Genomic DNA, 67401 nt, shown 5'->3' with positions numbered 1-67401 from the left:
ATTTTTCTCATATTAAATGGTGAGTGAACACTTTCTAGTATTAACAATATACATACAAATTTGATTCCCCTTCACTACAAAAGTTAGAGCTATGTAGACCAACTTATTGTACAACAATATCTTTGTCAACTTACAATCAACTTGCATTCTTTTTCCAATTTTATTTATCACAACATTGATTGTTGCATTTTTGGTCCACCTATTCAGGAAATATTGAGAAACAAGTCAAACAAATATATGCTATGTGGTATGTTCAATGCATGTACACATAAGATCCTTACAAATGCAAACGTTTTGCAGGTACAATTGACTATGTTGTTTGAATAGTCAAACGTGATTGTGCAAGGCCTACTACCCTTATATGCCAATAACTTATACGTCTATGCATTACCATCGACCCTTTTAATTTCAAAGCCATGTATTGATTTTCAAATTCATTTAACATTTTTCTTGTGTATTTTATTATTGCTTGTTCTTCAATAGACTACCATATGCATTGAATTGTCTTTGTTTGCCTCGATTTAAAAGCCTCGCCATATTCTTTGTTTAACAAGGAATGAAAAAATTGAATTCGCTATATATGAATAACCATGAGTTATATAACTCTACATTTATATGCATTTTGTAAGATGAAATGGAGTCCTAGGAATTCGTGATTTTTTTAATAAACCTTGTTGATGAGTAAACCTATGTAGATGGTATATTTCCACCTCACAAATGTTTTCACAATGAAATACATCAAATCTAGGTCAATAGCTTATCATGAAACTTGAAACTCAAAATGCTTTATTACCATAGTTAATTCACATTCTACTATTATTCTTACGCAACTAAACCTCCTCAAGATGCAATTTGAAATAATTGGAACCCATATTGGGAATTAAATCCCTTTCATTTTTAGCATTATCTTTCCAACTAAAAAATGAGTTGAAAATTCCAACTATGCGAAGCAAATATGTAGGTATATAGTGAAACATTTACCCAAACAAATATTTAAGGGAATAATAAGTCGATGAAGCACCGACAATCATATATGTTTTCATGCCCCAACAAGTCTGAGTTAGATAATTGTATAGGTAACATGAAAGAGGAGGTATCAAATTCAAAATAGTCCTTCAAACCATTAATAGTACGTATTTAAAGGTGTTTGGTCAAAAAACATCACCACCTTCGTAAGGGAGAACAAAACAATATAACCATAAGGCAAAATATGCAGTTGTCAGAGCCTCATCTTTGGCACTCTAATCTGTAGGAAAGTTGAGCCTGGTGAAAGTTGTCTTCATAACTAGAAGTGAAAATTGAGCTTGCTGGACCATCAACTTGGTCCTCTCGTAGAAACATGAGTTAAGACTTAAAAATCCAGTCTGTAGAGGAGGGCTGGTTTAAAATAATAAAAAAATTAACCTGCCAAATTTGAGCTAGGCTAGTGCTTAATAGTGCCCAATCCAACTCATGTTCATATCTTTAATAGAGGTAATATACACAGTCAAATATGTATCATTGTATTGAACCAATTATTTAGTAAATAATCTAAATTTATCTTTCAAAGCTCATCCATAACTGTTAGAGTGTTTGCAAAGATTATAAACAAAGGTAGTCTTGTAAATTACTAGAATCCTAGTTATAAAAAAAATATTATTTCTCATCCATTTAATGTTTTGTATAATAGAACAACATTAAAATCTCAATCTCTCTCTTACAAAGATACAAGTTACATCGAAAACAAAGTGAAGCATTCTAGGGTTCATATTTATTTCAATTTTAAATTATCGATCCCTTATTAATCGAAATCTTAGATTGCAAATATTACAAGACTGCGACTCATAAACAAAGTGAAGCTATCAATAGTGTTCATCTCATATTTTTAGTTTCTTCAACTAATCGAAATCATTCTCTCTCAATCCTTGTATTTTATAATTCATTATAGCTCTTCTCAAACTCAAATAACTTCTCTGGTTTAGTAGTTCTTATTTCATGTTTAATTTTTATTTTACTAATTGAAATCTACAATGCTACATATCAGAAACATCCTTTAGTACATCTTTATTTCCACTATGGGGTCTTGAAGCACAAGGAGGTTTTACTCAGTGTCAATTAGGCAGTCTGTGGACTTTTGTTGTTCTCCATGGTGCTTTTGGACAAATAGATTTCATGTCACATAAATTCGAACTTGCTCGATATATTCAATTGCAGTATGATAATGCAATCATATTCTCTACTTGAATTGGGTTCTTATTTTTGTATTCTTGATTTATCCACTAGGCCAATCTGATTTTTGTATTCTTGATTTGGTGTAGCAACTATATTTCGATTCATCATTTTCTTCCAAGGATTTCATAATTTGACGTTGAACCTATTGTTGGCTTGCAAAAAATAGCATATGGGCAAAAAATAGAAAAATTAGTGTGTGATCAAGTAATGGAACGAGCAATGGTTCATGTTATTGTAAAGAATGGTGTTCCCTTGAATATAGAAGGCAAGACTTTCTGGCTTAAGACTATAAAATTGTAGGGGGGGTACACCTTTTATTAGATAAGGCTTTAAAAAAAGTAAATTTTCAAGCTTTAATTAGAGGTAAGAAGGTGTTACACTATAAAATTGGGGCCCGAGCAACGAAAGTTCTTTAATCTTATTGATTTTCTTACCCAAGTTGAACAAACTCATAACGTCCTATAAGGTGACAAATCAAAAAAATTTAAGTGAACCCTAAACAAAAGTTTTCAAATTTCATCTCTCACAATACATAGATAAAAAGTCTCTCAAACCCCAACTCTTATAATTTTTATTATTAGTATTCTCTAATTTCTAGCATTTTATTATTTCATATGTTTTCGGATTTTTAGTTAATAAAACTTGATTGATATATTATATGCATGTGTTATTAGAAATATATGACTTTTAAATCTAAATTTTCATTGGGGATTATATGTTTACATGATCTAGAGATTTTTATACTGAATTAGTTTCTAATTTATTATCTGACACTACTTTGTTATTAATGCATTGTTTACTTAATTATTAGTTATTTATACAATTATAAAAAATGTCTTATGATATGTTTGATCTAAATGGGATTGTTGATGTTGATGGTATGGATCCTTCTGAGACATCATTGACATGATTAACCTCAGTGACTATCCATCCCTTTTGTTTTTCTCCTTTTCATTCATCTTCCCATCCCCTCTTACTTGAATTTGAAAATGAGGGTCCTAGTAAATTAAAAAGGAAAAAATAGTATGAATTTTAGGATCATTTTGAGAGAGTTGCAACTGCAAAGGGTGAATCAATTTCTAATTGTAATTATTTGTAAAATGTTATTAAGTGTTGATAGTAAAGTTATAACTAAATCACTTAAATAGACATTTTAAATCCATTTACAAGAGAAGATCAGATATAATTAAGAAACGAGTCATCTTGAGTATAATGTTTGGTAATGTTGACACTGTAAATTTGACCTACTAAAAACCCAAGAATTATTTGTAAGAATGATTATTTTACATGAGTACCCATTTAACATAGTCACCAATAGACACCTCAATATGTCTGGATTAAACCCAAGGACTTCCCAGAATCCTGTGGAATTGTGCTTAACCCAATTATCTTCTTTCAAATAGTTTAAGAGAGACTCATTTCCATGAAACTTACCTCAAGAAGGCCCAAAATTTGACCTGGTCTATGGGTACTTCAAGGACAAGAACAATGCCAATTTTCCTTCAAGCAATGGGTACCCCAAGGACTAGTGGTTTTTTTTCTTGGGGCAATTACTAGATTGTTATTCCTTTATTTTATTGGTTCTCACACCTATATATTGCAGATTTTGTTAATGTGTTTTTACACCTTAATTCTCTCTAATTCTCCATTTTCCAAGAGACCTCAAGGTGAGTTATCATATTTACCCATTGCTTTAGTTTATCTTTAATTATTTTTGTTTGGTTTTCTTGTAATTGTGCTAGTCTTCAAGTTTTGTCATTTGTCCTTCTTAAAAGTCAATTACCTCCATAACCTTAGTTTGTTGAGACTCAAAGTTAAGGTAATTGACCCTTGTGACCCTCTTCTTTGGGACTTTATCAAATAATCTTTGTAATTTGACCATATTCTAGGGACTTAGACCTTTTTGTTCCTGAAAGAGATTTTTCTAGAACTTAGGAGCAATTACCCTCTTAACCCCAAGTTATTAAGATTCAAGAGAAAGTTATTGACCCTAAAGACTTCATTTTGGATTATTACATGCCCCTCCTATTGGTTTTTTATGAAATTCTAATTTTCCTCAATGGTATGGACAATTCAATCCCTCAAAGAAATTTCTAAAGACCTTGAGGGAGATTTACACTCTTATCTCTTGATTATCTGATTGGTAACATTCATCAAGGTGTAAATAACCATCAAGGCCTTTTTGCTTGAGAGTATTCAAGGTCATTCAATGTGATTTAATGCAACTAAGTTGAACTCTTCATGTGTGGAGCTTTGTATCCCCAAAGGCCTATAAATAAAAAACCTTTCCAAGGCAAAAGAAAAGACTCACCTTCCCAAAATTTTGTCAATTTCTCTCCTTGAGACCTCCTTAAGTCTCAAAACTCTGTCTAAATATCTTCTCAAACATTCTTGAGGCCTAACTTTAAGGATCTAAGAAGGAGAAAAAGAAGACCCAAGTAGGATGGATATTTTATTTTAGCTTTTACTTTACTTGCATTCCCACAATTCCTCTTTTGCCTCTCTCACTCTATCTTCCTTATATTTTTAGTTTCTGTCTCATCCCAATTGTGTGGCATAGCATCTCTATTGGCAAGATAAGGGTTGAGAGTATACTCATTTCATGGGATGATCTTACCATCTATTCATAACAAGCTTTTTGGAAGCCTTTGCATGCATATCATGTAACATAATCATCTTCAACATCATGTAGCGTAAACATTCCTAATGATAAAATAAGGATAGGGAGTATAACATACTTATGAGGTGATCCCTACACCTATATCAGCCCATAATAAGTTCCTTTGGGAACATTTAGCATCATCCATGCATCCATGTAGATTAGACATAAAGAAAATAGTAAATGTTGCAAAAGGAATATGTTATTTCATGAAATGTTCCTCAACTCCTTACCAACAAAAATCAAGTCTAAGTTTAGACACATTCAAGCATGGATCATATTAAAAAAGGCTAGCTATCAAAAATGCCATACTCATGAATAGACATTCCCAACTCTAAACAAATATAAAAATCTCAATCAGTGGGAACATAACATGCATCACCATGCACTAACCCACTTAGACATTCATGCATACTTGCAAGCATACATCTACATTAGTATTAACATACAAATTCTTCAAAAAATAGTCCTAATCTTCACATATGGTCATAACCTTGGTAACCACCAACTTGGTGGGTAGGATGGGGTGCTTAGCACCTTCACTATTTTACAACCAAACCTTCTTAACCAACCTTTTGGTTAGACCAATTTTGAGTCATTAAATTCATCATAAATGAATTTATTAAATCTAATTTTAGGTAGTCATTGACATATTAAACTCTTTGAATGGTGACGACTGCCAAATCCACGTAATATTAAGGTTTAAGACTACTAAACCTTATGTAGTCTACAATCACCCAGATAAGTGTTATTGATTTTGTCACCAGTTTACGTCCAATATTTGAGATGGTAACATGAAACACTATTAAGAGTAATCTCTTTAAAATATCTAATAGAGAAAACAAAGTTTAATAAATATATTTAATACTTTTTGTGGAAAGATTAGCTTGACATTAGAGATGTGGACATCTAAATTCTAGGGTATTTAACTATCACGACTCATTTCATAAGTTCAAATTGGAAATTAAAAAAAAGTATTCATTATTTATTAACTACTAATAAATTATGAAAAATAGCATAAGGGATAAAAATTGAATAAGAGATTGAATAATATTATGTTAGACCAGTTTCTATGAGATATGCATTCTTGGATGCAAACCCATCATAAAGCTTGGAAAAAATGTATATATGAGTAGATCAATTATAAAAACAATTAGGAGAACATATTAGTCAATTCACTCAGGCAGGATAAACACTTGAGTGAACTAAAATAAAAATATTCACACTAATGTATTCAAACGATTCTACAAAATAAAATTAGCTCGATGCATAAAATACTTGACCAATAGTGGAGATCATTTTGGCCACTCCACTTAATGAGGACATGTGTCCTAAGAAGTTAAGTGGACCCAAGGAAAAATACTGAGCTAAAATTAACAACACTAAGAGATCAGTGCAAATAAAAGCAAGTATTTACTGAGGTTGGATTCAATACCTAAATGAAGATTCAAAGTGGTCGATAAGGAGAACGAAACCTCACCCAAACTCACCAAGTAATTCAACAAGACGATATTGACCAAACAGGTAGGAAAATCCAAGGAACAACATAAAAGTTCTTACCACGAGATAATCAGTGTGGTAGACGTAAAATTGAATTCAGACCTACATATCATATGAGTTCGATAAAATCTCAAAAGTCGTTAATTCAAGAGCTAGGTCTAAAATTCCAACTATAATGAGAAAACGAATTTAATACAATTTAAGCTCTCTTATGCACCAAATCTCCTCATTTTTTGCGATATCTATAATTAGTTATCAGTCTAAGGTGGATGTGATATTCCCTGACTCACCCACCCCCAAATAGTGAAATCTTCCTAACTTGGTATTAAATATGTTGAGACACTACAAATCTAACTCAAGTACTAGCATTAATGAGGGGTGGACACGAAATTCAAAGGAAAAAAATCAGTAAACCCAAGCCAACTCAAGTCCTACCTAGCAGTACACCTGGACCAAATGTGTGGTGATATCTGTCCACATAAATCACCAAGCCCGACCTACTATTTAAATTTTGAATTCTAGCAGCATCGATCAAGTCATATTCTCAAAATTCGACCTGGTAGGAATACAATACTCCCACAATGATGCTATCGTATTAATTCTCAAAATTGGGAATCATATTGTGTCGAGAGTGTTAGTTGATAATGGAAGTTCAATGAATGTTTTCTTTATTGAGCTTTTGGAACTGATGTTGTTGAAGGAACGGTGGAAGGATTGACTGGCGCTTTAGTCAATTTCAGTGGGGAAACAACATGGTCTTAAAGAGCAATCATGTTATCAATTATAGCAAAACCAATGACCGTGCTGACTAGGTTCATTATGGTGGACAACCCCTCATCGTATAACATCGTCCTTGGTCAACCTTGGCTCCATTAGATGAAATCTATGACTTTGTCCTACCATCAGTTTTTGAGATTCCAAACTCCAGAAGGAGTGTGGGAGGTTAAAGGAAACTAGTTTGTAGCACATAAGTGCTATTAGATTGTGTTTATTCCCCCACCAGCCAAGAAGCAAAAAGTCCCTGATGCGAGTAATGAGACACTTGGAGATCTTGTAACGACATTGTAGCAAATACAAAAATCTTCGATCGAACTCGAAGAAGCCAATGCAGAGAGAAGATAAGCTCCACCAACAATAGAAGGCCTAAAGACAATCAACCTGGGAACCAAGGCCAAGCTCAATGAAGTTTTTATTAGGGCACAACTGAATCAATAAGAAAAAATTGACCATCCATTCTTCTTGAATTTTTTTTTTTTAAATGTTCACTTGGCTACTAGAAGACATGTCAGGAATAGACCCGAACATAGCTTGCACGTTGATCCTGCCACATACCCTCATGTGAAGTAAAGAAGGAAGCCCATGGCTCCCTGAGAAGAGAGAAGTAGTAAACGAGGCAGTCAATCAAATATTGAAGGCATGATTCATCAAGGAGTTGTTTTACCCAAGCTAGTTAGCAAACGTGGTCGTTGTATCGAAGAAGAATGGCAAAATGCACTTTTGCATAGATTTCACCAGAAATAATAAACATGAGAGGCATTTCTAAACATCGAGGTCGTTATTTTCACTCTAGTGTTTTACTTGATAATACGTTCATAGTAACAACACCAGGGTCATTTAAAACACACTTGAGTGATTAGAGATAAGGCAAATCTGAAAGCGTAACAACATCGAGGTTTCTTAAAATTCATTCTAGTAATTTTGGGTAGGTCTTAATCTAAAAGAGTAACAACACTGAGGTCACTTAAAATGCATTTGAGTGATTCTAGATAAGGAAAAATTGAACATGTAACAGCACCAAGGTCGCATAAAATGCACTTGAGTGATTCTAGATAAGGAAAAATTGAACATGTAACAACATCGAGGTCGCTTAAAATGCACTCAAGTGATTCTGGGGCGAATCTAAATTTAAATAATCATCAATACTGAGGTTGCTTAAAACGCACTCGTGTGATTTTAGGTAAGTGAAAAGTGATGAAGAATTACACGTTGAAGTCATTTCAAACACATTCAAGTGTACTTGGGAAAGTCAAATCTGAGAAGACAACATTGAAGTCACTTAAAATGCACTTGTGCAATTATGAAAAGTCAAATCCTAGAAAATAATAACATCGAGGTCATTTAAAATACACTCTTGTGTACCTAAGAAAGTCAAGTTTGAGAAGGCAACAAGAAAGTTATTCTTAGGTCCATTGTGTATCTCGAAATTTTTTTATTAAAGATTGGCCACATAGAATTTTTTTATATGAAGTGATTTTGAAAAATTCGAAGACACAATGAGGTCTTTATTGAAAAATCACCCAAAATCGACTATAACTTTTTTAAAATCAAAGCTCGTAACATAGGGGTTTTAAATTAAAGAAAATAATTTTTAAAATGACTCTTAAGTCCCTAGGGCTCTATAAATACCAAACTTATAAGAAATTTACAGACTTTAAATTTCTTTTATAACAACAAAATCCTTACCCTAGCCTCCCTAAAACTTTGAACTTAGATCCAAAAATGTAGAACGAGATTCGAGACTCAATGAAAGAGAAAAAAATTTAGTCTCATAGAGAGCTTTATGTTGATCCAAGAAGATCATGATTTCGCCAGAGGGGAAAAATATAAAAGTGAGCAAGGAGAGACATTGAGAGTTAATCTCGAAATTATTGCATTATGGATGATGCTAAATAAGTAAGAACTCTTCCCTTTTACCCTTTAATTAAGAAAATTTTTAGTAGAAAATGATTTAGATCAAAAAACTAGATTAGGGTTTCAATCTAAGAGTAGCATTCGTCAAAATCATGCATGATTAGATGGTTTAAATTCATAGATCTTATTTTAAATTTGTAAATAACGTGTTTAATAATAGAAAATGAATAGATCTATGAGTTACATGAATTATTTATGTATTAAGAAAGCTTATGAAAGAATTTTGGGTGAATTTGGGGCAAAATTAAAGAAAAAGATAACAAAACATTTACGCTCGGTCGATCGACCAGTCACCTCATGAAGAAATGCAAAATGTGCACCTCATGGGTCCGGTCGATTGAACCTATGTTAGTCGCCCGACCTTATATAAAAAAATCCATTTTAACTTTGTTTTCCCCACCAACATGTATATTTTTCAGCACCTTATTTTATTAAAAAAATTTAAGTATATATCATATTTATATTTACGTTTTCATTTACTTTAAGTTGCTTAATGAAAATAAAGTAATACCCCTCATTTAGGTTTAATGAAATGGTTTAAAAATCCAAAAATTCAAAGAATCAAAATCTAATTTTTTGGGTTCAAGAACAAAATAAGAATTTTAATGTTTTTGTAAAATTTTTGACCCCCATCTTTGTTGGTTTTTCTTTCAAAATAAGCTTTAAAATTACATGATATCAAATATTTTATTTAAGACTTTCATTTCCAAAAATTCATGTTTCATTTGAAGAACTTTGAAAATTGATATTTTTGACACTTAGTTAAAATTCCACAATTTTCTAGTTTGAACTATTTATTATTTTATCACATTTCTTTGAGTTTTCTATTCAACCAAGACTATCATGTGGAATTAGTTGATACCTTAGAATCATAAATATTTTTAGAAAAACGTATTTTGATAGGTATCTAGGATGATAGATAATTTATCAATGGATTAAAAGAACTTATGTTCTCGACTGATTGATGGGACAATGACTTCAACCCTATGCATTGGCTATGCCAAAACCACATTATGCACGATAAATATATAAATGATTGGATATCTCATGTTCCTACGATCACATGAGATATGATTGATAGATGGATTTATAGATGAGTGTAATTGGATGGCTCTACCATATATTTGTTTGTAATTTCGATAGAAAGAAACTATGTATATATACACAAAACAAAATTATTTTTTGGTTATCAAAAAAAGATTGTCGAAAATCTAGAAAAAGTGATGTGTTGCTATATGTAGACACCCCATTTTTGCACTCGCCTGATTAATCAACTCGTCAACCCGATCGCAACGGTTCCTAATGATGGATGTTTATTCCAATGCTTTATTTTGTTATCAGATATGTTTCAGAAATCCGGATGAGGTATCTCGAACTGACAAAACTGTAGAAACCACGCTACGCTAGGAAAATATGACCCCAGAAACATAGAAATCATTATCTTGCAGACAAAAAGAAGTTTTACGATAAAAATCACTAAAAAATAATTAAATTACCAAAATACCCCTAACCTTAAAACGTCCTTAGAGCCCACGCTACGCTTAGGAAAATCCATTCAAATATATAAAATAACAAATCGAAATCAAATAAACCACTTCGCCAATTTTTACAAAATTTGACAAAATTTTGAAAATACCCCTCATAAAGCTCACGACCATTTCGGACAAAAATTTTCATAAATGACACAAACCAGTATTCCCATTGAATTCCTTACGAAAAACTGATTCCAAAACATCCTGGAACATTGAAAAACGACTTAAAATACAAAAAATCCTCTCCGTAGGCAAAATGGTAATTTCACAATTTTAATAATTAAAATTTTTGAAATTAATAAATAAACCATTAAATAATGTAAAGTGAAACATTAATAAAATTAATTTAAAATTTTGAACTAAAAAAATCGATCAATCAGACTTTTAGGCAAAATTGTTGATGGTTGCCAAGATATTTATTCAAGGACCCTTCTATCTAAGAGCCCAAAGAATTAAAATAAAAGGGGGTTCTTCAAAAATTAAAGTCAATCAACTAAGACTAAAGTCAAGATATTAAAAGTCAACCAAGAAAGACTAAAATCAATCTCATAAGACTAAAGTCAAAATCTTAATCTAAACTAATCAAGTCAATCTCATAAGACTAAAGTCAAAATCCTAATCTAAACTAATCAAGTCAATCTCATAAGACTAAAGTCAAAACCCTAAATTAAAACCTTAAAGACTAAGTCAACCTCATAAGACTAAAGTCAAAACCCTAATTGAAACCCAAAAAAAAAACCCTAATCAAACCCTAGCCTATTTTCGTATCAAAGGAAAAATCCTAAGAGAAGTAGGTCAAAAAACTTCCCTAGCCTCCCACAAACCCTAATTTTGAAGTCCCAACTCCTTACCTAACACCCGTACTTTGATTTTAACCTGAAAAACACCTAGAAGCCCTTCAAAAACACCCCAAAATTGATAACAAAATTCAAAGAATCCAGATCTAAGGAAGAGATACCTTGCCTCGGAGATCCAAAATCAGATTCGGAGATAGAACGAAGTAAAAAGTACTATACAAATATCAGTTTTATCAAATCTGAGGGAATAAAACCGTTGCGTTCGAAGGTAAAATCTCTTTTATTTTTTCTATCTAGGTTTTTGTTAGCAATGTAGTCTTATTTGGGATAAGTAGAGACCGGCATTGGCCGAGTGTGGTTGGTGCCTAACACCTTCCAACCCCGTAATGTGATCCCCGAATTAAGTTTTTCTTTAGTAGATTAGTTTCTTTATCTGTTTAGAGTCAGTATTCGGTTCATATATCGTAACAACTAGGTGGCGACTCCTAAACCTTAAGGGTCAAAAGCGGATCCGCGCACCCCGCGGATCGAGGGCGCTTTCACTATATTTTTATAAGCGACGGGTCAATCTAGAATAACACTCGATGATTTATTCTTTTTGTTAGTATGGGATACCTTAGAAAGTAACATAGCTCAGAGATTCAAGAATTTCTCCTTATTTTCTAGGGAACATTTATGGGTGATGACAATCTATGTATAATGTAGAGATGGTCGAGGTACACATTGAATTGCCTTTTGATAGGTTTAGATGTGGAGAATTTTCTTCAGGGATAGTTAATGAACACTGAGAGTTTATAGTCGTCAAATAAATGATTAACATAATTGATCAAAGTATTTGGACCTTGGTCAATGGCCAGTTTGAGCCGGATAAATAATCATCCAAATGTGGTGTGGCGTCCCGCCAAACACTAACACAAATCCCCATGTCAGATCCCGAGGTACTATGTGGTATCTCGAAATTTCGGCATGGTCTCCTCTGTTTATGTTAGCATTCCAAGACGTTCACCTGTACCTAATAAACGACATACAATCTTGCATATATATACACAAAATATAATATTAGCAGAAGCCTATATATATTTAATAACGTACGATAGATCAGAGTACGGAAGAAGAAATTTATATACAGGATTATACAAATATTCTTCACTATAACAAATATCCTAACGCTCATAACAAAATATATAATACTTTTGGACAAATCGACACCACTAGGGGCTATAACCCCAATACTCACTAAGTAACGGACTCTAGCTGTCTATCTGACCTACGAGATGATTCTCACTCGTTTTCTACACTTGTCTCGCCAAGCTTCAGATCTGAAACTAAAAAAATAGAGAAGGAAAGGGTGAGTAACAATGGTTACCCAGTAGGGAAGCAAACAATTTCTGTCAATAACTTCTCCTAACATGAACGAATAAACATACTGAATCATTTTTAAATATACAAAATTTTACAGAAAAAATTATGATTAACTGGTACATATAGTCAAATATGTGCAACTAAACATTTTAAAACTTATATTACATCAACCAACAGTATTCACTAAGTATTTTCTTTTTATACAAATCTAATTGATCAAATAGAAACATTAAACTTGCATTTCATTTTATATATTAAAATAAGGTAACATATACATAATACACAGGGTGGAGTAGTGGAATTAGGGAGTTGAGATTGACGACTGGATCGTTCACAGTCGGGACATGATGTTACAATTCTTTACTAGCTTTTAGTTCTTGATTTTGTGGCTGGTCGCTGTATTTACCACGTTTGGTTGACCATTTATCTGGCTCAGGCTGGCCGTTTGACGTGACCGTAAGCAATGAGTCTCTTTTCGATGTGTCAAAACGTTCGACTACTATAGATTGTTAGTGATCACTGACTAATCATCTTCGTCTATGCCTATCAGGTGTATATGTGATTCCCAAATATACAAACCATTTGTATACGACCACCTTTATAGTACAAGTTCACTGGTAAAGATAGAGAGGAATAAACCTAGATTCCAGTTGTGACTCCACTCTCATACGCGTCCCATACCACGTAGGAGCTTGGTGGTCCCTACCGTACATCCCAAGATAGTACACCACTCCAAATGATATGACGTACTATCCCTTTAGGCATTCACAGACTTTTTAATAGCTCACAAAATAGCTACATATATATATATATTATATATATATATATATATATATATATATATATATATATATATATATATATATAATATATATATATATATAAAACAATACTAAAGAGAAATTAACAATACAAGATTGAGAATGGATATCCAGTTTCCTACCATGCAAGTGTGGCCACACGGCCTAAAATAAATAATATAACGAAAAAGTAAACAACGCCTCACGCCAACAGAAAGTAAATAAACATGCAATCAGTAACATTATCCCTAGATATCTGTTCACCAACCTACACACAACACAACAATGTAAAATGTAGACATCACCCCTTGGATGTGACTCTGACATTTTACTGTTTTCATACCCTTTGTCCCTTTTTTCGAATTATGCAATTTTCAATCTCTCAAATAAAATATCCACTTTCTGATATTCATCAACTCAATATGAATTAATTGAATAATAAATCATTTTTCTAACTATGAAGTTCATTTTTATCAAAAATCTTGAAAAAGTACAAAACTTATATCAAAAAGGGATTCGAGCGGTGCACATGACCCAACTGATAGAAATAACCCAATGAAGCATCCTACCCACATGTAATTTGTTATAAAATATAATTAAACATATCAAATATGCAAGTTCTGACGTGAATTTGAAATAATCAATTGAATTCTATATTTTTGGAAACTCACTACAAATTTTTAATAAACTTCGAAATGCAATTTTCACAATCTACGATTACTAATAGAAATTGAAAGTTTCTTACAATCTCTAGGATATGGAATTGAAGCACGTGCGCGAAAATCGAGGCAATCGGCATGAAAATCGAGATAGGCCGAACTTCAAAGTAGCTAATTTTTAAATCTGACCCAATGATTTCGAAAATCTCGATGCCGTCGTCCTTTCTCCCTTCTACGACGGAGGACGGTTTGATCTTGAAACGGATAAAATTCGAGATCGAAGTTTTGAAACCCCCGTATATAAATACGGTTGATTTTTGATGATACAGGGTGAAAGAGAAAGTGAAATGGAAAGAGGTTTGATGGATTTTGTAGAGAACGTGGCTGCAGATGTTTCTCCCTTCTACGTTGGTCGTCAACGGTAAGTCGTTTGCAAAGGATCTGAGGTGGAAGATTGGAAGAAAAAATAAATTTTTCGTTTTTATATGTTGCGGCTGTTTAGACGAGTTGGGGAAGATGAGAGAAAAAAAAATTAAAAAGTTTTATTTATATAAATTTTGGGACGAAATCGATATTTTGCCTATTGTTTCGATCGACGATAACTTGATCATCCGGACTCCAAAACTGACAAATGAATACTCTATTTTATCTAATTTTTCATTCTGGATTTAATAGTATGGTTAATTTCTATAAATTTTATCTCTAACAAAAATTTACATTTTTGCCCTGAGGTGACCCTAAAATTGATGTCATTTTCGTTTCTGACGATAATTCGACTTTTTGTACTCCAAAAATGACAAATAAATAGTCCATATTCAATAATTTTTCATTACGAACCTAATGGTATAATCAAATCTTAATAATTCTTATTCTAGCAAAAAATCACTATTTTAGTCTGATCCGACTCGGTAATCGAGGATTTTGCAACTTTTATGTTCGGACTCGCATTTGAGCGTACTTATAGCCTAAAGTATATTTTTCGATTATTTTGAATCCAATGGTGAGGTCAGATTCCATTAAAAATGATCAGAAATATCCTAAAATTTTACCCCTAAGTCCCACTTTCAAGATTTTTTCAAAATTTTATTATTTATTTTTTCTCGAGATACGAATCGAAAACTCAGGGTTTTACATGTGGTAACAATAACCGACCACAAAAATCAAATAATAATGGTGAGATTCCATATCAAGCATAGTTTGGAATATCAATGGTCATGCCAAAACTGTTGTATTGACGTGTTCTTCAACACTTTTATCGATTACACCACTGTGTTTGTATTGTGTATTTTATTACACCACTGTGTTTATTATATGCTAGTAGAAAGATGTTTTTTACTTTGAAAACATGATAAAACTGATTATGTTTTTACATGATATGACTGATAGACTAGTGCTTACTATATCTACTTTATTTATTTTGTTTCCATTATTAGTCTTTACTCGAATGGTATATTTTATCAAAATCTACATTATTTACATTTCATTATGATTATACATTGAATTTTTTACTAAATGTTAGAATGATAGATTTCTTTTTGGATAACTGACGTTACTCACCTTACCATTCACCATTTCAGACTTTTCAGTTATCGAGGAGGAGATTTAGGAGGAGGTACATGAGGTTGAGTATATTGATGAGCAATCGCCTTCATGAGTTTGAGTAGTCGTAGATTTTAATAGTTGTTTATGTCTTCTGTTTTGAGAAACTTGTGTCGACACACTACATGCCATTTTATTTAGTATTACTTACTACCTAAGTCTTTACATCATTTTGGAGATTTGTGTCTTTGAGATTTGTTGTGGATCTTAGATATAGTTGATATTAGCATCCACACTCTTTTAGTTAGTTTATATTAGCATCCACACTCTTTTAGTTAGTTGATATTTATATAATTTTGCTGCATTATAACTCCCAAACTTGAACTCTTGTCCATGTTATGTTATCATGGGTTGGTTTACTTTATCATGCCTTGAGATCTAGCAACAGAATCCGTGGGATTCGTGTTGGATTTTGAGGATGTGGCACATTATGTTCAGAATTTTATGCAAAAATTAAAACTTAGGTAAATCACTTTGTAATTAAGTGGTTTACATATACTCACGATTAAAAGTAAGTTAATAAATGCCAATGCGGGATAAGAAAATCGCCAATTATTAGTACAATTTGATGTTTCACATGATAAGTCTATTACTCCTCAAAACTTTTTAAGTACTAGAGATTTTCTCGCTCAAACCTCATCATTACTTTCGTTGGGGATTTAAAAATGCATTAGTTGCATTGCCTTTGTTGCCTTCTCAAAAATGGAAGTTCACCACGTATCCCACCACGCCCATAATCTTATCTTCTCGAAAAGGGTAAACCAACTCATGTCAAACAATCCTTATCCTAACCGATTGAATTCAAAACAACATGATGGCCTGGCTCCACTTACCAATCACTCTTTAACTATTGTTAGAATAGAGGAGGTTGGTTTTTTTCACCTCGTCCACTGAAGTATCAAAAAAGGGGTAATTGTGGAGACCATTTAGGCCATGCCACTTGATGAGGACATGTGTCCTAGGAAGTTAAGTGAGTCCAATGTGAAATACCGAGCTAAAACTATCAATACTAGGATATTAGTGCAAGTGGAAGCAAGTATTTACCAAGATTGGATTCAATATATGAATGAAGATTCAATGTGGCTAGCAAAGAGAACTAAATCTCACCCTAACTCACAAAGTAAGTCAATAGGACGGTACTAACCGAGTAGGTTGGGAATTCCAATGAACAACATAGAAGTTATCACCATGAGATAATCAGTGTGACGGACATAAAATTGGGTTCAAACCTATATATCATATGAGTTTGATAAAATCTCAAAGGCTGTTAATTCAAGAATTCGATCTAATTAATGCGATATGAGCTCTCCTATTCACCAAATCTTCTTATTTATGATGATATCTGCAATTACTTATTAGTGTAAGGTGAGTGTGACATTCCTTGACTCACCCATCCCAAACAGTAAAATCACACCAACTCAACATAAAATATGTTGAGACATTACAAATCCAACTCAGGTATTAGTATTAATGAGGCTTTGCAAAAAATTCGAAGGAAAAATCAACAACTCCTAGCCAGCTCATGTTCTACCTGACAATACCCCTGAACCTAGTGGTGCATATTGGATCGGGTTGAACCAAAAACCAAACCAAGCTGAATCGGATTAATTAGGATTAGTTTGGTTCAATTTAATAGATAATCGGTTCGGTTCTGGGATGAAATTTTAAAAAACTGATTGATTCGGTTCGGTTCTTGTTTTAGGGGTGTCCTAGAACCAAACCATAATGTATATATGGAATGGTTTAACAACAACACACAATAAATAATTTGGTTTAATTCAATGAGTCTAACTTTGAAGCGGGTAAGTCACTTCCAAAATTTGAAGGAACCGTCCTCGTTACAAGACAAGTGGCGTTTTAAATTTATTTCAACCCCTATGTTTTTGCCAAAATTGGAATACCTCATTGGAAATGCCACGTCTAATCCAATCGAGAGGGTTTTTTCAAAATTTTGAATCAAAGAGTCCGACTAGCCTTACTTAGTAAGGAAAAGAACTTTATTAAGTTTCATCCACTGTCAACATGACCTAGAGATTCACTAATTTAGTAAGTCTAGTTAGACTCCTTGAGTCAATTAAAACAATTGTATCCCAAATTAAAAAATTATTTTTATTCAATCAATTCACCTTATGTCTCCTTCACTTACTCCTCCATTGAAGCTCAATTCCAAACATGAAGAAATCGAACTTGAACTCGAAAAAATCGATTAGATTTTGGATCAATTGCTCTTTGAATCAAAATCTAGCCGAATGTTTTCCATTGAAGCTTGTACAAATGGGATGATTGAAGCTCTTCCTCCATTGAAGCTCGTACAAATCGAACCTAACTATAATCTTCACTGTCTTTATCTCAATCGTCTTCTCTTTTTAAACCCTAACCCTAACTCTTTCTCTCTCTTTTTCTTTTTCTCATTCATCCTCTCTATAATTTGCAACGATTCTGATCAGAAAATTGCATTAAATAAGTGGCGGGTGTAGACGAGGTCATGAGATTTACAATAGATGTTGATTAAATGGTTGAGGACGTGCCGCATGGATAAAATCTAGAGGCGATCATGTACGCATAGATGGTACGCACGAGTGAGAGAGAGATATTTTTGCGAAGGCAACATAATTGGAGAAGTTGCTTACTCTCTTAAATACCTTTGCAACTTTTGAATATAACCAAACCTAATTAAAGTCGGTTAGGGTTGGTTCAATGTCAGGATATAGTCGATTTGACTTTGGTTCAAGATTTGTAGAATTGAAAAAGTTCATTTCAGTTCTAATACTCCCCCCAACTTGAATTGTATGGACCCTACTTAGACCAACCGTGTGGTGACACCTTTTCATAATTTGAACTATAAAACCCCCTCTCAAAGATTAAGGGTATGTTTGGTAACATTTTTGAAGTATGAAGTCTGAAGTCTAGTTTCTATTTCTTGAAATCTGGTTTTAAAAAAGTTGTTTGTTTGTCATTTTTAAAAGCTTCTGGTTATAAACATAATTTTAAAACATAATGGTTATTTTGACAATATTACCCTTTTGTAATTCTAATAAATTGTTAACTGAAAAACATGTTATGTTTTTCAGTTAACCTAATGAAACAATTCACACATTTAATTTTGATTTCTAATAAATCAAACACTCCAAAAGTATTGTTTTTCAAATTGAATTCATACTTGAGAAATTATATTTTAACAAGGTAATACTCAAACAATAAACAATCATACATTTTCTAATTGATTTGCAATCTGATCACATAAAGTGATCATATCAGTTTGTGTTTGCGGTGAGAATATTGTATTATAACATGGTGGATCTTTTGGCGATTACTAAAGGATCGCTCGTTTTGTTAACATCAACTTCATATTTTCAAAATAACTTATCATGAAGAAAAACACGACGCAAGAAGTTGTGTATTGCCATCCATGCAATAATAATGTCTCGTTGAGTGTAATAATAATATGAAGGCATTTTGTTCAAACACCTAACACATACTTTTGTGTCACATATAATGTTATTGTCATTATCAATTAAACCACAATTTGGGAGCTTATTAGTAATGGTTCCTAGGTTTTACAATAAGAAAGCAACAATGCATAACAAAATCAAACAACATAAGAATCCATATCTAATCAATATATCTAAGCATGTATAAAAAAAAATATCATACAATTTACAAATGCCCTCCTTATGAATAATGTCCTGGCGAACTTGGTTGCAAACTAAACCATTGAACTTGTAAAACAAAAATTGAATAGTCAAACTCAAAATGATGAACAAGTTTGCCATGTGAATTTGTATATTGCAAATCTTAAATTTAACAACTTTTGGCAAGTTAGCATAGATGCATCTTAAATTTGTATGCAAACATAGATGATTAATGGTGGGTACATAAATCTAGACTTTTGTATGAGAAAATTTTATTACAGCAATAAAGAAAGGAGGTTGAAATGAACAACCACGAACAAATAAGAATTCAAACGCCCAAAAATATCCCAATAACTAAACATTTGAAATGCTATACACCCAACCACCTCCCTCAAAAGTCATACAAAAATAATTTCTAAATTCCTTGAAAAAATTTCATAAAAAAAAAAAAAATCATAAAATCTTGATTATCCTACCGAACCACTTGCTTGCTTATGGTAAAAAATATAGACAACATTCCAAAATAATTTTTGATGTGCAAGCATTACCCAATTGGGTTGAGATGTGAGTACCTAATCATTTCATCATCATCCATGGAATACATAATTTTAAACTATTCCTAGAATAGACACTAGTATCATATGATTTTAAAAATCGTCCAAGACCAAGATGATTACCATAATAATCTCAATCGTTTTTTTCTTGAAACTCCTAAATCAACAAAACCTAAATCTCATACATTCAAAAAACCTTAGAGATTTTTAAATTACAAGCATATAATCGAAATTACATACATGAAATATATGATGTTAGAAAAAAAAGAGATGTCCATTAATGGATGAAAATGATAGATCAAAGATAGAGAGAGATCTTACTGTATTAATTTTGGAGTGAAAAATATAGGATTTTTGAACATGAAACGAGAGAAAAGGGAGAGACCTTGACAACATTGTTGTAGAAGGAGAAGTAGAAAGATTAAAAATAAGGGTTTTAGGGTTTATATAAAGAATGGATAAATGATAGAAATCAATGTTTTGAGGAGGGTATTTTAAAAATAAAAAACAAATTCAGAATTCAGAAGTTTTATCCAACGTCCCCCCATCACTGAACCAAAACTTCTGAATTTTGGTTCTTAATTCTGAAATCTAAATCGAAACAAACGGTAATAGAGCTTTTCTGAAGTCTGAATTTTAAAGGTGGATCTCCTCCATTAAGACTTCAGAAGTGTTGCCAAACACACACTAATCCAAAATAGATTTTCTCTACAACTACACTTCATCATTTTCACCATAAAACATGCCATATATATATTATTTATCACCTTTATTACTAACTTAATCTTCGGAGGACCTTTTCACCAAATCTTATACTTTTTTATTAAAAGAATAATGTTTTAGTGGCCTCAAAGATTTACCTTATTTCGCACTTTCCTAACGTGGAGGTGTGTACGAACCATAGATGTTTTTCATTGAGATATGATTGTAAAGCATTTATGGTTCTATGCACACCCCATGTCACGAAAGTGCGAAATGAGGTAAATCTTGAGCTCACTACAACATGACTCTTATTCTAAATTCAATCATTTTCTACTCCCCCCAAATCCTAGGGTTTGAAGGTTGAAATAAATAAATCTTAAATATCTGATTTTGAAGATGAAAAACCAAATGTTGAATAGGGCATTCAGATCAACTTTTTTTATAAAGTTTATATACGTCAGATCGAGATGGCTGATAACGAATACTTGTTATCTGTTTGAAAATAATAGATTGCTCTTAGTAAAAGTTGGTGTGGTAATAGAAGCTCTTTTTTCACACCAGAGGGAACCGAAAAAGTGATCAAAAGTTAAATTTGACGATCCCTGTCATTCAAACGGATAGAATCTTAGCCGTCGTTCACCTAACTAATCTAACGGTTACAATCTACTCAAAACATAAAAAAATTTCAAACTTCCCGCGTAACCTTCTCAACTTCTATTAAAATCTCCAAATCCCTTCTCTAATCCTCCACAAACCAAACAGAGAGAGAGAGATGGCACGTACGAAGCAGACAGCAAGGAAATCAACGGGAGGGAAAGCGCCACGTAAGCAGCTAGCTACTAAAGCAGCTAGAAAGTCGGCTCCAGCGACTGGTGGAGTGAAGAAGCCACATAGATTCAGGCCTGGAACCGTGGCTCTTCGTGAGATCAGAAAGTACCAGAAGAGTACTGAGCTGTTGATTCGAAAGCTTCCATTTCAGCGGCTAGTTCGTGAGATAGCTCAAGATTTCAAGACTGATTTACGGTTCCAAAGTAGCGCCGTGGCTGCGCTTCAAGAGGCGGCTGAAGCTTACTTGGTTGGTCTGTTTGAGGACACCAATCTCTGCGCCATTCATGCTAAGAGAGTCACAATTATGCCTAAGGACATTCAGCTTGCACGTCGAATCCGTGGTGAGAGGGCCTAGATTCTTAGAGATGGATTCGTTTTAGTACTCGAGATCTGTTTCTTCCTCTCTCTTTTTTTTTTTTTTTTGATTTCTAGAGTTTGTGGGTTAGGGTTCTTGTGGGAGATTAGTTGTGTAATATGTTATATGTATGTTAATTGGAACTACTTTTTAAAGAATTTGACTTTCTATGAAATCATGATATATGCTTAGAACCATTAAAAGAAAAAAAAAAAAATCTGAGGATCAATGTTTTTATTTTAAAATTTTTTAGGATGAAAGTTGCCACACCAACTTTTGCTAATGCCACCCCAATTCATATGCAAATCACAAAAGAATTTACCCATCTTAGAGTGACGTTAGCAAAAGTTGATTTGGCAAATTTTTAAAGAGTTGACGATATGCCCCATTCATTTTGGTCAATATTAGAGTTGTCCCCATGTTTTCAAATTAATGATATTTGCCTTGGGTTTTATTTGAGAGATTAGCATATGACCTTGTCTCCTAGAAATTTGTAGGGTAAATTATGTTTAAATTATTCAAGTACATCTTCAATGCATTGTTAATTAGAAGTTCATGTTGCATTTCTTTGAAAATCTTATTTTATTCTTGAGGTCTGATTTTCTTTTTCAAAATTCATAGAATTTTGTTCTCTACATTTTTGTTTATTATGGCATTTAATCATATTTTTAGATGCCATAAGATGATGTTGTCGGGAAACTTTTTTTTATTTAGTAACAAACATACCCTATTCATTGTGTGTTATATAACCTATATCCAACCTTACATCATTGGTGGTGTTATATAACACTAAAAATTATATATCAACTTTTATAATAAATCCTTAGGGGGGTGACTCAATGGCAATTTTGGACTGATTGTGGTTAATGCATCATAGGTGGTGAGATCGATACTTAGTATAAGCGAGCATTAATTCCTTTGGAGCCACTTGTGAGGGCACACCCTCACTTGGTGCATGTGATGTGCCTGTGTTGCATGACTATTTATTTGTTCTGTGCGAGGGTCCAAAGGAGTTGGTGTTGAGCTACATCCTTTACAAGACACCCCAGACCTTAGAGAACTCTTCAACCTTACATTTAAAAATTGGGCACAACCAGCCAAGTGATTCCCTATGCCCCGAGATTATTCTTTGGACAGGGATTACCTGGTTTGCACAAATTCCAAGATAACAAAAATATTTAAGGAAAATTTTCCAATATTTATTTAGTTCCGCCTTTGCTTCATCCATATCAACAATCCTCGTGCATATCCGAATAAGCACCAAGCACTTCCTCTGTTTGAATCTGAAATCTCGACTGTTGTAAAATTTAACCATCTTGGATGGCATTTCTTCAAGGCTGGACATTCAGTAATGGCACTCGTAAGATTTAAAACCTGTCTTCAAGTAATCACCTTCATTGCTCACACTATGTCCTCACATCACCACAAATAGACTGGAGCTTTTGGGATATCACCAGCAAAGAAGATTTCTGAAATCAAATTCATTACAAATGTTAAATTCTCTCCATCTTCACACGTGAACATTTTTCTCATTTTACTTTCAAACTTCATTATTTATCAAATATCTATGAATACTACAATGAGAGACTTTTTACTCCCTTTGATTCATACAATGATGTCTACAGTAACCATGATCATCCTGTTAAAGTATTTTTGGGGTAAATTTTCCTCAATGTCATTAACATTTTCCCTAGAGGCAATTTCATCTTTTGTATGGAACTGTAAATTCATAGCCAACTCATTTAAGGGTTCTATGAGTTATATTTTCAATTTTATGGGAGGAAGTGAGATTGTAAGCATGTTTTTTTCATGGAACTGGTGAAATGATCTCATCCATTGCTCATGGATGTAGACAATCTTGCTGAACCACGTAAATCTTGTATGTTGTCTTGATTATTTCTTGTTTATTTCATCATATCCATCACTAGATCTAGGGATGTATGCATAATAATGATACACTATATCAATTTTGTTATGCACATATTTAATAGGGTGATTTACCAAAACATGCACTGCAAATTGAGAAATAACCAAAATGGCACATGGTTCATTTTAATTCCGAAATCGGTAATTTAATATTTTCGGAATTAAAATATTTTCATTAACGTGGGAAAAAAATTCACTGTTTCATAAAACAGAACTTTTTTACTGTTTTATTGAAACTAAAACAGAGAAGGTATTCACTGTTTTATAGAATAGGAATTTTTTTTGTCTATTTATTTATTAAATTTACGTTTTGGTAAAAAATATAATGATGCAAACGATAATTTACCATTTTCAGAATTAAAATGAATAGTGTGTTGTTTTGGTAATTCTCCCTATTTAATAGGTGGGAGGTTACGCACACAGTTATATAACTACCCTATCTATTCTATATTTCATAGAATCTCACAAGAAAAAAATAATCCCTCAAATATTTAAAATTTGTTGCATCCCAATGACTTCCAGTTGTTCCCCAGATGCATAATAGTAAGAGTAAATTACCATTTCGTGAGCAGAATACGACGATATTCCAATTCCGGCTCACTGTTCATTGTAATTCCCAAAACATGAAAAGCTAGATCACAGGTTTTCCAAAGTGAAGTTCTGGTAGGTTTAAAGTAGCGAGATTGCTGCGAATCTACTAGATTGCCACTTTTATAATCAGCAAGATTGTCCCTTTGAAAAAAAAAAAAAATCAGCGATCTCGCAACTTTAAAACAATGAGATCGTCATTTTGAAAACCTGCGATTTCGCTCTTCATGTTTTGGCATTAAAATGAACCGTTAGTCGGAATGGAAATTTTGTCAAAAGTAGATCACATTTTGAGAAATTTCTCTAATAGTAAACATGATCATGTACTAACAAATGCTAGAGGGCCATTGTTAAAATGTCGATTTACAAATCATTTTCAAACGAATTATTTAATTTAAGGATGATTCCTAAGGGTCTGAATAAACAAAAAGCACAAATGCAAAAGGCAATGATGAAACCAAGCAAATATATATATATATAAAGATTACAAGGAACCATTCAACCAATAAAACAAAATGATCTAAAGAAAAACAAAGCAATTGTGTCACAGATCGAACCTGGGTTCCACAAATGATGGTCCCATTAAGGGGATGAGAGGCACAAGCTGTAACACCTTCTGATAAGGGAACAAATCTGTTTTGCATATTCTGATATTTTTTCTCAGAACATCCCCACTTTTCCTCACTAGAGAAATGGGAAATGTGTGTAAGCAATTATTTATCTCATTAACAAATTTGATAACGAACTAGAAAGAAATGAAAGCATGAACCTATGTTACACAGGAAACAAGAAAAAAACAGTATTTTATATTTTACACAGCTAAGATTTTAAATCTCGGTTTGGGCATCAGTTATGGATCTGGTTCAGACAAAAATGCAATTTTGAAATTTCGACGAAGATGATTAGAAGTTTGTTAGCATTTATTTGGAATAAGTAAAAGAAATAGGAAATTTCAATGAAACTGGAAAATCATCTTGAGTATTTTGACAGTTGAAATTTAAAACCTCAAACAAAGCATCAAAACTAGAATACCTGAAAGGACTCACTTTTTTATAAAGAAAATTTTGGTATTACAAGAGAAGGTAATACTATGACCAAATACCCCCTAAGAAAAACAGGATATCCATGCAACATATGTTTATTAGTTGTAGATTTGATCATTCTCACTTGAAGTCCACATGGCAAGCTGAGTAGCTATCTGGATAGAAATCTAAAAGATGAATCCCATTATTGGAGGATGATCCAACTGCATAGATCTGCCAGAAGACATTAGAGAGTATAATGATAATTATTCATACAAAATAAACAAGTTCAGAGCTTATAAACCAATAAGAAACTTAAAAGAAGGTTTGCTTAATAAAAAACTAAAGAATAGAAGAAAAAAACTTTATAAATGACAGAAATGGCTAGCATTTGGAAGAAAGAAAAAGTCTCATTATTCACTCAAAAAGTTTGGTGCAAAGGGGCTTGCTGACTAGATCTTTAGAAAAGTCTAACTTTATACACAATTAGACTAATCCTTAGATTACATAGGACAACACCAACAAATGCTATATGAAGAAATAATTTCAAGCTATTCCAAGAAAGGTAACTGGTCAAATAGAGTATATTCCTAGTAAGGCAGTAATGTGATGAAGTAGAAATAAAAGGCCATTCAAATACAATGATGGAAAAAACATACCGAACATGTGGGTAGCCATGTTGGCTTTCTCAATGAATAATTGGTTGACATTTCTGGGCTATTCCTAATTCCTCAACAAAAGAAATGGGTAGTAAGTGGAAAAATATTAAATAATTAATGGCATTGGAAACCATATTAAGTCATGCAGAATTTTGGTTGAACTTTTACTTACAACCAAGCGGGGGGTGGGCAATGGATATGCGTCACTTGAAAACTATTGATATCCAAAACTCCAGACCTACAATAACAATAATAATAATAAAAGATCGATCAACAACACCTATTGATATCCCAAATATTTGGAGTTGGCTAAATGAATCCTATTTCTCCATTCCACTTTTTCCAGAGCCGCGTCTTGTATTATTGAAAGTGAGATTTTATATGCTTTCACTTCTCCATCCATGTTTTTTTGGGTCTTCCTCATTTTTGGGTTTTCTATATTAGAAGTACTAGCTTTTAGTATTGATATTACTTGTCAAAATCATAATTAGAAATTTGGCAAATAATTCGTGAACTAAATATGAATTCGAAGCATAATACAAGAATCGAGTAATTAAGAAAATTATGATTTTATGACTTTATACGATTTTTTCTTCTGCAATTTATTTGTTTCGACTAAAAATAATTTATATATAAAAAAGGGGTTAAAAACAATTAGCCCTTTTAAAAAAAAAAATTCTCTCTCACAATCTCACATAGTAATACTTTTTTCTTTCCCCCCTCACCCTTCATGACTTCTCCATTAGACATCTGTTGACCCTATATTAACTATTAGGTCAACTTCTTTGTTTTTTTTTTTCTCTTTCTCTACCTTTTACATCTTTCCTATGCTCCTCCCCACTCCCTCTTGGTGGGAGATTTTACTCAACTAGAGACTTTGCTTTATCCTAGCAAAATTTTGTGATATTGGTTGGACAAAGAACTGTGAATGATGATGAGTTTAGTTACATACTTACATAATTTACATTGCACCAATTAATAAAATAAGCAGAGATATGGTGATGAACTAGGAAAGAGCAAATGACAAGATAGGCATAGGATAAACATTCAAGGCTCCAAGTACTAAACCATTATTTACTTGAAACAACACGCTAAACAATAAAAACAAAACACAATTGTGGAATTATCTCCAAAACCTACCAACCGTCATCAAGGTGAAATGCCAATTGATATGGACAAGATGGATTGAGGTCAATTGAGTGAATTTCCCTCGGTAAAATATCTGATTGTTCCTGCAGAATGTTGATTAGTCATTGTTCAAATCTTTAAGATAAAGCTATTTGAATAATGAATTTTATTTTGAATGAATGAAGTACATGAAGATCTAAATTTCATGAAAAAATGAATCATTTTTGAAGAATGCATGAAATATTTATTTAAAAATGCATATATAATTGTTGTGGTCATAATCTATTTCTACAAACTAGGAAATTATCCACAACAAAAGTGGAATACATGCCAGTCATCCGAGCAATTAACAAAATTTTATAGTTAAATGGATTGGACAAAGAGCTAGGGTTGAAACAAAGTTCAATGCAGTTGCATTGTGATAGCAATAATGACATTTGTTTGGCAAAAACATCAAGCGTATCGTGCCAATACATGTTGATTTGAGGTGCCACATATATGGAAGTTTATCTTCATACAAAATACTTCTCAAAAGACTCAGTCGACAATACAATTTATATGTTGACAAAGGAAGTTCCAAAACAGCTAATATTTTACTAGGACTTGATCAATTTCACTTAGTTTGAAGATTGGCGTTGCATCCTATAGGTCAGAAGTGGGTGTAAGAGCAAATTTTTATAGAGGTATGAGCTTGGAAGCATCTATGGTGTTATTTTCAAGGTGTCTCAATAATAATTCAGACCAAGGTGAAGACAATTGTGACAGCTTGAATCCAATTGGTGATTGATCACTAGAAAAGACCTTATTGGAATGTGACATCAAAACCAACATCATTCTAGGACTGCTAATCATCATATAACTTGTGTTGCATATATGAAATACAAGCATTGGTATATCCTTGGGGAGTATTTTAGATATTACACCCATCAAAAGGTGGTTTTTTGGGTAATAGGAAAAAGTGGGATTAGGGGCAGTGCTACCTTGACACATGGTACAGGTACCCAAACGTATACAACATGACAACCTTTGAAAATTCCAATATTGGGGCACAACCATACAAATATTAATTTGTGGCAAAATAGACCTTTCAGGTGGTAATACAGTAATTTGTGGAATATGAAGGAAACTTTAAGTTGGGGAAATAGGAAAAAGTGGGACCAAGGATAGTGCTACCTTGACACATGGTACAAGTGCCCATAATCAAGGTGCCCAAAGGTATTCGGCATGAAAACCTCTGAAAATTCCAATATGGGGGGCAATGCCATACAAAGACTAATTTGTGGCACAATAGATCTTTCAGGTGGTAATACAGTAATTTGTGGAACATGAAGGGAACTTTAAGTTGGATAGTTACCCAAGTTCTAGAGTACACGATCCAAACTCTTAATTTTAATTCAATTTAGAGAAATATTAGGGAAAATCAATTCTACCATATGTGATGTAAGTGCCTCAAACTATTGTGTCGACTTGCTGACAATGCAAAAATTGAACAAGGTATCATTGGATTAGGGTTTACCTTTCTTATTTGTATGAACTTGTAACTCCTTCTAAGGTAATAGGTTCAAAAGGAGAGTGAAATCAAACAAGGAAACCATGGTTTCAGGGTTTGGAAAGTATTGGGAGAAATCTGGGCTATACATGGTGAATCACTATCACAACATTCATGGACCAACTACTGTCAAACGATGTAAATCTTGTCAATTCTATGTTCTTTTCTTTTATATTTTATTTCTTTCATGATTTCATTAGGAGTCTTTGCACAACCTTTATACCGCTTAAAGAAAACAAAGTTTTACTGAACAAGCTAATAAGATATTTTTAGAGTGAAAAACACTAACATGCAACATACATGGTAAAAAAACTCCTGCAAGTTTTCAATATACACAACTCTAAGAGAGAGAGCATACTCAACTATAGTCATGGTTCTAAGTTTGGTTCCATTTCGAAATGTTTGGGTGGAACATTCCAGTTTTAGCCAAGACTGAAAAGAAGCATTGCATGTTTTGATTCAGAAAATCTCAGTTTTTTCTCCTGATTGAAACATTATATTAAATGAGATTTTAAACCTTGACTACCCCTAAATAAAGAGGAAATCCTCAAAGTTCCTACCTATTCCCATTGACCAAAAGGTAATTACAATTTCATTTAGAAAAGAATTCAATCTCCATTTACAATTGCAAGTTGTAACAAGATTAACAACAAAAATTAAACCAAAAAACCTAGATTAGCCCTGGAAATAAACCGAAAATATCAATAAAGAAAACTTACACTAAAATCTGAAAATCAATAAATCAAACTGAAATCATATTCATTGATCTTGTAAAGTTTAGAGCACTTTTAGAGGTCATAATAACAATATCTTTCAGACTTGATAGAAATAAAAGTTGTAGATCCCAAAAGCATCTTCAAGAAAAAGTAATTACAAGTCTAAAATGGGTAACTGAGCATAAATTTATGATCGTGGGAAGGTGACTGCATTAATATTCCTTAAAGCAAGCCAAACAATTTGAACTAAATTTACTAATATTTAAAGTTCAAATTAATTTGGACATGGTTTCTCACTTAAATTGAATAGAATCATACAAAAGAATTGTGATGTGAAGATTTGAAGTATCTATTTCTTGGAAAGCAAAGCAACCCAATGAAATTGCCTTCACTAAAGATTTTGAAATGAAAAATTAAGTTTAGTCAGCAAATAAATGGCCACTGACGTTGGAAATATGTTATGAAGATTTAAAGTTCATCTTACTAGGAAAGTAAATATCAAATATCAAACCCTTTGTCAAAGATTTTCAATCAAAGATGTAAAGCATGATGCTATGCTTTTGGATAAAGGCATCAACCAATTCTGAACATGCAATTGAAAATGACAAATAACATACCCTTAATGACCTAATATTCTCCAACGCTGATGCTAGCTTCAAAGATGTTAGGGGAGGATGATATACCTGGTTGAAATGAGAAATAATAAATTATGTTCGATAAAAGTTAATGCCTTTCTACTAGATTCATATTTAATGCTCTCACAATACTATTAGAACTAACTTTATCATAGAAAATATGGGCATTCTTGGACTAGTTTGGAAGATTCTTGAAAATGTAAATAATAACTTTATATGAGATTGCTCCCAACTTCTTTGCCAACATTCTGACCTATCCATAAGGGATATGAAATGAGCATTTCATTGCATCTTCCTTATTTTACAATTCTTGCACACACTCACACCACATACAAAATCATGTAAGGAATGAAAGGTTTTTTATCCAAATATTGAGTCTTTGACGGCATGATCGGATTCTTGGATCTGGAAGGGTTTTCTCATGATTCCGAAGAGCCATCAAGGAATCCACTCATATCCCATTCAGATCATTTAGAGCTTGATTGCTTGAGTTATGAGTTTAGAAAGAACAATCTATCACTATGTGATAGAATAGTTGCAGCAGCAACTTTCTAACACCATAACTTTATCCAAATGGTTGCAATTGAGTGATTCAAATTTTAAATGAACCATCCGGAAGTCTAGTTCGATTCATAAAATTTCAGCTCATTGCAAGCATCCTAAGTGAGTTACTTGTGTTCATTCTTTAGATGGCTCACTTTAAGCATTGCACCTTAGAACATGATTTCATCCATCGTTTCCTTTTTCTTTTATGAAACGGGACATGAATAGATGTTGCCTATCGTAATTGGGTTAACCTTATTCATAATCCTAAGTACAACAAAAACTTGTACCAGAGTCAACTTGCATGTTTTCCTCATCTCTCAAAATGGGCAAAGTTCAAGGTAACAATCGAAAGATATAAGAAAGGGGAGCCTAACACCTTCCCCATCCTTTAAATAAACCACCTTATACAGATCTCTTTCTTTGTAAAATCCATTTAAAGAAAAGCCTTTTTTGAGTGATCAATTACGACCTTGAATCCAATGAATGGTGGTGACTCCAAACCAAGTAGTCTGGATTTCCAAAATCCATGGAGAGGGGGCTACTACATTGTTGGTGATAAAAAAGAATGGAAGTTATACTGTCGGTTATTAGGACTGTTTCAAAACAGAGGGGGAGCAAAATAGAGAAAAAGTCATTCGGCATTTTATAGGACAACTAGCCATCATTGTGTCCAAATAACAACATGTCGTACTTATTGAGGTGAGTTCCCGAGGACGCTTGGTGTCACACTTTGGTATGAATAGGAGATGGGTAGGGCATAAGTATAATGCAAGGCCTGAAACACAACCATCACAAATAATTAAAGTGATGGCCGTACAAATCATGTGAAGATGCCCAGAACATGCATACAGAAGGTGCAAAGGTGCCTCAAGCATTCAAGGGAGCAAATGTAAGTGAGTCATGACTTCTAGATCACCTTGCTGGAATAATCAAGTGACATGGCATCTTTGATGGTGATGTGGCAATCCAAATTTTACTGCCATCTTAGACAGATTGCTATCGCAGCGATGGTCTCTTGGCAAAATGGCACTAAGTAAGTGGTTGTTGGACATGTGGCAGACTCGGCTCTGAAAAAACATATAGATGGGGGGTAGGCTCTGTGAGAAGCTTGTCAAGGAGCCACTTACATCTTGGACAAATAGCACTTTTTTTAGAGCACGCCATGACAACAAATCTATCGGCACTGATAAAATTAGGCTAGGGGACATGCATAGCATATAGAAAGGAATCTTCTTGCCCCATAGAGGGCTAATGCAACATTAGGAGAAAAAAACAAAAACAAACACTCACTAGGAGACACTTATATTCAAGTTTTACGGTAGAATATATTGGTTAGATATATTACTAATGCAACAAGAGAGTTGCAACAAGAAATAAGACGGGATGAACAATATTTTATCTAATATTCTGAGGTGTCATTACCACATCTCTTTAAAATTTTGATATTAAATAGCTAAGACTATCAAATATGTGGTTCACATTTTAAAAGCTGTAATATGCCAAAAACTATGTGCAGTAAGATAGTAAGAAAATATCTGAAGACAATGCTCAACAAACCTGAAATGAATTAAAAATCAATCCAGTGTCTGCAATATATATATGGTAGTGTTTGACATACAATGTTGGGAGACAAAATTTGTTCTATATGGCTTCAAAGTTTCGGATTGGGCTGATTTTTTGTGAGGATGATCTCTATGGTGAGGAGATCATCCCCACAAAAAGCGGTCCACTCTGAAACTACTAACCCCATCAAAAGTGGTTTACAAATTGATGGTCCACAATTTTAAAAAACTTTTGATGGGGTTAGAAGTTTCGGATTGGCCTGATTTTTTGTGAGGATGTTCTCCTCACCATAGAGATCATTCTCACAAAAAATCAGCCCATTCCGAAACTTCTAACCCATATAGGACAAAGGCGTTGGCTCCATGTTGTCTCCCTTACGTTGTCTGCCGAACAGGACTATATCTATATATATATTTATTAAAAAGCATAATTGAAACTCACAAAAAAAAGTGCATGACAAACCATTAGTACCTCTTTATGACTTTGAAAAGCTACAGATGTTCTTCCCCCACGAAGATCCCAAGCATAGATGATTCCATGTTTACCAGCCCCAAAAACAATCTATATGAAAAAATAGGTATAACAACATTCTTTGAGAAGCTCGAAAAATAAAATAGAAATAGAAATGAAAGTTTTTATATGTTTATGAACTAAATTATTTGACAAAGTTGGATAACATAGGTCTAAACTAATAATATTTCTCCATAGAAAATGAACTTTCTATTCAACTTTGAGGTCATGGGTTCAAATCCTTCTTATCCTTTAAAAAATTGTTCTATAGAGCTTCAACCTATTACTCAATGGGTTGACATACTACAGCTCAACTTTGAGGTTGTGTGTTCAAATCCAGCTTACCCAACAATGAAAGACGAACTTCCAAGCAAATAAATGGAGTGAGGACCATGCATGGGATATAATTATTCAACGTAATCAAAACTAGCATTACAAGTAATGAGATGATGACCATGTTCTAAAAAATCAAAAAAGAATGAATAGTAACAAATTAAGGGCTTGGGAACATATAGGTAACTCTAATGATCACAAAGTTCATGTATCAAAGATAACATTTTCTAACTAAACATGTAGAACACATAACATCAAGGATCCAGATTTATGAAGTCAACAAACTTGAGACCATAGTTTCAAACACAACTTTTGCACTTAGCTTGGCTAACATTTGGTACAAAAAAGCTAGAGGAAGGAAAATTAGTGATTGGAAAAAAAAAACTGCATCTAATATAGTATAATATAATACATAGTAATACACATTATGTATATTATTTGTCATGTGAAACATATGGTAACCAACCAACTACTCTAAAAGACCGATCTGTTGGAGAAGGGGAGAACTATGAATATAAGAGTGTCATGGGGCTTAACTGGGGTATGACACAGCCGAGGGTGGAGGAAAATATACACTCGACAAATCCCCCACACCAATAAGGGTGGAAATAATCGAAACCGAGACCTTTACGAACCTAGCTTTATGATACCATGTTAACCAACCAACTACCCCAAAAGACTGATATGTTGGACAAGGGGAGAACTAAGAATATAAGAGGGTCAAGGGGCTTAACTGGGGAATGACACACCTGAGAGTGGAGGAAAATATACACTCAACAACATAAAGCTTGGATAAAGGAGGGTTGCGTCAGGTTTACAGCCAGTGTAAAAGTCTGTTACCTCCTAACATGATAGTTTAACATTAAAATAGCATATATTATTATACTCAAATGTCACACATAAAAAATTATGATGACATGAATATGACTTTAGTTTTCATTGAAGGAAAAAAATTATATTTAATCAAAAAGACATTATTGAAGGAAAAAAATGGAACACAACAAAGTTTCGAAAAGTTCTTTGCTGAGATCACATGCGGTTAATCATCTTTCTCAAAACAACTTGTAATTAGCCTTCACAATTCAACAAAATTAGAAGGTCAATGGCTAACCTGATTTTCTGCATTAAGCTGGATACTATTGAGGGGGCTATGGGAATTAGTCATAAGCTCAACATATGGAAGATTACTCATTCTCCGGTCCCATATGTGGATAACACCAAACACATCAGATGCAAACAACCTAAAGAGAAAGGAATAAATCAGTAATCTCAACCAACAAAACCAAGTGACTCATCTACTCTAGGCCTTAGATACTGACCTTGATTGGTCATTCGAAGTAAAAGCAATATCAGATATGCCTCTAGGGACTTGGCAGCCATGCACACTGACATTAGGTCTCTTCCTTAACACCTACTTGAGAGTAACACAATAAAGAATGGGATCATGAACCAAAACTGACGACCAAACTACAAGATAGAGTCCCTAAAAGTGAGTTTCAAATGAGAAGTTGTGGAAGTGAAGAGCTTGCCAAGTACTATGGATGCAATGATGCATTATGGTGTAGTGCATCAAATCCCCGTGAATTTTAATATTGTTATTTGATAAAATGCATTGTTAACTGATATTTTGTAGGCAATTGTTAACCCACCAATCAAATATAAAGATAGAGGCCTTTAAAGCATTAAATAGCAAGAAATGCCAAAGGTTCAATACAAACCAAAGTACATATGTTGAACAAATAAGAAAATATTGTACTAAACACAAAAGGATTTACTGCATTGAACTTAAATATGAATCTTACACCAAATGTGTAGGAAGTGATTTGACTAAAGTGGATAAAAGAGTCAGCAGGAACAAACTAACTTTACACAACTACATTAATAATGGTACTTTATGAATAGGATTTGAATGAAAAAGTCCTAGATTTTCGAGTTTCAAGGCTACTCGTGGACTTAATAAACTCTCAACAGACCATGACGCTGGTTGAAGTGTGTGCATGCAGTTGTATTAGGTGTGGAGCAGAACTAGATAGAAAAATCATGTCTTACACAGAACTTCATTGATAAGTAGTGGTGATAATTAGATTACCTTGAGCAAAAAGGAAAAAAAGAAAAAATAAACATCGTAGACACAAGAAGCCAGGCCCAACCAAATTAAGATGTGGGCGGAAGAAGGGTTTCAGAGCATCAACATAATCAAGTAGTTAGGTTAAATGAGGCAAGAATTTAAAGTAACAGGGGAAACTTACTTCAATTGGCTTAGAAGAGATATAACCAATATCAAATATAAGAACTTCGTTACTTAGCATAGATGTGCAAGCAATCTGCAGAAGTTAACCGCTAATAATGAGTTAAAATTAGAATATAAGAAAAGAAACCAATGAAAATTCAGGTCAGTTAATAAGTGCCTAACCAAACCAGCCCATGCAAGCAAATCAATTGTTAACAGATTGATAGAAGAAAACCAATCCAAGTTTAGTAGGCAAAACTACTAATAATTCAAAAATGCATAGCAGTGATGTCCAAAACGCATGCATGTATAGACATGCATAAAACGTATCCAATACACCATGAAATAGGGAAGGGCATTTTGAGTTCACTAACATCAGTAACTGGTGATAAACACAAATTATATTTACAATGAAACAAAATAATTGATAGAACTAATTCACAAGATGAAAATGTAAAATGTAACAAAATGTAATAATAGAAGAGCAATCAAATCCAAACCTCGTCTTGGTTAGCGAGATTCCATCGAACAACATCCAGTCGTTGACGTGTATGAAGGTGCAATAAATGCTTTGTTTCATCTTCTTTTAGACCTACCATCAGTCAATCTAAATCAAGCCACTACAAAAAATACTTCGAATTGAAAACAGTAACTAGCGAAAGTAAAATGTCTTAATTTTTTATGGAGTACGGCATCATGCCACAGAATATGAGTAAATTAAATTAAAGACGGAGGTAATCACAAGATGATTAGCTTATTCATCACAAAATAATCAACGTGAACTAAAAGAATTGCCATAAAATTCAGTTTTGAACCATAATATTTTCAATTTTTTTTTTTACTCCAACATAAACGAAGTCTGAATATCAATCAGCAAATACATTCAAATAGAATGTTGGAAAAAGAGCTTAAATATTATACAAGGAAAGTTAAAGAGTTTTTTAATTTATAGGAAGGGTATTTTGGAACATGGAGAAGGATTTGTGCAACTGGCCCCAAATGGTTGGAACAAGGCTTTGATGATGATAATGGATTAGAAGGTAGTGCTTGTGTCAATGAAGAAACTAAGAATTATATATGTTGTCCCTTGTGTTTATTTATTAAAGCGTCAAGGAAAAAGCTCAAAATATCTCATTCAAAATGCAAACAGGTATGCACATTGTAGCAAACTATATATTTATGCATCAAAACAAGGATACAAAATCCAATGTTGATTTATATTTCTGTCAGATTATAAATAGATGGAATTATTTTGGCATTGAGTAAATATAACAAAATTTTCATAAATTATTGAAACCATGGAAAATGAGAGAGAAACAAGGATGTTTTAGGGAATGAAAACATTAGCATGCCTACAATTAAAAATAACCATTATCCAAGCTTGAACAAAACCTACATTTGATGAGAAAATAGCTTAGAAATATAACATGTGGAGATAACTTATAGTAAATATATGGATTAATATGACGTCAAATGTGCCACAGCCCAATACATATGCCAAGAAAATAGTCTAGTATGGAAACTTACATGTTGATTGACCATTTTTGAGGCAATAAAGAACTTCAAAGTCATGCACTGTTAAACATCCTGTTTTTGTTACTGATGCCAAGTATATTCCCTAAAAATCTCAAAGTCAATAATCCAACAATGAAAATAATAGGAGACGATATCCAAGAAAGAAGAGATTTTTTTTTCAAAGAAGTTTAGAGGATTTTATTTAAAAGAAAAATGGAAGGCAAGAGTAAGAAAAACAACGTAAGATGTTGAGATGCATGCAAAGGAAGAACAAGAAATGTAAAGGTCACCCTTCCCCATGAATAATGAGCCCCCATTGAAAACACAGTCCTCAGAAATAAGCCCCCAAACTCCAATAAAATTGATGAGTACTTGCACAAAAGCTCCTTAATCAAAAGGAGAATTTCCTTAACTCCACTCTATTCTTGACAAAGACTCATGCTTCTTTCTTTGAAATGCCCCAATGTACTACAAATGGAAAAAACTCCATAACAAGCCCCATCTAAAAGAGAAGCTAAGGTGTGCCAAACACTAAGCACCTCATACACTAGTCTCGGAATGGAAATATTTCAATCAATGTAGAAATTAATATAATTATTATAAATGAAGGAAATGATACAAAATATTGAGGAATTTTTTTATTGAAATTGAGGGAAATGATAAAAGAGACATTAAAACACCTTCATCATGCCATCAAAATACAATCAGCAACCATAAAGGGTGCAAATGAATATTAACAACGTTTTTGCTACACATACGCACAAGTATTTGAGATCTAAACAACGATAAAAAATACTATTATACAGGAAAATGAAAATAACAATGTCGCATCAACAACATACACCTCAATATGTAAAACACTTGCTTAAATGAATCAACTATTGAATACTACATTCACGTGTTGTTATATGTTTTGATTTTTTAATATGTATGGACAAATAATAAGGTATCCAATTAATTAAAACATGGATGTGTATGTCCTTACATGAACGTACTAATATGCTTAGAATGTGTCAAACTAAAATAATATTGATATCTAACTAACCATAATTCATTCGTACTACTGAATATTAATTTTTTATTAGTGGATGTCATCATTATCGTCGTCATCATCATCATCAACATCATCATCGTCATTGTTATTATTATTATTATTACTACTATTATTATTGATGTAATTTACAAATCCTATCTACAAGCAATTAATACTATTTATAATTTTTCTCAATAGTTTTGAATAATTTTTGAAAAAGGATATTTGACTAGAAATAAGCTATCACCAAAATGTTTTTGCAAAATGAATAGGGATTTCTTACGAAATGTATACCAAAAGAAATTATCGGTTAAACTTTTTTAGACCTTGTGGAAATGGAAATATTTTGATATATTTCATGAAATTATGTTAAAATGTCATATTTTGGTTCCTGGTCTTTGAAGACATCCTCAACGTGAAAGCCCTTTTATATTCTACTCCAAAGAATTTTAAAGAATTTAGGAATTTTCCTTTGAGAATTTTTCTATTGGTGGGAACAATAATTTATTGGAGAGCTAGTTTTCTTTTCTCTTGGGTTGTATTTTCTTGCGTTCGTGTCTTTTTATTATGTGTAGGTACCCTTAACCTCCTTTATTGTATTTCCCTATATTTTAATATAATATTTTACCTATAAAAAGATGCAATGAGGTTGTACAAATAACCCATGATGATGAGTGGAAAAAATGAATAGGCATTCAAGTTTGTAACCATTCAAGAATGTTTACAATTTGCAGGTGAACTATGTGTTGTGTACAAGAGCTCCCGGAATCTAAACAAGATTTCCATGACTAGTATGCCAACTGCATCGATGTTGAGATTTGAGATAAATTGAGAAGTGTTCAATTCCATCAAATTTTAAGCACATCTAACCATCTTGAGCATAAGAAGCTATAGAAATAGGTAAACATACAGTATACAGTTCAAATTATCATGTTTCATATATTGCATCACAATTTTCCATTCTGTCAATAGGAAAAATAAGTAAATGCATCAGAATGATTGAACATATTGGATCGATAACATAGCATCGATCTTATGATACGTATAAATATTGAAGGAAAAAAGAACCCAAACCATGTCCATAAGTTGAAACTTAGGGTTTAACCCATTAAATTTAAATAGAATGTGATAAGAGCTGAACCAATCTAGTTCATCTCCTTTTTCATCATCTTCTTCTTCTCTTCTCTAAATCATCTTCCATTGGTTACAACCTAAGAATTCAACAATCTCATCTTACAATAAAAAAATGAATCAGATTGAATATGGCTTAAAGGATTGTTACAATCTAATTAAAGATATTTGGTGCTCCTACAATTTGCAAAAGGATACTAGCAACTATATCCAACTAAGCATGGATTTGTTCCACTATCAACCAATTACAATCACTGAATTGCATGAAAGCGAAATTTCAATAAAAATAAATAAATGAAATGGAAAATGTAAAGCTATTTCTCACATAGAAAGAACTAGATGCCAAATCTTAAAGCAACATAAAGCTATATATTATAAGACAATTTATTACATGACCAATCCAGATCATGATATTACTTACCTATTAAAGGTAACAATTATTTATATAGCACATAGAACAAGTAGGTTTAAGTTTATTTGCAAACTAGTTTACATGCTCTCCACCAAGATGGAACAAAACAAGATTAAATAATATAACAAAATCCAAAGTCCAAACACTATTAAAAACTAGATCATAAAAAAAATATTTCCACATTTTAAAAATATGTTACAACAAGAAAAGATCAAGTATCCACCTTGGTGTCAAATTCTAGTCCAGATATGCCCCCCCTGACAAAATAATAATAAGGACAAAACCTTTGTTGTCAAATGAAGAAATATTTTGGGATTAGAAACAAAAAATAACAAACCAAGCATAGACATGTGCAACTATGTTAGACAATAGATTAAGACATTGATGACTAAAAATATATAATGTCAAGAACAATGGAAAGAAAATGGTTCCATTTCCTAAGTAATACATATGCCCATTAAATCATAGGTACTATGTGCATAGCTATTATTCCATATCATAATTGTGGGAAAATTTTCTATTTGCACACTCCTTGGATACATGCCAAAGATTGGATCTTCTTTCCGATAAGATGAATGAATTCCATTCTTCTCCAGTGAGATAGATTGACTCCAATCTTCTTCTTCAGTTATCTAATCCTTATTGGGACATCACGAGATGCCTTCCAAAAAACTTTGACTAAGTGGTAGAGATTTGAGTAGAGAAAGCTTGAGAGAGAGGAAGAGAGATCTGGTCTTTTAGAAGAGAGGTCTCCTCCTTTTATAGACTTGGGTGGGCTGTTACGGATCTGGATCACTAAGCATTGATACGTAATTGCCTCCCCATTAACTCATCAACACCTTCATCCGTTGTATGGATAATCTTAATCATTTGAATGCTAAATATTTTTTAATGGTTTTACCATCACTCAAGTCCATTGATTTAGTGGTTAAGATTGTTTGAAATTGGTGGAAATTTTGAGTTGCTTCCATTGGTTTATCCAAATAATGACCTACTATTTGGATAGTCAATAGCAATGACATATACAATACTATACTAACAATCCAAAAGGAGGATTATTGGGTGGTATGACTAGAACGATGCAAATCAAAGTTATGCATGTCTAAAAGACAAAGAAACAAAAAGGAAATCAAGCAAATGCTCAAAAAATATCTGAAAATCTATTGTTGTACTACAACATAAACCCATATACCAAATCTTTGAAAGTCTTTGTCACTTCAATTCAATTGAAATTTGAAAGAGGCATATGATCATGAATCGTTGAAATTTCACATCAATCTAGATCCATGTTACCCAATTAGTTGCTACTAGTCCGAACCACGAATGGTACTGAGCAAGCCAGTTCGCAGCATGGTTCGTACTAGGTTCGTAAAATCAAGCGAACCACGAACCCACCGAATTTTGGTCAGGTTCGGCAAAACAAATATTGTTTTCATTGGTTCACTAAACCAACTCAATTTATTATTATTTTTCATTGTAATATTTAAAATTTGGATTATTTTACGAAATAGAATCTCTATTTAACTTAGAATTTTTTAACATTATAATTGTGATTATAACTTGTATACTTGAATTATATATATATATATGCACAAGCGGACCAAGAAAAGAATTATCTCTACCTACCCCTACAAACCAGGTTCATTCTAGAATGGTGAACCACAAACCCGAATTCGAACCAAGCGAACCAATGAACCAGGTAACGTAGGTCTAGATAGGGTACTTTTTTGGTGTTTGATGTTATTTTTAATGTTACATGTTTGTTAGACTAGTACAAAAGATCAGAGTTAGGTTTGAACCCTTTTTTATAGGGCTGCAACTTGGGGGCAGGTTGAAGGGTAAACCCAGGCTCAACCTAGGTAGCAAAACCCTCAATCCGGGCTCAACTCAACCCGACCATCGAGCCTAAGCTCACTAACCCAAGCTCAACCTGAGCTTGATCTTCTAAAATCGGGTTGAGTTTGGGTTGGCCCGAGTTAGGTAATTTTGGGCAGTTAGGTCGGGTTGGGTTCATTGAATAACCCTAATTTCATTTTCATTAGCAAATAAATTTTATATTTAACAAAAAAAATACAAAATCAAAACCAAACAACCAGTAAATAAAATTGCATACAACCTTTAAATCCATCGTTGAAAGAATATTTAAACAAACCATAGTAAACCAAAGTTCACATTAATATTAACTAATTGTCCACAAGTCATAATAATAAGATGCAATAAGAAAGCTAAATAAAAAAATATATAATTAATATACAAATATTTATATATTAGTATAGAGCATAGGGTATGGGTTGAGTCGGGTTGCTTGTACCCTCAACCCGAATTGAAATCGGGTTGAGATATTGTAATCCAGTCTCAACTCATCTTCTACATAACTCAGCCCAGGTTTGGCCATCAGTTGGGTTGAGTTTGGGCCAGCTCGCCCAGGTTGCAGCCCTAATTTTTTATATGTAAAAATGTTATTAAGAAACAGAAAAGAGGAGGCCTATTTTCAGTACAAAATGATGAGATCAGATCTGAGATATCTCAGATTTGGTTGAAACCTTTAGAAATTTTCAGAAGTTAGGAAAAGATAGAGATAAACTTTATTGATTTTATTTCATTCAAATGCAAAAACTGCCTTACAACTGGTTACAATAACCTATTTATAAGTCAATAATGCCCTTGTAGCTAACTAACAGAAAACTCTAACTAACTAACAAAAATGAAAAGTCCATAATGCTCTTGTAACTAACTAACTAAAAAAGTAACACAGTTACAATTGATTAACTAGCTAATAGGACTGATTATAACTGCATCATTTCTCTCCTTAAAAGAACTCAACCTCGAGTTACAACAGTTAAAAGGAAGAACTACTGTGGAACACGGGCGGAACTGCTTCATTGGCATAATATGGAAGCAAGTGTTGCACATTAAACACATTAGAAGTGTTTAAATGCCTAGGCAGTTCAACCTTGTAGGCATTGTCATTGATACATTCCAAAATTCTACAAGGACCCACTTTGAGATCTTTAAGTTTGGTGTATAAGCCAGTTGGCTGCCTATCTTTGGTTAAAATCACCCAAACCAGGTCACCATTGTCAAACACAACTCGCCTCTTATGAAGGTCAGCAACTGCTTTATATTTAGCATTAGATTTTTCAGTTTGGAGCTTAACGTGTGCATGAAGGTCCTGCATAAATGTCGCCATATCTGCAGCTTTAGTGTTGGTCTCCTTATTAGTAGGCAAAGGAGTTAAATCCACAACACTTGAAGGTCTCGAACCATAAACCACTTCAAAAGGAGAATTGTTAGTAGTCCAGTTCTTTGAAGAATTGTAGGCAAATTCAGCCAAAGGAAGAATGTTGTCCCAACTCTTGATATGCTCACCAACCAAGCAACGTAGCAAATTTCCACGGCTTCTATTTGCAACTTCAGTCTGCCCATCAGTTTGAGGGTGAAAAGAAGTTCTGAAGTTCAACTCAGTCCCAATGTGTCTCCACAAAGTACAACAATAATGGCTAAGAAACTTTGCATCTCTATCGGAGACAATGGAGGTAGGAATGCCATGTAGTTTGTAAATCTCTTTGAAGAAGAGATTAACAATATGAGAAGCATCCATAGTCTTCCAACAAGGAACAAAGTGTGCCCTCTTTGAGAATCTGTCCACAATCACCATGATGGAATTATTCTTCCTTTGAGTAGGTGGCAAACCTAACACAAAGTCCATACTAATGCACAACCACGGTTTATTAGGCATTGGAAGTGGTAAATACAGTCCTGCATTAGTGGCTGTACCCTTTCCCTTTTGACACACATGACACTTTGAACATGTCTCATAACATCCCGAGTTATCCCTGGCCAAAAATAGTCTTTTTGTAGCAGATCAAGAGTCTCATCCATACCAAAATGACCTAAATTGTGCTGCTCAGTTAGAAGTTTCTCTCATAGAGAGCACTTTGGCACGCACAATCGCAAACCTTCAAAAAGAAACCCATCTTTGAGCATAAAATCAGTAGATTTTCCTGTTGTATCGTGTGTAAAATAGTAGCAAAATAAGGATCTTCATGGTGATAATCCTTAAAACTATTAAAACCAACCACCATACCTCGCATCTCCACCAATAAAGTAGCTCTTCGACTCAGTCCATCAGCCACCTTATTGAGAATACCAAATTTATGCTTCAAAGAGAAGGTGAATTGTTGCAAGAAACTCACTCCTTTAGCATGTTGCTTGTGCAAACTTTGTTGACTATGGAGATACTTGAGAGCTTCATGGTACATATGTAGAATGAACTCCTTGTAGGACAAATAGAATTCCAATGTTTAACGGCCTGCACTATAGCATAAAACTCTAGATCATAGGTATTATACCTCATTTTGGCACCATTCAACTTCTCACTAAAGAAGGTAATAGACCGTCCAGATTGACCAAGGACTACTACAATTCCCACACCTGCAGCATCAGTCTAATTCAAAGACTATCAAAATCATGGACAATAAGTGTCGAAGTTGTAGAAATATTCTTCAACAGCTGAAAGCTAATTTGGGCTTCTTGAGACCATTCAAAAGTCTTCTACTTAAGGCATTCCATAAGAGGAGCTGCTATAATGTTAAAATTGTTGGTGTGTGTATAGTGTTGTTGGTGTTTTGTTGTAAGTGTATAGTATAGGGTACTCTTGTAATTTACTCATTTGATTATTATAAGAAAAGGGTAGAGCTGGTGTCTCTAACCAAGCTTCCTTACATTTCAAGTTGGTATCAAAGCCAACCAGAGCAAAATCTATATTTTTTTTATTTTGATGACATCATCATGACGTCATGATGACGTCAGCCTTAATTCATCACCAAATGCTTCCAAAATTCATTTTACTAAGAGATTTTGATCTTCTCTTTATCATGAAAGCCTCATTTGTATGATTTGCTGCTGTTTTATGGGTTTTTTCTTGAATGTAAAGATTGAAGGGCAGTTTCCTCGACATTCGTAATTGTTGATAGGATGATAATCCACTGTTCCGATCGACACCTCCACTTGAAGGGTTGGCCGTTTTTTCTAATAAAGGAAATCCATAGCCTCCAATTGCTGGTTTTTTAAATCTATATGGTGTTTAGACCCTCTTTTACTTGTTTTTTGTTGGTTCGGTGGCACTGTTCTCGACCAATCTGACTTAGCTCTCTTATTTGATCATATTTGGTTCGACTCGCATCTAATTAAAACTATTCTTGATATTTAGTAGGTATGATTTCTTCGTTTCTTGAGTTTTGGGAAGATTTCTAGGTGTTGGTTGATATTTCTTGGGAGCTTTTTTACCCAAACCAGTTTTTCTCTTTTTCTAGACCTTTTTTTCTCTTTTTTTTTAAAATATCAAATGGAGTCTAAAAGCCTTGCACTTGCTTCTGTTTTTGATTCCCTAGTTCATTCTATCACCAACCTTAAGTTTAATGGTGATAGTTTCTTGGTCTAGTCTTGAGCGGTCAAGTTGTACATTGGGAGTCGATCGAAGCTAGGATATCTTAATGGGAATACTCCTAAGCCTCTTCCTGGATCTATTGATGCTGACAAATGGGAGGTAGATAATTATAATCTTTGAGGGTGGATCTTAAATCCCATAGAACCTCAACTTGCAGCCAACTACAATTTTTACGAGACTATTCACAAGCTTTGGGAAGCTCTCACCCAGACTTACTCTCTCACGGATAATGATGCTCGCATTTATCAGTTGTTTCGAGAGATTGCTCACTTCCAGTAAGGTGAGCTCGATTAATGATTATTATGGAGCTCTTCAGTGGAGATGGGAGGAGTTGAGTCATTATGAACCACTATCTGAGTTGTCGACAAAGTCAACGAAGATTATTGCCAAAAGTACTGAGATACACCAGATTTATGATTTTTTGGGTGGTCTTTGATATGAATTTGAACAACTTTGGACTTAGATTCTTGCAACGTCGCCACTTCCTTCTCTCAGATTAGTATATGCTACTGTGTTTAGCAAGGAGCGTTGTCATGCTATTATGACTTTTGTCCTCCCTTCTACTGGTGTCCCTTAGGAGCATGTTGCATTTGTTTCATCTGTTCGCCCTCCCTCTGTAGGTCTTGGTAGAGGGAATGATAGGGGCCGTAAAGGTCATGGATGTGGTCGATGACGATCTTCTATCCTTTGCCCCTATTGTGGAATAGCTGACTATGTTCATGATTACTGCTATCATCTCCATAGATATCCAGATGGTCAGCTTGCATGTTCAGCATGCTGATACAGTTGTTTCCACAGCCTCAGACTCTCAGTCTATTTTGACAGATGTTCCCTTAGACTCGATGGGCAAATTGAGGAAATGATTCGATTAGAGTTGCGCTCTCAAGCTTCTTCTTCTAATATTTTTAGACCATCACCATCTTCAGTTCCAATAGGCATTAATACTAACTTTGCATTTGCTGCCTCTACTTCATCATCATCCTCTCGGTGGGTGATCGATTCAGGTGCCACTGACCATATGATGGGTAAGTCTGACAGGTTCTCTATGATTTCTTATCCTTCCACACCAGCCTAGCTTCGCTTAGCTGATGGTTCCTTTACTCCTATTTGGGGGGGTAGTAACCATTCCAATATCTTCCTCTTTTTCTCTTTCCCATGTGTTACATGTTCCTAATATTTCCTCCCAACTTTTGTCTGTTAGTAGCATTACAAAATGACTAAACTGTTGTGTTATTTTTTACTCATCTCATTATGTTTTTCAAGAGCTCAATTCGAGGAAGATTGTTGGTAGAGGTGTTGAGAAAAGGGGACTGTACTACTTGGATGCTCCATCAATGTTTCATGTCGTTGCTAAAGCTGTTTCTACTACTATTCCTGGTGAATCTACTCCTATTTTTGGCTCTATATTTTCATTACCTATTGTAGCTACTCAACATACCTTATTTTTGTGGCATGCCACTTTCAAACATTATGTTCTATGATTCCATCTTTTAGACAAGTTTACAAATCTATTTAGTTTCAATGTGATATATTTTAACTTTCAAAGCATATTAGAAATGTTAATCCATATCGCATGCATCGATGTCATTTTCCTTTTGAATTAGTTCATTCTGATTTATGAGGTCCATCTCTAGTTATACCTATTGATGGATCTCGATACTTTGTTACTTTTATCGATGATTGTACTCGAATTACATGGGTTTATCTCTTGAAGTCTAAAGATGAGATGCTTTCTAAATTTCAAGAATTTCATGCTATGGTACATACTTGGTATGGTGTTCTTAAATTTTTGTGTTCTGATAATGGTGGTGAATTCACTTCTTACTCATTTTTTCACTATCTTGAACAACATGGTATGGTACATCATTTTTCATGTCCATACACCCCACAACAAAATGGTGTTGCCGAACGTAAGAATAGACATCTTCTTGGTGTGACCTGCTCTTTGTTACGAGGTATGCACATGCCGAAGTCATATTGATCTATGACATTGCTTATTGTATGCCTCTTAATTAATCGTACTCCTAAAATCTTAGAGGGTCGTATTCTCTGTCCTCAAAATCTCATCTTTTCCATTAAGCCTTGGGTTTTTTGTTGTACCAACTTTGTTCAAGATCATCGTCCCAGTAGACGAAAATTGGATGATACCGCAATCCGTTGTATTTTTATTGGCTATTCTAGGGTTTCTAACGGATATAGATGCTTTGATCCTCAATCGAGAAGTTTCTTCACTTCGATGGATGTCACATTTTTTTAACAAGTTCCCTATTTTTCTTCTGATAGTTCTGCATCAATTTTCCTGTCCCCTACTCCCTTACTTGTTCCAATGATTTCTTCTGACTCTTCTTTACAGCAACATGGGCCTCTCATGTATATTCACCGACGGTCTTGTGCTCCCTCTTCTATTCTACAACAACCGTCATCTTCCTCGCCGGTAGCTCCAACTAGTAATCTCAATCCTTTAGTTATGCCTCCTAATTTATCTCATACTAATGCTTCATCTTATCTTGATTTGCTTATTGTTGTTCGCAAAGGAGTTCGTAAGTGTGTTTCCACTCCTTACCCTATTACTAAATATATGTGTTACCAAGCTATATCTCTGTCTTATAGAGCTTTTCTCTCTGCTGTTGATACTGTGTCCATCCCTCACTCTATCTCCGTTGCTCTTATTCATCCTACGTGAAAATTTGCGGTGGAGGAAAATAAATTCCTTGCAACGTAAGCATACATGGGACATGGTTTCTCTTCCATCAAGGAAGCACACCATTAGTTGTCGTTGGGTATTTGCTGTGAAACACAACTTGGATGGCACTATTGCTCAGTACAAGGCTCATCTAGTTGCTCGAGGTTTTGCAGGGTTTTACTCAGTCTTATGGTTTGGACTATGATGCCACGTTTGCTCTTGTAACCAAATTGACATTTGTTCGTATTCTTATTTCTCTTGCTGCTAATCAAGGTTGGCCTATGTATCAGTTAGATGTGAAGAATGCATTTCTTCATGGGCATCTCACAGAGGAGGTCTATATGGATCCTCCTCCTGGCTTCTTGGTTCAGGGTAAGTTTCCTGGGAAGGTTTGTCATCTTCGAAAATCTATATATAGTTTGAAGCAGTCACCTCGTGCTTGGTTCCATCGCTTCAGTGAAGTACTAATTAATATGGATTTTCAAATATGTCACTTCGATCATTCCGTTTTCACACATTCTAGTCAGATTGGACGTACTATTTTGTTGGTCTATGTAAACGATATTATTCTTACTGGGAATGATTCTTCATTTATTTCTCGCGTAAAGGATGAGCATGGTCGCATGTTTGAGGTCAAAGATTTGGGAAGTTTAAATACTTTCTTGGTCTTGAGATGGCTCACTCGAGGAAAGGAATATTTCTTTCTCAAAAGAAATATGTCATTGATCTTGTTAGTGATATTGGTATGCTTGGTTGCAAACCATCTTCATCTCCTATGGATTTTAAGCACTCACTTCATGAAAATGATGACGATCTTCTTTCTGATCCTTGAGAATACCAACAATTTGTGGGGTGTCTTATTTATCTTACTATCACTCGACCAAATATCACATTTGCTGTTAGCCTGGTGAGTTAGTTTATACATGCTCTTCGTGCCTCTCACCTTGTTGTTGTCCATTGCATTCTTCGGTACATCAAGTCTAGTCCAGTTGTGAACTTATGTATTTTTCTCATGACCATCTTGATATATTTGGATATACTGATGCTGATTGGGTAGGAGCAATCATAGATCGTCAATCTATTTATGGATATTGTGCATTTCATGGAGGAAACTTGGTTTCATGGAAAAGTAAGAAACAACCTATTGTAGCTCGCTCAAGCGTCAAGGCTGAGCATCGAGCCATAGCTCATGGAGCATGTGAGATATTATGGCTTTGTTCCTTCATTTCTAAGTTAGGGTTTCCTATTAGCGGTTCCTTGCATTTTTATTGTGATAATGAAGCAGCTCAAAAAATTGCATCTGATTCAGTCCTTCATGAGAAGACTAAGCATATTGAAGTAGATGTGCACTTTGTTAGAGAGAAAGTTTATGATAGCTCCATAATCCCTAAACATGTCTCTATTTGTCAACAACTTGTGGATATCTTCACCAAAGTAATTGGGCCTACTACTCTTTATGATGTTTCTATCAAGTTGGGCATGTTTGACATGTATACTCTAACTTGAGGGGGAGTGTTGGTGTATGTACAGTGTTGTTGGTGTTTGTAAGTGTATAGTGTAGGGTACTTTTGTAAGTACTTTTGTAATTTACTCAATTTGATTAATATAAGACAAGGGTAGAGTTGGTGTCTCTAACCAAGCTTCCTTACATTTCAAGTAAAGTTTCTTATAAATCTGCGATAGAAGGTGGCCAAACCATGAAAATTTCGTACTTCATGGATAGAAATAGGTATAGGCCACTCCACTATAGCTCAGACTCTCTCTTCATCCATCATGATTCCCTTAGAAGATACAATATAACCCAGAAAACATACTTTCTCCAATGCAAAACTGCATTTCTTCAAGTTTCCATAGAACTTTTCACTTCTCAAGATGTCAAATACCTTCCGGAGATGAATCAGATGCTCTTCAAGACAGCGGCTGTACACAAGAATAGCATCAAAATAAACCACTGCAAACACACACCTAGAAGAGGCTGTAAGACTTAGTCATAACCCGCATAAAAGTACTAGGAGCATTAGTAAGTCTAAAGGGCATAACAAGCCACTCAAACAACCCATTATGTGTTTTGAATGCGATTTTCCACTCATGTCCAGGCCGAATTCTGATTTGATGATAACCGCTTCGTAGATCAATCTTAGAAAAGATCTTAGCACCTGCCAAATAATCTAGCATGTCATCAATTCTTGGAATCGAAAACTGGTAGTTGATCATTATCTTATTGATAAAACTACTATCCACACACATTTGCCAAGAGCCATCCTTTTTAGGTGTTAGCGATGCCGGATCAGCACAAGGCCTTAGACTTGCACAAATGTAGCCCTTCTCCAAAAGTTCACTAACTTGTCGTTGCAATTCTTTGCGTTCCTTAGGCACCATTCTATATGAAGCCTTGTTTGGAAGAGAAGAACCCCGAATGAGATCAATACAATGCTGTATATTTCTCATTGGAGGCAATCCGGAAGGTAAATGGAAATACATCTGAAAATTCATCCATAAGGTCTCTAATATCTTCAGAAAATGTACGGGCAACCACCTCTTCATTAACCACCAAAGTGAATATAGGAGTAGATCCATCGTATTCTTTGAGGAAGCTTTTTAGAGTAAGAAGAACAACAGATTTTGATTTGTTATCCACATTTTCATGGGAAGCAGGGTGAACTTATGATCTTCCTTCCAAAAAGCATAAGTGTTCTTTTTCCCATCATGGATTGTGCTCCTATCATATTGCCAAGGTCTTCCAAGAAGAACATGGCAAGCATCCATTAGAACCACATCACACAATACCTCATCAAAATACTTCTTCCGGATAGAAAAAAAGACCATGCATTGCTTCACTACTTTTACTTCATTGTCCTTCTTGAACCAAGAAAGCTTGATTGGGACCTAAGCAAAGGGTTTTACACCATCTACTGATCTACCCTCCCAAAATTTCATTCTACCAGCTCTCCTCACTCCAAACCCAATTCCTTCATTCATTTGCTTTCATTAATGATGCTTCTCCAAAGACCACACCCATAAGGAGTTAATCCCTGGCTTATCAATGAATAAAAAAGGAGCTATCCCCAGACCACTTCTCCAACCTAAATTACCAAACTCTACTAGTTCAAACCATTCCCCGTGACAAACAATTCGTTGATTTTTGTTCAGTAAAGGTCTCTCGATCTTTTGGTATAAACTATTATGAGACAAACTCTTGTTTCCATGTCTGCCTGTTTGGCTTGTGGGGAGATGTTCGTGTACAATAGAGTTGTTATTTTTCTTGTACATCACTATGTATAAGCCCTTATAAGGAGCAATACCGTCCTTTGTCAATATAAATACTTTTTGCACAAACCCTAGTTACAGTTGTCGTGCTCCCCAAAGAACATCCCAACTCTAAAATATATATGTGGTATCAATTATAGAGTGTCAAGTCAGTGAGACATACTTCTCAAGGTGAGGTGCAAGGTGAAAGAAGAAATTCCTTCATTGTAATGGCAACATTGAAACTTCACTTAATGTCACTAAAACAAATACTTTCCAAGAGAAAAATGGGTGGTGTAGTAACCAATAGTATGTCAAATGAAGTGAACTCTGTAGTACAAGAGTTACATAGAAAAGGTTGTTGACCAATATGATACCAAAGACGTAAAAAACTATACAATAAAGAGAGCTAAATCACCAAAGACGTAAAAAACTATACAATAAAGAGAGCCAAATCACCCTATTAAGCATTCTCCCAATGTAATAGATGAAGCAAAGGAACAAATTTAAAGGAAAACATATGGAATGAAAATCAGTTAAGAAAATCAATGGAGGATCTCTATATGATTTAAGATATAAAAAAGAGCATCGCTAACCTTCCACAAGGTACTTGGCTATCCATAATTGCAGCATTAATCATTTGATTCATCTGTACAACAAATCTGAACTTTCAACTCAAATGAACATGTAGCACATAAAACTTCAATCCACAGAATCTTAAAAAGTAGAATTAAGTAATGACTTTCTTACATGAGTTGGACAGCTTGCGTCACCAATGTGGTACAAATGAGGGAAAGCTCCAATCTTTCCACAATAAAACAGCACAAATTCAGTATCAATGGCAGAAAAATTCAATTAAGTCCAATTAAATCAATCGACAACATGTATTAAGGCTGATTTACTAAAACCTTCATTGAAAATTGTGAAATTTTCAAAATGTGGTGTTTAATAATAAACAATAAAGGATGTTTTAGTATATTTAACTAAATTGTTTCCTTGCTTGGTACTGAAAACAGCAAATTACCATCGTTGGAATGAATTGTGCACGGAAACAGGAATTTCACAAATTTTCCACTTTGTAATATAATTTCCCCTATGTCGGAATTAAATTTTTTATTTTTTTTACTAAATATGAAAAAAATGAGTTAAATTACCATAAAAATATTATTCACATTTAATAAGGTAAATTACAAGAAAAATATCATTCTCAAAATGTGATATCTAATAATATACAATAAAGGGTGTTAGTAATTTAACTTAATTTTACCTAGTTTGGTAAAAAAAATAATTTAGAAAACAGCAACTCACCATTTTCGGAATTAAATGAATATTGCTCCGTAACGGGAATTTCACAAATGCTCTACTTTATTTATTTATTTATAATTTCCCCTTATATTGATAAAATAAAATTAAAATAAAAAAAAATACCTCGGAGTATGATTCAAGCAACAATGCAGAAACTTCGTGACGATACTTTGAAGAAAACCTGCCGTCCAATTCCGCAATGCTCCTCTTCCATGGAGACCTTGAATTATGAGGCAAAACTCAATTAATCGATCCGTCAAAATTGAAATTGATAACGATTGCAAGTTTAAAGATGTTGGAACCGCAATCGGAGAGAAGAACAATAAAACGAGAGTGATAGAGAATATTTTACCTTCGAAGGGGTTTTGGATAATCGGGAGAAGAGGAGCAAGGAACCACATATTTGTCCATGAGAACTGAGATCTAGGGTTTCAGTGACAGATGTAGGTGAGGATATAATGTAGGTTAAGAAATGCAGATCAGCATCTCAATCTTTTGAGAGAGAGAGCTCCAATGGATATAATTAGGGGGAATGAAGAGGATTTTGATCTTTTGGTAGGTTTCCCGCCATTTTATGCCTGTTTGGAAAATTATTTAATGAACCATTATTTAAAGACTTATCTCTAAATACCCCCTAGTTTTTGGGGGGTAACTTAAATGCTCCCCACCAATCACCTGGAGAAAAGATTCTTAGGCGGTGTTTGTTTGCGCTATTTTTCAGCGCTTATTGCTGAAAAAAATTAAATTCAGCACTTTTGTCAAAATAGCGCGTTCGTTTACTCGTGCTTATTGCTGAAAATAAGTGAAAAAAATTCAGCACTATTTTGATGCTGAAAAAAAGTGCTGAAGCAGTAAGTACTTCGCTTTTTTCAACACGGACAAGTATGCCCTTTGTTTTTTTGAGCATAGACAAGTAAGCCCTTATTCTTAAAAGGAAATTACCTCTTATATCTCATGGATAAGTATATAAACACCCCACAAATTAATAAACCCACACCATAGCTAAATTATTTTGTCTTATATGGGTTAAAAATTTTGGAATGAGTTGATTTTTGGTGAGGATGATCTCTACAATGAGGAGATCATCCTCACAATAACTCAGCACATTTTGAAACTTCTAACCCTATCAAAACAAGTTCAAGAACCGTAAATTGTCCCTTTTTTTTTTTAAAACTATTTTTAACGAGTTAGAAGTTTCAAAATAGGCTGATTTTTGGTGAGGATGATCTCTAGACCACATAAACCATCCTCACTAAAAATTTGCTCATTCCAAAAACTTTAATCCATATAAAACAAAACAAAAAATGTCTATAGTGTGGGTTGCCCTTATTAATTCATAGGGTGCTTTTATAATTACACATCCTTCATTTCCATAAAAAATTATTCATCCAAAATTAAGTTATTTTTAAAGTTGATTTCAAATTTTGGTGACTTGTATGACATTATTATTTTTTATTTGAAATTGTGGGTTTTTATAATAGAAATTATTATTTATAAATTGAAGATTTGAGTATTATTTATTATTTAAAAATAAATTATATTTTATTTTATAAGAAATAATATATTTTATTGTGTTTGATAATAAATAAGCATTTGAACATGCAAACAATGTATAATATGATTGTAAGGGTAACAAAGATAATTTATCAGTTTCAGCAATGTGTAACAAACATGATTCAGCATCTAAATAAACAACTTTTTCAGCACTTAAATTCAGCGCTTATAAGTTTCAGCGCTTAATGTTATTCAGCACTTATTTTTTTCAGTTTAACAAACAGCACCTTAGTATCCAAAATATCCTTTTCTCACCTCTTCTATGATACCTAGTTTTTCCACAAGGATTATGATCCATTTGGATGATTGATGAATGTATAATAATATACTTATAATTTCAAGGATTTATATGTAATTTTCAATCCATTATGATGATTTGTGACCATGAATGACAAATGGAGATGACATACTAATAATTTTAAAGATTTAGTTGTAACATGTTATTCAAGTGTTTATTTCGCTATTATTAAGTGTGTTTCAGGTATTTGTGAAGATCTTTACAGTAGAGAGCTCGAAGTTTTAAAATTCAAAAAAATATCAAGCTTGCCACTTAATATCATAAATTAATATGCATAAATAATAAAATGAATCCTAAAATGAAAAGTTAGCTCTTTAATCCAACTCTAATATTATCATAGTGTATTATTTATTTATTTATTCGAGCATTCGTTTTACCATTGTTGTTTGTGCATTTCATGATGATTTACCCATTGCGAGCTTGTCACCTAAAAAATCGGAAAGTGTATGAGCTCAACAATTGAAAAATCATCATATGTAGAGATCAACGCTTGAAAAATTGGCAAGAATCAAATGATAAGCAAGTATTTTTTTCCCTAAGGCCATGAAATACAAAGAGGTTCTTTCACAAGCAAGGAATTCATCATCTCTTTTGAATTGAGAGTTTACCCTCAAAAGTTGCCACATCAATAAAAAGTATATTTTCATGTCCAAAATACTCTTTACTCCTGATTTGACACTAAACTTGTAATTTGTTGTGGTTTGTGGAGCCTGATAGTACTGGTCAACAAGGAGGTATTGTGAATCAAGTCATGCCCTTACCCAAGGGTATTTTTGTAATTTCACTAATAGTATGTAAAACCTAGTTAGGTTTCATGAGGTATTTATATTTCTTGTTTTCTGTGAAAGGGTGTAATCTGTAACTACAAGTTTTCTCTTTATAGTGGAATCGATGTGATTCGTGAACGTACCTCAATCATGAGGCAACTACGTAAAAAATTATGTTTCTGTGTGTGATTTATGCTTTGTTTCAAATCGCTTCTTGGTTCGATTGTTCTTGTTTTTCTCAACACTACTGTAGTCCTTTGCAAATGTAATTATTATACTTTTTCATAATATAATATATTCCTCTCACCTTTCCGCCATTTCCGTTGAAGCTTTCATTGGAATAGTTGAAGAAGATTTTAGACGGAAATGAAGAAGATTTTGGATGGAGTAAAGGTTTCAGAAAAAAGATTGAAAACACAGATACAAATATTTCAAACAAAGAAGAAGAGATAATTGAAAAATGCGAAAACGACTTTGTAACGAAGTGTATTACTTCTGTACAGTGGCGTAATTTATTTGTAATGCAGCGCATTATTTAATGATATCAGACTTTATAAAGGTGTCATGTGTATATCAACGTACAATGTTGAGTCATCGCACATCTTTTCAGACGTGAAATAGTTTCTTTTGCAGGTGTAACTATTGCATTTTTTTCATAATATAATATATTTATCTTACCTCACCACTATTTTTGTTGAAGTTTTCATCAGAATAGTAGAAGAAGATGAAGAAGAAGAAAATTTCAAAAAGAGAAGAAGTTTTAGAAGAAGATTGAAAACACAGATACGAAGAAGAAGAAGATTTTAAACAAAGAAATATATGTAATTGAAAAATGGGAAAACGCCTTTGTAACGAAGTATATTACCTTTGTATAGTAGCATAATTTATTTGTAACGCAACGCATTATCTAATGATATCATACTTTATAAAAGCGTCATGTGTATATCATCGTGCCATGTTTAGGCGTCGTGTGTACTGTAACTTTATTATTTTTTACATTTTTTATCATAAGGAAGATGAGACAAATGGAAGTAAAGTATGGAGGTTGAAGCAAATACCAGAAGTTTTGTTACGTAAAAATGGAGCTTCATTACTGTTAACCGCTTAAAAATGAAGGGACGACTAATATACCAATACCTTAAAAATGTAAAAATGAAGGAGAGAGCAAAATACACTACAACCAAAGTTTCATGAAGAATGAAAGATGCGTGTAAAAATGATGAAGTAAGCTTCAATGAAAAGTTCAGTGTAAATTGTCCATATACCATCTACTACATTCTAAATTTCAATTCTAGCTAACAACTCCCAAGACAAACCTAATGGTTGAGGGGTATTTCAATCTTTTGATAAATGTGTAAGGATAAAATGCTAATTTAAAAGAGTTGGGAGCCCGAAGGCTTAACTTGTGAACGTTAGGAGCCCGAATCACTAAAGACTCTAAACACAAAATTCATGATCTTTAAGAGACCCATGAAGTAGAGATTGTGTTGAGATGCCAAATGTAGTAAAATATTGAATGAAAGGTGCCCCAAACATACCACACCGAAGGATAAACTCTCTCACCAATAAGTGCAAAAGGTTGTTGAGATTTATTCTGAATACTATGATGGAAATGAAAAGGATACAAACCATTTTCACTATTGCCGTAAAAAAACTTCTTCCTCGTCTTGGTATCTTTCTACAAAAACCATCAAAACAAAAAAAAAAATTCAGTAGCAATTATTGTCACAAGAAAAACGATTCACAAAAGGAATATTAGAAAAAATAGATGGCCACTGTAGTATATTATTTAATTGAAAAAATGAAATATGATGTAAAGTAGAAAACCCACCATGTGAAACTAACAAAATTGAACCATTCCCAACAGCCACCTTATCCGACCCTTGATAATCATTATGAATAGAAATATTAGTGCAATCTAGTGTAAGATGAGTTTATGCCCCACTATCCGTATACCAAAGTTGATTGTTTGACGAAACATTGGAAGGGGCAACCATGGCAGCAAATTGCTTTGTTGGAACTTTCCCTTCATAGGTCGGTCCTTCTAATGATAATAATTAATTGCGAAATGTTCGAAAAGGCCACAAATCTAACATTATGGTCAAGTAAAAGTATTTGAATTTCACAAAATATTTAAGAAAATATTTCATATTTAAAACGTCTGGAAAATATCCTAGATTATTTAGAATAATCATCAACAAATAAAATGTATTTGAAATATTTTACTGAAGATATAGAGATATCTAAACATCGGTCAAAACTAATTCTAGTGGAGATGAAGCAATAAAAAAATCACTTAAATGGTAAGCGGGTACTTTTTTCCAAAGGCAATGAAAGACAAAATTCATTGTTCGATGCAGATTATTAAAAAAAAAATAAGAGAGTAAAATATTAAAAACCTTGGCAAGCAATGGTTGATCCACAGAGACAACATTGATCCACAACTTTCGACTTAAAACGATCACAATTCAAGGTATAAAAGAGAACTGAAATAAAACTAATTTTTATAAATAAGAATAAGAATCACAATGTAAAGAATTAGATTAGTTGAATCTACCAAAAGTAGTCCATCTCATTAATTTATTTGTTTATTTATTATCTCAATCCAATCAATAAAGCTAATGTTATTGGATTGGGAGATGAAATTTATTAATCCAAATATGTAATCTAAATTCTACGACGATATTTAATAAGACAAAATCAAAAGATTAAATATAAAATTTCTAACAAGGCATAGTTTAACTTTAACTTATCTAAGATTAAACTATCAAAATCAGAAGAATAAGTATTTTATCTAATGATCACTACTTAACAAATTGGTATCACGATAGAGCATTGAAGCATGATTAGAAACAAATAAAATTAACTAAGATAATTTTGCTCAGGTTTCATCGACCTCTCTAATGGAGGTCTAGCCACAAATCATTGTAAGAATGATAAAAGAAATTATAAAAATAAAAGAAAAAAAATTGAGAAGAAAGTGATGCTTCTTTTATTAATCTCAACCTAAAACTAGCAAATAACTCCTACTGTGTACAAAGCTTGAACAAAAAATAAACTAAAAAAGTGAAAACTAAAAGAATAGGAGAGGAAAAGAAAAGAGAAGATGATTACAAGTTCTTGTCAGGTCTCTTATTTATAGAGACCAGACATTTTCGTATTTTACAAATAGTCTAAATCCTAACTTGTTACGTCACAAATCATGCAGTCTTAACATTGTACAAATCTCGAGGAAAGCTTTTCGACATCACCGCGTTGTCCAAGGTGTTCACCGCACCACGATTCATGTGGGCCCAAAAAGTTTGGTCTTCGATCCGTGGTCTTTCTTAGGTCTTGAATCATAATATGCTTCTTTAATTATCCTACTTCATCCTTTTGAATTTCGTGATTTTTGACCTATCACAAATGAATAATCGAAATTAGGCAAAAAATTCATAATTTATTAAAAAATAATAATAAACATGGACTATCAATGAATTATGTCTATTTTGGGGATTTTGTGCATGATTAAACCTTAAAGTCTCTATAAATAGGGCCCTAGTAATAACTTTCTAGTCCTTGACAATTGATGATCTTTAAAAGACCTATTAAGTGGAAGATTGTGTTGAGATGCCACATGTTGCAAAATATGGAAAGAAGGATGTCCCAAGCGTTGGTGCCACCAGAGGAGAAACTCTTTCACTAATAAGTGCAAAAGGTGGTTGTGATTTATCATGAACACTATGATGGAAACGAAGATGATACAAACCATTTTCATTCTTGTCATGGAAAAGCCTCTTCCTCATTTTGGTGTCCTTCATACAAAAATTGTTAGAAGTTGTAGACACCCAAATTTGACCGGGCCCTCGATGCAAAATGCCCAAAAAGATAATAAAAAACGAATTGGGCCCTCAAAGCCCATACTTTCAAAAGCCCTCTATTTCTTTCAATAAATGGCCTAAGGCTTCCCACGTGGCCCATGGACCCCAATTCCTCACCACCCTTCTACATTCTTCAACTCAATTCAACATAAGTCCAAACCCATTATTATTCAACCCCTCACCTAAGTCCAACACTCTCCCCAAGCCCAACTCATTACCCAAGCCCAATTCTCAACTCAACCCAACATCACAACCAATCACCACAATCATCAAGGTGGGACACATGTCACCACCCCAACTCACCTCCCTCATCCCCAACCTATCCCATCACATTTTCTCTAAACATCATCTACCCACACTCCTAACCTATACCTCTCCCTAATCTACCCTCATCAACCCATCACCTTTTATCTAAAAAATCTAATCTACCCGCACCCCTAACCTATACCTCCCCCTAATCTACTCTCATCATTCCCTACAAAACCCACATCTACAATCTAAACCCACACCCCTCCTCTCAAATCAAACACTCATACTCTCCCATCAATTCATCTCAACCCTTCATTTCCATCCATTTTAACACATGACATCATCTCCCACACCCTCCCAAATATCATCAACCACCCTCTTATACCCCCCATTCTCTCAAATCCAAACACTACTCCCCAAACACTCAACCCATCCATCACTCTCTTACACTCCATCCTCACCATTTATTATCCTTCACTTAACACTCAGCCCAAATGGGTTGAAAGATCCAACCCATCTGGGTTGTAAAACAACCCATTTAACCTTCTTACACAAATACCCTCCAAACACTTCTAATTTACCCCTTCATTTCTCTTAAACCCCACACCATTCTACCATTCCTCCTCATTTCACCCAATTTTACCCTTAAAAACAAATCTCAAACTCTATAAAGCCCCCCTCATTCTCAACTCTCACTACCTAAGGAAAATTTGAGAAAAATACTCTCTAAAAAAAAATTCTCTACTCACCTCATTTCTCTCAACTCTCAACTCACCTCCATTACCCTCAACTCTCAACTTTTTTTCAAGCAAATCCAAGAAGGTCAAAGGGATTTATTAAGAAAAGGCAAAGAAAGTCAACAAAGGAGCAAGGTGGGTTTGGACAAAAGAATACCCCCTCCAAATCCCCTATTCTACTTATCCCTTTCTTCACACCTTCACACACACCACCATGGTTTGAACCATCAAAGGGTCCCTTTTTCAATAAGGGTGCCCTCAATGGGTTGAACTAATATCAAAACCCCTCATATTTGAGGGCACATATCGAATTTTTTGATTCTTTTATTTTATTTTATTTTTATTTTCAAGATGGATCGAGTTTGAGGTCACCACCAACGGTGGATGGAGTAGGGTGCTTAACACCTTCCCTACTTTATAAAATGGACTCCCTTACCTTGAATCAAAAGTTGGACCAAATGAGCCATATCCGTACGAGAGTCATCAAATGCCGAGAAACATGATTTTTCAAAAAAATATAATTAGGGTGACCATTCACACCCATTTCAAATATGAATGGTGGCGACTCTAAAATCCCCCAACGTGAATGATATGTTCAAAATTGAATAAATCACATGTCCACAGAAGTAAAAGTGAAGTAACAATTATTATCTTAAAAAAATGATTCATAAAAAGAATATTAGAAAATAAATGGGGAATGTAGTTTATTGTTTAACCAAAAATAAAATGAATTGTGATGTAAAGTCGAAGAGCCAATGTATATACAACGTGAAAAAGGGTAAATTCAACTTCAAGGTCTGTCGAATTTACCCATTTTTCACTTAGCATTGTGAAATCGACAAACTTGAACCATTCGCAACAACCACCTTATCCGACCCCCACAATCATTATGAATAGAAATATTAGCATGATCTAACGTAACATGAGTTTATGTCATACGGTTCGTATACCAAGGTCGATTGTTTGATGGAACGTTGTAAATATCAACTATGGCAACAAGTTGCTTTGTTGGATCTGTCCCTTCATAGGCTGATTTATTTGATGATAATAATTAATGGTGAAATGTTTGAAATGACCACAAATCTGACATTCTGGTCGAGTAGAAGTCTTTAAAATAATACTAGTTGGATTCATAGATAAAAGTCAATTGATATTTTTATCATGAAAACACTCGGCCTCCACAGTGACCAATTGACTTAGATATATTTGTGTATAATGTTGTGATAGTAATATCTTCAATGACATAAACTTGTTCTACAACGAAACATTTATGCACTAAGGAGGAGACCAATCAGATTATCAAGGCAGTTCCCATTCCATTTAATAGAAGAGTAATGAAATCATCTTCATCGATTGACTTTTTGACATGTGCTAGATTGTTAATGATTGCATTTATTTGATCCAGGTAATCAGAAATCGAAATATTATATTGTTTTGTTGTTTGAAGTTAGTGCTTCAGTTTAATAATTCTAGATCGAGATTATGAAGCATATATCTTTTCGACAGAACGCCATAGTTTACAAGAAGTTGAGAAGCGAGCTATAGTGGAGAGCACACTTGAAGTGGCTATAACATTAAGCCAACTGAGGAGAGCTTGATCTTGTTGATTCCATTCAAGGAACTCTCGAATGAGATATGAGCCAAGTTTACCATCAACATCAACAACAAATTGAAAAGGACATGAGTTTGTTCCATCGAAAAATCCCAAAAGATTGTTACTCTTAAGGAAGGGAAGAAATTGTGCGAGCGACAACATATAATTGTTTGGATCAAATTTAATCGAAACTAGATGAAAAATATTTGTAAAAGACGAGTTTGATTGATATAGGAAAAAAAGAAAGTGAGTATTGTAATCTTCAAGGCTCTGATACCATAAAAGATTTAAAAGACCAGATACTCAAGATCAAAAACAAAATCACGCATCTAACCATAAAACACAAAGGGGTTCTCTCTCAAGTTAGGAATTCAGTCATTGTCTCTTCTGAATTAGGATTTTACCCTCAAAAGTTGCCACATCAACAAAAAGTATATTTTTATGTTCAAAATGCTCTTTACCCCTGATCTTATGCTAAACCTGCTATTTGTTGTGGTTTGTGAAGCCTAATAGTACTGGTCAATAAGAAGGTATTGTGAATCAAGCCACACCTTTACCCACGGGTATTTTGTAATTTCACTAATATTATGTAAAATCCTAGTTAGGTTTTTGAGGTATTTATATTTCTCATGTTTGGTGAAAGGGTGTAATCTGTAATTGTGAATTTTCTCTTTATAGTGGAATTGGAGTGATCTATGAACGTACCTCAATCTTGAGGCAACCATGTAAAAATCTATGTTTCTATGTGTGATTTATGTTTTGTTTTGATTCGTTTCTTGGTTCAATTGTTCTTGTTTTTCTCAAGACTACTATCGTCTTTTGCAGGTGTAATTATTACATTTTTTTCATAATATAATATATTCCTCCCACATTTCCGTTATTTTTGTTGAAGTTTTCATAGTTGAAGAAGATGAAGATGAAGATTTTAGACAGAAAAGAAGAAGATTTCAGATGGAGTAGACGTTTTAGAAAAAGATTGAGAATACATATACAAATATTTCAAACGGAGAAGAAGATGTAATTGTAGTGTAATTTATTTGTATTGCAGTTCATTATCTAATGATATCAAACTTTATAAAGATGTCATGTGTATATAGACATGCAATGTCGAGTCGTGGCACATCTTTTCAGTTGTGAAATAGTTTCTTTTGCAGATGTGATTATTAGAGGTGCACATGGTTCGGATTTTGGCAAAATTGGAGCCGAACCAAACATGATCGGTTCTACAAATTTGGAACCAAACAAATCCAATTATCCTATAGAGCCGAACCAATCCAAACCAATTTTGGTTCGGATTGGTTCTCGGTTCTCATACTTTCAAAGTAGAAAAACTAGTATTTTTTCTTTCAAAAGAGGAACCCTTTGGATCATATCATAAATAATGCCTATTTTTAAAATAAAAATGATTTTATGATTAAATTTTGATTGAAATCTGTATAAATTAAAAATTAGAGGAAGCTCAATTAGACTAAAAAAAAAAATTACAATTTTAAAATTAGTATTTTGGATAGATTAGTGAGGAAACTAATCCATAAATGGTAAATTAACGAATCCAAGTCTAGGTTCGTTTAGTATATTTCATCTAACAAACACGGTATAAAGGTTCTCGTAAAAAAAAAAGGAATCAACCTTTTTGAATTTTTTTTTTCTATAAATAGGTTGATCTATTTGAGAATTGAGAGAGAGATTTGTGTACATTTTTTTTAATGAGTTTTTGTTAGAAAAAAAATAGAGGAGATGAAGTTGAAGAAGAGAGAAATAGATAATAGAAGAATGAAACTAAGAAAATATTTTATTTTTAAATAAATAAATAAATATATATACACTTCGGATTAGTTCGATTCTCAGATTGGTTCGGTTCTATTATACCCCTAATCCAAAATCGAACCAAATCAATCGGATTTTTTTATATACAATCCGCACCCAAACCAAACCATGCTCAATTCGAACCAATCCAATATAGAAGGCTTCGGATTGGTTCGGTTCTCGGATTTATCCAATCCAATGTGCACCCCTAGTAATTATTGTACTTTTCATAATATAATATATTTATCTCACCTCACCACCATTTTTGTTAAAATTTTCATCGAAATAGTTGAAAAAGATTTCAGATGGAGAAGAAGATTTTAGACAGAGAAGAGGTTTTAGAAGAAGGTTGAAAACATAGATACGAAGAAGAAGAAGATGTAATTGAAAAATGAGAAAGCGCCTTTGTAACAAAATATATTACCTTTGTATCGTAACGTAATTTATTTGTAACGCATCGCATTATCTAATGATATCATACTTTATAAAAGCGTCATGTGTATATCATCGTGTCATGTTGAGACATCATGTGTATTGTAACCTTATTTATTTTTACATTTTTTTATTATGAGTAAGATGAGACAAATGGATGTAAAGTATGAAGGTTGGAGTTAATACCTGAATTGTTATGTAAAAATGGAGCTTTGTTACATAAAAATAGAGCTTCGTTACTTAATAATGGAGCTTCATTGATGTTAACCATTTAAAAATGAAGGGATGACCAATATATCAATACCTTAAAGGTATGAAAATGAAGGAGAAAGCAAAATACATACAACCAAAGTTTCATAGAGAATGCGTGTAAAAATGATGAAATAAGTTTCAATGAAAAGTTTAGTGTAAAACTGTCTGTATACAATCTGCTACGTACTAGATTTCAACTCTAGCTAACAACTCCCGAGACAAACCTGATAAGGTTGAGGGGTATTTCAATATTTTCATAAGGTATAAGAGTAAAATGCCAATTTAAAAGAGTTGTCAGCCTAAAGCCTTAACTTGTGAAAGTTAGGGCTCGAATCACTAAAACCCAAACATAGAATTCATGATCTTTAAGAGACCCATAAAGTGGAAGATTGTGCTGAGATGCCAAATGTTATAAAATATTGAATGAAGGGTGTTCCAAACATTGGTGCCACAATGAAGGAGAAACTCTCTCACCAATAAGTGCAAAAGGTTGTTAAGATTTATTCTAAATACTATAATGGAGATGAAGAGGATATAACCCATTTTCACTATTTTCGTGAAAAAATTTCTTATCTGTCTTGGTGTCTTTCACACAAAACCCATCAAAAGAAAAAAAAATAAAGTAGCAATTATTATCACCAGAAAAACGATTCATAAAAAGAATGTTAGAAAATATAGATGGGAAATGTAGTATATTATTTAATTGAAAAAAATGAAATATGATGTAAAGTAAAAGGCCCAACATGTGAAATGGGCAAACCTGAACCATTCCCAACAAACACCTTATTTGACCCTTGATAATCATTATGAATAGAAAAATTAGTGTGATCTAGTATAATATGAGTTTATGCCCCACTGTTCGTATACCAAGGTAGATTGTTTGATGGAACATTGGAAGTAACAACCATGGTAGCAAGTTACTTTGTTGGAACTTTCCCTTCATAGGTCGATCCATCTAATGATAATAATTAATTGTGAAATGTTTGAAACGGCCTCAAATCTGACATTATGGTCAAGTAAAAGTATTTGAATTTCCAAAAAATAATTAAGTAAATGTTTCATATTGAAAACGGCTGAAAAATATCTTAGACTATTTAGAATAATTATCAACAAATAAAATATATTTGAAATATTTTATTGAATGATATAAAGATATCTAAATATCAGTATGAACAAGTTCTAGTGGAGATGAAGCAATAACAAAATAACTTAAATGGTATACGAGTACTTTTTCCCAAATGCCATGAAATACAAAATTCACGATCTTTAAGAGACCTATTAAGTGGAAGATTGTGTTGAGATGCCAAATGTCACAAAATATGGAAAGAAAGATGTCCTAGCATTGGTGCCACCAAAGGAGAAACTCTTTCACTAATAAGTGTAAAAGGTTGTTGCGATTTATTCTGAATACTATGATGAAAATGAAAAGGATACAACTCAATTTCACTCTTATCGTGGAAAAACATCTTCCCCGTCTTGGTGTCCTTCATACAAAAACCATTAGAAGTAAAAGTGAAGTAGCAATTATTATCATGAGAAAAATGATTCATAAATAGACTATTAGAAAAATAGATGGGGAATAAGTATATTGTTTAATCGAAAAGAAAATGAATTGTGATGTAAAGTAGAAGAGCCAATATGCACAACGTGAAAAATGGTAAATTCGACAAACCTGACCATTCACAACAACCAACTTATTTGACTCCCAATAGTCATTAAAAATAGAAAGATTAGCATAGTCCAGTGTAACATGAGTTTATGTCATACTGTTCGTATACCAAGGTTAATGTTTGATGGAACGTTGTAAGTATCAATTATGACAGCAAGTTGTTTTGTTGGATCTATCCCTTCATAGGCTAATCCATTTGATGATAATTGTAGATATGTGAGCTTCAAAATCTTTGGGAGTTTGAGCTAATCTACACGAGTTTAGGAGTTGCCATCATTCAATTAAGGTGTGGATGGGCATCATAAAAGATTGTTTAAAATCTATTTTTCTTGGTTTGTAGTGACTCTCATGTCAAAATGGATATGGAAAATATCTTCCTAGAGATTCTATGGTAAGGGAGTTTGGTTGAAGAACAAGGAAGGTATTGTCCTTCACATCATAAGATGGTTATCATTTGTTGATTAAAAATGAAATTTGAAACTCATTTTTTTGGATTTTTTTTAAAAGATAGAGAAAGTAATGGAAAACTAGGGAAAATTAGCTATAGTTTTGTTTTGAAAAATAAGTAAAAGAAAATGATGAGCAAGCCCCTACTGGAAGTAGATGCTTGCTGGATTTTTTTGATCAATAAAACACATGGATTTCATCATTTAGGATCCCAAAGTTTCAAAACAAATTCATGTCCTCCCTAAGGAAACTTTATTTATTGGTTTGACCATTTGGTGAGATTCATAACTTGAACCACAACATGTAAGAATCAAGATTACATGCATGAGATTTTGTCCATTTTTGGACTATTTTTGTTGGCTCTAAATATTGAATATAGGTCTATAGGGGACCTACTCTTTTTTTTTTTATAGCCATTTTAGAAGTGAATGTGTACAAAGTGTATGCATGTGATAGGCTTATCAAGAGAATATTACCTCTAAGGAGGGTTTACTTTCTAACTTTATTGCCATAAAAAATAAGGAAAATGAACATCTAATTTATGTATTTAAATTGCAAGAAGTTAAATAATATAAAACAACATCTAAAATTCTTAAAGAATTTATTTAAGGATTTATTGGAGAAGATTACCTCATAGAGGAATTACTCCCTCCCCCGAGTCTTGAGGCTAAGAACTAAAGAAAACTACATTATTAAACTAGAAGCATGTAAATAAAACAAAAATTACTTGAAATTAAAGAAGGGGGAGTAGTAGGAAGGGGGAGATTAGATGGGAGAATAGAAGGTTTAACCCCACCTTAATTTTCTTTTTCTTCTTAGGTTTTTATTCTATAAATTTTAAGAGAGGTTTGAAAGAATAGGAAGGCAAGAGAGCTTTGAGAGAGATTTAGGCAGAATTTTGAATCACAAAATGAGCTCCTCCCTTTTTCCTTGGAATGGTCTCCCATTTATAGGATTTTGAGAGACCCTTGGGGATAAATTGATTCTAAACTTTCAAGTTTCCAATAATTTCACTAATACTTTCACGAAAAGCATCACTTTCACCTTCTAACTTTGGTTTTGATGGTCTTTATCTTCTTATTGGGTCTTACCAATCTTGATCATTAATGGGTTGGATAGTAAAAATCTAAAAGTTTTAAAAAATTCTTGATGGAAGTTAGAATGGTCTTAAGACCTTAAACTTGAGTCAAATGTGAAGGAACCAAATGAAATGGAATGTAATTAAATGATAGTTTTTTGGAATATTTGATCACTTCCTTTAAGAGAATCTCTAACAAACTAGGGATAAGTTGATTATTGGGTAGAAGTTCTAGAGAATTCTCTAGGGTGGACAAAAGTATTATAGGCTTTGGAAATTTGTTAAATTATATTGAATGCCATGGGAGCCATGTGATCTTTGAAAAAGATTAAAATGGTAGAAGATGGATTAATAAGGAATTTTTTGGAGAATAAGCCACTAAGTAAGAGGGTTAAGGGGTCATTTTTCTTAAGAAAATTTAAGTACATATGGACTTAACAACTGTTCTAACTGTTTGGGCTAAACTCAAAGTTTGGTCAAGTTAAATTTAACTTTGGCCGAACTTGAGGTTCAACCAGGCATAAATTTAACTTTGGCCAAACTTGAGGTTCAACCAGGCATAAATTAACTTGAGGTTCAGCTAAGCTTAAGTTAAGCT

The 67401-nt window shown here is 33.4% G+C and overlaps 2 protein-coding genes across 4 annotated transcripts; one reads left to right on the top strand and one right to left on the bottom strand.

Moving 5' to 3' along the window:
• The first annotated feature begins 21459 nt into the window (after positions 1–21459).
• Positions 21460–22056, top strand: LOC147400522 (histone H3.2). Its single transcript, XM_086444524.1, has one exon. It carries the CDS (start codon positions 21471–21473, stop codon positions 21879–21881), a length of 411 nt encoding a protein of 136 aa, XP_086300650.1. The 5' UTR covers positions 21460–21470; the 3' UTR covers positions 21882–22056.
• A 539-nt stretch (positions 22057–22595) lies between these two features.
• Positions 22596–52644, bottom strand: LOC147400521 (Transducin/WD40 repeat-like superfamily protein). 3 transcript variants are annotated; one of them, XM_086446212.1, is made up of 19 exons: positions 52413–52639; positions 52184–52280; positions 51506–51559; positions 51352–51404; positions 39601–39634; positions 36814–36904; positions 35787–35878; positions 35306–35380; positions 34376–34467; positions 34168–34297; positions 32685–32774; positions 30087–30152; positions 29117–29185; positions 27217–27308; positions 26249–26314; positions 26077–26140; positions 25563–25651; positions 24953–25079; positions 22607–23350 (listed from the first exon to the last, which is right to left on the bottom strand). In XM_086446212.1, exons 1-19 carry the CDS (start codon positions 52469–52471, stop codon positions 23288–23290), a joined length of 1503 nt encoding a protein of 500 aa, XP_086302338.1. In that variant the 5' UTR covers positions 52472–52639; the 3' UTR covers positions 22607–23287. The 3 variants fall into 3 exon arrangements, with proteins under 3 accessions (XP_086302341.1, XP_086302338.1, XP_086302340.1); XM_086446214.1 differs by lacking the exon at positions 29117–29185 and having other exon boundaries at positions 22642–23350; positions 52413–52636; XM_086446215.1 differs by lacking the exons at positions 34168–34297; positions 34376–34467 and having other exon boundaries at positions 22596–23350; positions 52413–52644.
• Between the last annotated feature and the right edge of the window lie 14757 nt (positions 52645–67401).

The sequence above is a fragment of the Akebia trifoliata genome, chromosome 6, assembly GCF_017979445.1.
Source record: "Akebia trifoliata isolate Shusen 1 chromosome 6, ASM1797944v1, whole genome shotgun sequence".
Lineage (NCBI taxonomy): Eukaryota > Viridiplantae > Streptophyta > Magnoliopsida > Ranunculales > Lardizabalaceae > Akebia > Akebia trifoliata.
The sequence above is the reverse complement of the archived record's forward strand: the minus strand, read 5'-3'. Positions and strand labels throughout refer to the sequence as shown.

Coding starts and splice junctions, on each gene's coding strand:
- LOC147400522 (XM_086444524.1), top strand. CDS start 21,471: ATGGCACGTACGAAGCAGACAGCAAGGAAATCAACGGGAGGGAAAGCG.
- LOC147400521 (XM_086446212.1), bottom strand. CDS start 52,471: ATGGACAAATATGTGGTTCCTTGCTCCTCTTCTCCCGATTATCCAAAA. Junction 52,281..52,412: donor TATCCAAAACCCCTTCGAAG/GTAAAATATTCT, acceptor TCATAATTCAAG/GTCTCCATGGAAGAGGAGCA. Junction 35,381..35,786: donor ATCTCGCTAACCAAGACGAG/GTTTGGATTTGA, acceptor TAACTTCTGCAG/ATTGCTTGCACATCTATGCT.